This window comes from Dasypus novemcinctus, chromosome 22 (assembly GCF_030445035.2).
Source record: "Dasypus novemcinctus isolate mDasNov1 chromosome 22, mDasNov1.1.hap2, whole genome shotgun sequence".
Taxonomy (NCBI): domain Eukaryota; kingdom Metazoa; phylum Chordata; class Mammalia; order Cingulata; family Dasypodidae; genus Dasypus; species Dasypus novemcinctus.
In genome coordinates, this window is record NC_080694.1 from 70,214,290 (window position 1) to 70,286,378 (window position 72,089).

Below are 72,089 nucleotides of genomic sequence, written 5' to 3' on the forward strand. Positions count from 1 at the left end.
TTATTCTCTTTCATCTACCTTTGCTTCTAACATAGCCATGCATGTTGAAGACTTCAGATACTGACCTCAGATTGTCTTCACTTGTCTGACTTGGATCTCTCCAAATCCAGGGGAACCTCCTCAGTGTGTGGCAGACAGAGCTGGAAGTAAGGAAGAGACGATGACCCCAGTGCAAACCTCAGTCACTGGGGACTGTGGCTTAGTGGATCCGTGCCTGAGCCTCTCACATTTCAGACATGATTCCGAGTTGAATATTCTTTGTGGTTCTCAAAGTGCCCAAAAAAACAGTTCTTGTTCTTCACAGCATCAATTAATGATGCACACTTTACTCACCTGTCCTTCCTTGCCTCACTCCACCAAATTTGCTTCCCGAGCTCACCGTTCACATTAATTACACAATCCTTGTTCCAGAACCCGCATAAGAGGAGCCCAAAATAAGACAGTACTACTCATTGAATTGAAATATGTGCATAGATTTTTGCTAAAATAATCCTTCTGACCCTGATTTTTTTTTTATTCTGATTTGGGTCCTTTGTGTGTGTATCAAGAAATTGGTAGCAGTGTTCTTCAATGGAGTGTGGATGGATGTGGTAAAGGAATGAGAAGAATGTATTTCATTGCATGTATGTCACACATTTTACTTTCTAAAATATGCAAAAGTATCTACTATTCAATAACTAACATTTATTTTATGGGGCAGATGTACATTATGTCAGGGTATTCTCATATTATTAATTTGAAACAAAGCCAATACCTTTACCCCTTTCAAAATGGCAAAGGACACATAAAAAGATGATGTTAAAAGCATCTATCATTTAATTCAAATGGAAATTACCTCCTTTCTCAATTTTACCATGGTGTAATTTTAAATCATTAATCAGATATTAATATTTTCCAGCTCACCAATTTCTCCCCCATCAGTCTCCTGGTGTTTGCTTTAAGATATAAACAAATTTAATATTAGTTGACAGCAAACAAATCAATTATGTAAACCTTTTACTGGTTTTTATTAATAAAATGTACATATTTTAATGTACATACATAAATTTATTATATGTATCTATATTTGCATAGTTTTGTAATCTGCATAGAGATTTATAAGTAATAAGAAATTATATGTAAATTTATAATACTATATAGGTTTTCAAAGGTAGATAAAAATAATTTGTGGGTCATCTAGTAACAAATAATCTGACTGTATACCCAACAGTAAATTTTGTTCATACATGAAAATTCTGTACTATGTTTTCTCTAGAAAAGCATGATTTTAAATTATAAAACCAAACAAAATTATTTAAAATGCTACAATGTAAATATCACGTGGAAAGAAGTTTCCATATTGCAAGGGGAGGCACATTTTTTACAGTCATATAGTACTGGATTATCATTTGATTTGTGGTTTAATTAGAACTTTGACTATGGTTGGCTATTTTAATAATCATCTAGTATATCAGAATTGAGGGAATAACTGATGAATAGCTGGATTAATATACATCAACCAAATTAGCATGGAGCCACTTCTCATTCTCTCTGGGGTTAACAGCTTTTAAAGGAAATGCCCCAGAGATTTCTTGAACCCTCCCCCAGTTTCAAAAGTAAAATACTCTTTTCTGTGTGCAGCTGGGTGCTCTGTGTTCAGTTATTCTTTCTACCTGGGGAAGCCTTAGACTTTGAGGAAAATATTCCATGCAGTTTATTAAGTAGTCTGCCCCCAGAGACCACTTCCAGGAATAATTGCAAAAACCACCAGGCAAAATGGAGACAGATTCACTGGTGGCTGCTGAGCATAGCTGACACCTCTGGAAGGGCTTTGAAAGCATTTGATAGGTATGCCCTGATGAGTTGTCTTTGGAAACACCTGAACAATTATGTGTTTCCTGGCTTTGAGAGAACATTTAAAGTATTTTAATGATATAATTATCAGTAAGCTTTCTAATGAGTCCCCAAGTGACTTACTGGTAGAACAACAGCCAATTTCTAAGAAGACTTTAATTGTGAAAAAACTGCAAAACGATGACTTTAAGCAGCTGCTGTTTCCTCTGTTTAATAGCGGAACTACTTCCTTGCACAAGCCTCAGTGATCAGTGTCTTTACTGTGTATTAACAATTGCTATAACCTATAGCTTCAGAGAAGAAGTAAATCCTGGAGGGACCATCAAGATAATGCTAGTTGGCTACTCTCTGTATTAGGAGAATGCATTCAAATTTAGAAATTTCCAATTTTCTGGTTTGTGCTTAAATGAGCTGGAATAATCTAAAGAAATACCATACATTGATTCAGTGCTTCACACTGTTTTTAGTTCCACTGAAAACAATAAACCCCACAGCAAATTCTCAATGTGTATATATACCAGGTAGAATAACGCCTTTGGAGTCAGATTCCTTGAGTTTGAACAATGGTCTCATGACTTCTTAGGTATGTGACTTGGAAAGCTGATTAACATTTCTATGGCTCATTTATTCATCTGTAAAAAAGATAGGCATAGTGCCTTTTTTATGGGCTTGCTGTGCATATTAAATGGGTTGGAGATTAGTAATTACAGGAATAGTGTCACCAGTGATAAGCCCATAAGAAATGTTAGCTTTCATCATTCTACTATCCCAAAAGAATGTGTTATTTTTCCATGGTCATTTATTTCACAAAGTACATTTGCATCTTTGATTTTAAAAGTCATGTTCATTTTACAGAAAGGAAAATCTAAGATAAGGAAAGCACAGTGACCTAGACTAACATCGCCCTGGTATTTAGCAGGTATGTCTAACTTCAAACACAAGTATTCTGATGTAAGCCTGGTGTTCCCACTTCCTCACAGCTATTTCCAGCCCCATCTGCAATTACCGTTATAGATAATCTCTTCCAAAAATAGGATGGAAGAAATAAGCACCATTATTTTGTTTTGCTTAAATTTAATCTAACTTCAAAATTATGGTTCTGGTTCCCAGTGTAATGGAGTAAGCACATTTCATCATGTTTTTTCCATGGAGTGCAGCTGTCCAACCAGAAGAGAGCACATGGGAAGTTATTAGAGCACCTTGAGGTGGTTTGGAGTTGTATGTACCCAAAAAATCATATTCTTACATTTATTCCCTTCCTGTGGGCATGATCCATTGTGAGTAGGGGCTTTTGATGAGGCTACTTCAGTTAAGGGGGTGCAGTCCACCTCAGTTGGGAAGGTTCTTTATCTTACTACTGGAGTCCTTCATAAATAGAATGAAATTCAGACAGAGAGAGAAAACCACAGAAGGAGCATCTGGGAGCTGAACATCAATGAAATCTCAAAGAGGGGTAGACCTGGAGATGCCACCATGTGCCCGGCCTTGTGACAGACTAAGACCCACGGATTGCAGGCAGCCTGCCCCAGAACACGAGTCTTCCAGAAGGCATTGCTGTGACAGTTTGACTGTGGTTTTCTCTCAGCTTCAAAACTGCAAGCTAATAGATTCCCAGTGTTTAAACCAATCCATTTCATGACATTTGCTTGAGCAGCCCAGGAAACTGAAACAGTGCTCAAAAGTAAACGCTAGCAAGAGGGCTTGGGATGAATCACCAAACTGGCAGTGAATTTAGCCATTATTTTCCCTCTAGAAAGTCGAGTCTGGACTTAGAAACACAAAAATAGCAGAGCAGCACAGCATTTAACAGCAGAGCATGGAGAATGCTCCTGGAAAGCTCTCTAAGTCTGCCTCAAGGAGCATCAAAGGATATCTCTTAACAATCAGAGGATGAGGTAGTCCTCTATACTGTTCTGTTTTACTTTTCTTCTCTATTTGTTCATCCCAGTCAGTTTCATGGTAGCAGAGACAGGGCAAACAGTATCAATAGAACATTCAAGAGTCAAAACTAATGGAGGGGACCTTCCTCTTCATTCTTGAAGGTATAACTCCAAGGGTGGACCCAACCCCACTCATCTCTTCTCTCCCTCTCTCTTTCTCTCCCCCTCCCTCTTTCCCCTGCTGCCTGTCCTCAGATTAAGTGCAAATGAGAATATTTGTGGAAGAATGGGGTAACTAAATTTATAGATTTCTAGCCAGAGTACCAAAATGGGGAGCCCCAGAGAATTGTGACCACAGAGATTATGTTGGAGAAATACAATTAAGAACAAAATCTCCTTGCAACCCAGACCTCTCCACAAATGTAGAAGAGAGAGAAAATCTGTTTTTTATTGAATAATCATTATATCATAATGTGATTCATCACTAGCAATCCACAAAGAGAAATGCAAAGACGGAGAGACATCTCACTCTTTATGTGGATATGAGGACAGTCCCTGTCACAAACACATTCTCAAGATACTTCTGAGTTGGGCTTGCAATTTTGAGCCAGGTACCACCCGGAAGTTATGTTAATCTTTTCCCAGGAAACTGGGAGATAGGATAGATATATTTCTTGATTACATTTCAAAAAAGAGAACCTATAATGGATTGTTTCCTAATTAAATACTACAACATAAAAGAGAGGAAGATTCCTCTTCCCTTCATTCCTACAGGTAGAATTAAGCCTTTTATTTTAAGATTTGTTTTGCCCTTACAATTGCAGAGAGATAGGAGCTCAGGAAAGTTACCCTCCAGGAGTGGGAAACAGCCCAGGCTCTGAAACCACATTGCCCCAGAGCCCATGGGTAGAGACTCTTCAGCCTGCATGTAATGAGGTTAATTTTGTTAAAACAAAGGTGTCAATGTATTCCAGAGGATGCAAATGAGACCCAGGATATTCAAAATGTCCAGGATACAATTAAAAATTATTCAGTATACAAAGAACCATGAAAACTGTCAACTCACACAGGAAGAGACAATCAACAGATGCCAATGTTGAAAAGACACAGATGTTGGAATTTTTTCATGAAGAATTTAAAGTAGATATAAAAATGTTTGAATAAGCAATCAAAGCACTCCTTAAACAGATGGAATAATAGAAAGTCATAGCAAAGAAATAGAGGATAAAAAGAAGAACCAAATGCAAATTTTTGAACTGGGAATACAATAATTAAAATAAACTACTAGATATCTGTGATGGTTAGGCTAATGTGTCCACTCAGTCAGGTAATTTTGCCCAGTTGTTTGGTCAAGCAAGCACTGGTCTAATTGTAATACAAGGGTATTTATGGGCTTTCATCATCAGTGAGTTTTCTGCATAGATGGCTGATTATATCTACAATCAACCAGGGAGTTCTAATCAGTTGAATGCCTTAAAAGGGAAGAAATTTAAGCATTCAGGGAGAATTTTGCAGCACATCTTTGTACAGTCGTTGTCTTCTGGAAACTCACCAAGGACTTTCACTGGGCTTTCATCAGTGCCCCTGGCTTACATGGATTGGTTTTTGTAATAAAGCTTGGTCTGAATATGAGTTCAACAGTGGAAAGGTTTAGACAGAAATAAGTCTTTGTTTTGGTGCTGGGTTGCAAATGAGTTTGTTTTGTAAACAGCAAGCATAGGCAAAAGTCCCATTAAAAGTTTGGTGTTAGGAGTTCCCCCTCCCTAGGGTTGCAATAATTAACAAGCTGTAGCTCAAAAATAGCCATACCAGAAGAATGAAAATTATGAATCAAATTGATAGGCTTTTTGTTTCTGTCTGTGCTTATTCAGTGCCAGTGTATATTTTCATGCCTCCGGATAGTAGTATTAAATTGTATGAAATAGTGTACTTTGTGTCAGCTGGAACCCCTCCCTTGTCATTGGTAAAGGAATGGGATAATTAGTAGTTTATAAAGCAAACTGCAAAGCCTGAACATAAGCATGCTCCGCTTTCTTACTCTAAACCCATAGCTGTGCTCTGTATGCCTCTCTCGCCATTTGTCAGAGCTTGGGAATTCTCTGCATCCATGTCCATGCTGTACACCCAGGCTTATTAAATCTGGCCCCAGTCATGGTGGCTGGGTCATAGAACAGTGGCTTAAATCATAGCCCTGCCAAAACAGAGGTCCCTGGGGAGAATGCCAGGACCTGCAAAGCTTTTTCAAGCTATTTTAGCAGCCATTGTCCTGGCATTTGCCTGCCATTGCCTTCTCTCACCCCCTTCCCTGGGATACATAGCAATGGCAGAGAGCCTAGGGCTTACCGCTCCCATCAGGTCCATGCCTTTGCAAGCCGCATTCTTATGTAACCACAGCCAGCTACCTGGGAAAATGAAGTAGGACTGACTGGACAGAGTGAAAATGAATGCAGTGCAAGTTCCTTTCCCCAGCACAGTCATAGGACAGGATAACATTGCATCATTTACCTTTACCCAAGTTTTACCTTTCTATTTCTTGCTACTAAATTTCTCTTTGCAGGTTTGTGTCAGAATGCTTTAAAATGTTTTTAAAACTGTGAAAATAAAATGCATATTTGTCTAACAAGGAAGCTATTATTGCCTTGGGCCCCAAAGCCTGTTAGCTGGAACAATTAACCTATAGTCACTTAATGGCTTTTAATGGCTGATTTAACTGGGAAACTATCAAACAATAAAGTCATAAAACTAAAACTGTGCAGGAAAAAAAACCACAATTTGGACTTGTCAACTTCATGTTAAAATTTAGTCAGCCTGTCTCCCAAGTCTAAAACTGCCCCAGAAATGTAAAGGAATAAAATTATTTTGTTTTATTCTGTGCTTAATTTTGTGTTCAACTTTAAAGTCTATTTAACTTTGTCAGTTTGCTTATGCCTAGAAAATCAAATTTAGAATTCACCAGCTACGAGTTGAATAATAGCAAAAGGTAGGCTGGAAATAAATCTTTGAATGTCAATACTGTCTTTCTAGTAAATTTAATGCATAACTCATGAGTGAAATTTATATAATTGCTGAAAGATGCAGAAAAACTACACAGCATTTTATTTGTAAAATTATTTTAATTGCATGATTAATAAAGGTACCCAAATTAATTTTAAGTAAAACTTTCTACAAACTAAAAATTAAAATCATTGTATAAGTACCTCTCTCTATATATAATAATTTATAACTGAAATTATTACAGTGGAGTAACTGTAGCCTAAATTTCAGTTATTGTAATAGTAATCTTAAACTAATTTACCTTTGTTTATGGCTACTTCAAGCTTATCTAGTGCTTACTATAATAATAGTAATTATAACTAAAACTTATCTTTAATTATGGCTCTTTTATAACTAATTTCACCTACTCCTAGACTTCAACTATTATGATGGTAATTATAAACTGAGTTTGCCTCTTGCTTATGGTTACTGCAAGTCTAAAACAAAAAATTGTATCATAGCATTGAAAACTTTTTGGTTATAAGCCATTAAATTTAAAAAGCTGTAAAGGGGGGAAACTGTGAACCCCTAATCTGGAAAAGCTAGCAATAGAGAACCTTCAGGAAAATCTTTCAAATATTGTTTTACAGTTAAAATTGTTTTAAGAAAAAAAATTCTCTGTTTAAACAATAAGTATTTCAACTTATTTGGCTTAAACGTTGTCTCTTTGGATTGTAAAATACCAGGGTAATAGATTAGTATTGTATGTATTAAATCTTTAAAATCATAAATGTTCTAAATTTGTGTTTAATGAAATTAAGTTAAAAAATGTAAATCTGCCCTCTCCTAAATGCATAAATTAAAATCCATTGGTTGACAATTATAATCTAAGGCGAATTAACTAGTCTATATAATTGTGTTTAAGTATAAAAAATTTGTAAAAGTATATTCCAAATTAATGCATGTAAATAGCTAATTCTAAAAAGCTATTAGTAATTAAAAACCTAATTGATATCAATAAAAAAAAAACACTTTGAAACAATAAAACCTGCCTCAATGTGCATATTTAAGTGGTGGCAGTAAAAAGTTATGTTGATTTCATTGGGAATCTTCAGTTTTCATTCTAAAAATAAAAAAGTTATTTTTCTCTCTATGGGTAAAATAAAATACTGGTGTAATTAATGTCTTCATGGTAGAAGTGTAAAAATAAAAAGCAAAGTGCTGAAAGTTCATTTAATATACAGCACATCACATTAAAACTGTTTAAAAAATGTGTCAAAATCAAGAGATAAACTTCAACATTGTCAAAATCTCTTGTGCATTCAAACCAGGTGTCCAATACATACAGGGTGCTTCTCCATGTGAGTTATTAGTTAGTTTGGTTGCTGATCCCTAAAACAATAGTATCTAGTACATCTCTGATCATGCTCCTGAAGTGGATGGAAACTACTTTGCAGTTTCAAACATCTAGAAGTGGCTAAGTACAACCAAATGTATAATAAGAATCATCTCCAAACCGGCACTGTTTCATACTGCCAAAGAGCTCTATGCACCAGGCCAGTAAGAGCTACTCCCTAGTTTCTCTCAAGGGTCAATAGTGCTGCAACTTCTGTGAAAAAATATGAAGTGGAGCAATAAATACCAGAATACTGTAAGTAGAATTTAAACACAATTGATACTATAGTTTGCTCCCATGGAAAAATAACTGGAATAATATTGCAAACCTGAAGCTTAAAGCTATTAATTGCAGTTCAAAAAAAGCTTATACATTGAGTAATACATTAATTAGTATTAAGTACTGTACATATATCCTATTCTAGATATATGTCTGATAACCACGGTAATGGTTCTGGTAAATCATATGCAGAAAAACATTGAACATGTTAAAGGTCCTGATTGACTTCATTTTTTGAATAGTTAATAAACATGTCTATAAAATTTAAAAGTGGCCTCCTTGCCTGAAAGCAATGGGGTCAACAACCCTTTTAATTAAAAAAGCCACCAAATTAACTTAGGGGCAACCTCTCACATGATTCTCCCCCCACTAGGTGAAGGATGTGCTTGCGACAAGGGCCACAAGTGGCTTACAGGTAGTGGGTTAATTACTATCAGGTTCAATTACTAAAAATCTCTGAGGTACAAATAAGGGTGTATCAAACTCTCAACCCAGGTTTCCCTCCTACCCCTTATTCCAGCACCTGTCCTAACACTTAAAGTTTCACAGTGTACCACAGTATACCCAAGATAAACAAACTGGGGCAGCTGGCTTAGGGTTCACCCTGGAAACTGATGGGTGGCTTGTTAAAAATGCTCGGACATACCTGCCAGAAGCAATGCAGTAAAAAGTCCTTCATGAACTTCACCAAAGCACTCATTTTAGGAGAAATGCCTAAAATGTTGTAGAATTTGAGAGAAGTTCAATTATTTGAGTATAGAGAGGCCAGGACTCAGGAATGATTTTGAGAAGGAAAAATGGTTTATTGATGGCCGGCCGGACTCGGGAACTTCTGTTTGAATCCCGAGCCCAGAACAAGATTTTCAAACGTCTTTTATACAGAGAGGAAAGGCCAAATGGTCCCTTTGTTTCAGTTCTCAATAGGCTTCAATTAGCATAATATCTTCCACATCTTAGGTAAGCTTTTAGCATGGACTCCAGATATTCTAGATAAGCTTTTAGCATATTTACTTTTTGCATTTCCCCTAAATACTTAAAGTTTATAGCCCTTGCATTGTTAAACTGTTTCCTGGGACTGAAGCCTGTTGCCATTTTCCCTAAGGGCAGGACTGCAGCCTCTTACCGTTCCACACCCACAGCTTTCAGTTTAGGTTATCTCTGAAGAGACAAAGAGCCTTCCACCCATAGCCCACATCATAACCAGCTTAGCTAAATGTGTTTTCCAAAAACAAACAAATAAACAAAAAAACAAAGCCTGGTAAAATTATCAAAACTTGCTCAGTTAAAGCCAAAATATAAAACCTTTGCTCTGTACTTCTGATCACGTCCACAGCTATTAAAGCTAAAGGAATATCCAGCTTGATTTACTAATCCAGAATAAATTCAGCTACCCATGAGTACCAGTTCACCAGAAGCACCTGAGGAAACACAAAAGTGTCAGTCATTTTTTTAAAAGATTTATTTATTTATTTAATTCCGCCCCCCCTTCCCCCCCCCCCCCCCCGTTGTCTGTTCTCTGTGTCTGTTTGCTGCATCTTGTTTCTTTGTCCTTTTCTGTTGTCATCAGCACAGTGGCATGGGAAGTGTGGGTGGTGCCATTCCTGGGCAGGCTGCACTTTCTTTCACGCTGGGCAGCTCTCCTTAGAGGGTGCACTCCTTGCTCATGGGGCTTCCCTACACCAGGGACACCCCTGCGAAAGTGTCAGTCATTGGACAGCTTGGGATGTGTCTTCAAAAAAACAAAGCTAAGTGCCTAATACTGTTGTCTATTAAAATTTCTCTCTGGGATTAACCAACAGCACAAAATAACTGGAAAAAAAAAAGTATATATAGTGTTCCCCAGCAACTTTAGAAAGGTGCAACCTTTGCAAGTGCCTAAACTTTTCTACTTCTGTGGTCCAAATAACCTCTTAGAAAAACCATGTATTCTCAAAATTCTAATTAGGTTTGTTTCTTCCAGAATGGGCACCTTGTTGGCCATATGAAAACTTCATCCGGATTCATCCAGAATGCCAGATCCATCTTTCTCCAATGAAAATAAAATAACAAAGTTTGTACATCTTGTCAGGCAGGCACTACAGTCCATGGCCAGCAGGAAGTAACTGATCATCTCTCTTCAGCACCCCTTTAAGATTAAAGGTATAAACTCTCTAAAGGGAAAATAAAGCAAGCTAATAAGATAAAAAATAGATGGATCTGGAACCTGGCAAAAAGTCCACATGAACTTCAGTAACCCCCAAGATTCTGCTATCCAAAACAAAGACTTCTTCTGAGAACAAGAAAAAGCCCCAGATATTACCAAAGAACTCTCTCTTTAAGCCCTCACTGGGAAATTAATAAGTGGGGTAATCAATCAAAACAACAAACAGCTGTGCACCTCATAACTCCAACAACAGTGGTGCCAAAGCTTAACCAGTTAAGCTGGCATCAAAGGGAAGAGACATATGGGCTGGGGGTGGGGAGGGGCTGTTTGTTCCTTCATAAATAACCTGGGTTGTGTGTGTAAGCTAAAGGTGTTAATTCAGGCTTACTGGAGAGTATGTGTTAATTGAAGACCTATCTGACACTCAGATAATACACTTGAAACTCTAAGACACTAACAAAAAGTCATTTTGCATATAAACACCATTTGACTCCCTATTCCTACATCCTCTGTATAAAACAAACCCAAAGATCCTATTCAGAGCTCGGATTTTTGAACAGGAGTTCCCAGCCCAGCCGGTGGTTAATAAATTTTCCTTCCCAAGAATATTACTGAGTCCTGGCCTTCTGCATGCGATCATCGAATCTCTCTGCTTCCACAACAGTACAGACATCTGCACACTGATGTCCACAACAGATCGTCAAAAACTGGCAACAACCCAGATATCCATCAACCAATGAATGGGAAAACAAACTGTGCTGTATACACACGATGGAATATTATGCAGCTGTAAGAAGAAATGAAGTCATGAAGCATGTGACAACATGGTTGAATCTAGAGGGCATTATGTTGAGTGAAGCAAGCCAGATACAAAAAGACAAATACTGTATATTTGTGTATATAAAAACACATTTTTATGAACTAAATATATTGTGTAACCTCATGTTTTTAATAATTAGAATATAGGTCACCCAAAAATAGAAAGAGGGTAGCGAATGGAAAGCTGAGGTTTAATCTGTGCAGAATTAGTAAAAAGGTTGTTTGTAAATCTTTGGAAATGAATATAAATGCTGAAAGAATATCATGATATTAGTAAATAGCAGAGCTATTATATGGGTGAGAGTGATTGAAAGGGAAAGTCTAAGGTCATGTATTTTATTAGATGGAAAGTTAAAAATTGCAACATGGGACTGTATAAGATACTAAAACCTCATTTAAAATAGAACATGTGTGATATTGCATATATAAGACTATATTTAGAAATTATAAATACAAATGTACTAGAGAAAAACAGAATAGCAGCTATGTATGGAAGGGGAAGCATAGAAAGATTGATGGGTGATAAATTTTGTTTGTTGTTTATTATAATTTTTGGAATAATGAAAGTGCTCTAATAATGATTGAAGTGGTGAATGCATGAATATGTGATCATACTGAATACCATTGATTGAACACTTTAGATGGATTTATGCTTTATTAATATATATTAATAAAATCGATTTGTTAAAAAATGAGATGGTCAAAATATTAAAATTTAAATATATTTTGGAAAAGCTCAGTTTCCAAATTAAAGAAATTAATATTCAAGCAAATGCTGTATTTGTTTATATATATAAATAAACTACTGGATGGACTCAATAATAGACTGGAGAGGAAAACGCAGAGAAGAAACTTGGAGTGAAAGCAAAATTATATGGTCTGAAAAAAGAGGGTAGAAATATAGGGGGGAAATGAGCAGAACCTCAGAAAACTGTAAGAGAATAACAAAAGGTATAACATTTCTATTATAATTCCATACAAAAGAGGAAACATATAGCACTAAAAGAATATCTGAAGAAATAATGACAGAAAACTTCTGAAGTTTCTGGAAAGACATATGTCTACAGATTCAGGAAGATAAGACTGTCGGAGTCTTGTTCGGTGACCCGAGGTATCGGGAATGAAAGACAAAGAAAGATTGGGTTCAGGGGATCTGAGAGCATTGATTTCTCAAGCTCATCAGACAACTTTATTGAGTCGAGGGGCTAGTATATATACCCCTAACATACGTGACATTCAGCACACAATCAAGTTACCTATTACCCTTACCTCATACTATATTAACTAGCGATTGATGAAAACCCAACAAACTTTACTGGAACTATTATTATGAAAATCAGTAACTATACTCATAAATCCTGTTAACCAGGTTGTTCTGTTCTAGGTATTGTTCTGCCTGCAGGTGCCGACCCAGCCAAGATTGTGCCCCGCACCGATAATCATAAGGGACAGCTTGACTCAGTGGTCAAGGAAGTAACTTGCTTCCATGGAAACAACATGCCTTTGCTTCCCACATTTCCCCCTTTTTGTTTTAGTCAGGGTGACTGTGTCTGTCTTAGGTCGAGGCTACGTGCAATCAGCCTTACCCGTCATGGGGAAGTGTGGCAGCAAAAGGCCATGTCCCTGTCTTAGGTTGACTGAAAGGCTAACCAAGTTGCCCGTCACTGACTACCAGCCAAGCGCACTGACTTCGAGGTACTATTGTAGAGTTTTAGCAAGTACTATGTTGTTTGCTTGTCCCATTGGGTCCACACGGTGCAATCTCTGGCAAACACCTTTTCCCAGGCAAGCGACAACCATGAGCAACAGGATTAAAACACATATCCCTATTCCTAAGGCAGATAAGAAATGTTGAGATTTCCACCAATCAACAGGATTAAACTTATTTAAATGTGAAATCAAATCATTAAAGATGTCTTTATCACTATCTACGTATATCTGATTATGAGACATTTCTAAAATCTTTTTCTGCAATTCCTCAATTTCTAATGACATATTTCCTTTGTGTCCTAACAAATGATTTCTGATCTTATTCCACTGAAACATAGAAATATTATAATCCAAAGGAGTAATAAAAAAATTACTTTCATTCCAATCACATTTCAATCCTCTTAACAAATTCAAATTATAAACTTGATCTCCTAAGTGTAAAACAGCAGATTCCTAATCACTAACTCTGTTATTAAGTCCTTCATCAATGTGATCTTGACTATGCCATAAGTCACTTGCATTCTTGTGCCAATCGTATTGCTGTGTCTGCACCGTCTCATGCAATGCAACAGCAGCAGTGGCAGCAGCAGTGATGACACCAATGAGGCCAAGAATGCCAGCTATGAGAAGTCCCAAAAATCTCTTAGATCGTTTCAAAAGTCCTTGAGCCAGGTGAAAAAGAAGATGACTTTCAGGTGATGACTGCCACATCTGATACATTTTCATGGGGATCCACACTCCTCATCTTCGGTGAGCCATGGTGCTAATATCTCCATTCTGTAAAATATTCTCAGACAAGCAAGTATACAAAGCGCCTTTCTTATAGAACAAAGCATTTTCAGTAATGGTAGCCTTCCCTATCACAAACACATGTGGATCTCTGACACATGATTGAAAATGATGAATTTGATCTAATTGTAAATATTGTCCATCCATACTTTTATTACCTTTCCATTCAGAAGTAGACGCCACTCCTAAGAAAACTTTCCATATTTGTTTTTGATCATGGATTCCAGTGCTATTGCACCATGGAAAAGGAACCCATTTCCCTATATTTTTCTAATCACTATTATTTTTAGTAAAGATTACTTCCTCATCCATATCAAGAGAATCATGAAAGGGATACTGCATATTACTAATTTGTTGTCCCAAGCTATTTATACCATACCAAATAAATCTGCCCTTATATTTGTTGGGATTCCCCATAGGGGCACTTTCCCAAACTATTCCATAGGAATCATTAAAAACGACAGATCCTCTTCCCATATGGCATTCATACCATCTTTGCATATCACCAGCATTCCTCTTAGGACAACTATAACTTGGATACTTATATTCTTGGTATTGATAGGATGGGAATAAAGTTACCAAAGATTTAGTATTATTATGGCTAAAATTGATCACAGTTCTATTTTTCACAGCCATACATGGTGGGCGATTGCCAATGCAAAGAGGTCAGAAATCAAATGGAAGAAGGAGATAATAAATCTTTTGTCCTTCTTCTCGTGTCTTAAGTGGTAACCTATCATCCACGGGTCCAGGAAATATAATAGTTTTATTCAAGTAGACAGGAAAAGAAGGATCTTTCCAGGTTAACACTCGAAGTAATGGGGGATTAGGGATATAAGCCCAATAAGTGTAAATACCATTACCTTTGCCGGTTTCACTCACTATCAGTAGGATCCATATGTGTAGAAGACTACACTTCTTCAGTCCTAGGTTTAATCCTTTTTGCTGGAAGCCAGATTTCTTCTCCATTTTCTGAAATGATAAGAGCATAACCTCGCCCCCATACTTTAACCCTGCCTTTCTTCCATTCATTACTTAAAACATCTTTCCAAAATACTGGTTGATTCTCAGATTCTGCAATTTCTGTGGATGTTTGAGAATGTCCAAAATGACATTCAGCTGGTGTCATAGAATCATAAACGTTAAGAAAATTTAAGGTAAATAAAGCTTTAGCCAATTGATCTTTAGGTGATATCATACCATCATCTCCCCCTTTTTGTTTTAAAAGTATAGTCTTGAGAGTATGATGGCATCTTTCAACAATAGCTTGACCTGTAGGATTATGGGGAATGCCAGTAACATGTTCAATAGCATATTTCCTACAAAAGGAAGCAAAGGATTTACTAATGTAAGAGGGTCCATTATCAGTTTTAATTTTTAGAGGGCATCCCATCACAACAAAAGCAGACCAGAGATGTGAGCGTACATGATGAAACCGTTCCCCACTTTGAGCAGTAGCCAACATGAAATGAGAATAAGTGTCAATACAAACATGAACATATTGTAATTTACCAAAGGATGGAATGTGAGTAACATCCATCTGCCATAACTGATTAGGAGTCAGGCCTCTGGGATTAGTTCCAGCCTGAAAAGGCACTGTTGTCAGTGGTCCACAGGTCGGACAAGTATGGATAATTTCCTGCGCTTGTAGTCTAGTAAGCTTTTGATATTTATTTCGCAGGCCTTTAGCATTAATGTGAGTTAAAGCATGGTAATCATGAGCACTTTGTAAACACCCCACTAATAAATCAGCTCAAGCATTACTTGCTGTCATAGGACCAGGCAAAGATGTATGAGAACGTATATGTGTAATGTAAATAGGATGCTGTTTTAATCTAATGAGATGTTGCAAATCAGCAAAAAGTTGAGATAATTCATCAGTAACAAAGATATGAGCCGTTTCAATATGCTTAACAGTAAGACATACATATTCAGAATCAGAAACAATATTCAAACCTTCCTTAAATATTGTTAACACCTTAATGATGGCAGCAAGTTCAGTACGCTGAGCAGACGTGAATGGGGTCTGCCAAGCCTGTTCTTTTCAAGAAGTAACGTATGCTGCTTTTGTATTACTATTACTATAGTAAATACTGTACAAGATAGTTGGGCTATGCACATAGCCCTGAAAAGCACCGCAGAAGTTTATTGTTGCATTTTTTACAGATAGAGGAATGCAGCTGGCTTGATCTGTCTAAGAAGACACTAAAGAAAGTCTTAGAAAGTTTTAAAACAAAGTGATAGCAACACAACTGGACATTAACTTTTGCAACCAGCAGTGTTTGGGATTGCTGCATACTATAGTGTTGTTACTTTAATCTATGATAAGAGGTTGTTTTTGTGACACACACTCTTTTATAATAATTAAAACCACAATACTTTCTATAACTTGCCACATGCATTTAAGTTCCAAGAGTTTATGAAAATTAGCCATCCTACTTTAGGGCAAAACACACTTTTTTGCAAAAACTTATTAAATTTCAATTAGCATTCTCACAAACTTTTAACCTTTTTAATATTCATTTAAGTTTTACATCCTTCATATTATCCTGTGAAGAAAAATAAGCTATTCATTTCAATCTAGGCAAGAACAACTTTTTATAAAAAACTTATAGTAATTTTGTTAATCAAGACTCACAATTTTTATCATTGTAGAGATCTTATTAACATGTAAACTTATGTGTTAATATAAGCACTTATTTAATTTTTGGCCATTTGAATAGAGCTCTTTTATAAATTTTTATTAATTTATATTACCATCCGGAGGTATCAAAATACACACTGACATTGAAAGAACAAACACAGAACAATCACAACACAGTAACAGAAACATACAGTTTACAGTTAACTCAAAATTCTTACTTTCTTGGAATAGCTGCTTTTAAGCTCTCCATTATATCACATTTTAAATATCACTTCTTCAGATTTCTTCTGGAATCCATGTTTCCTGTAACATGCAAGCTTGTGCTTGGAAACATTTTTATTAGTTATCAGCAATCAGTTAAGATAACTTGAGCAGCATAAATGTAGTTAAAACTGTAATTTAGCAGTTTAGACAGACCGTTAACACACATTTTTGGATTATTACTCTGTAAGACTATACTGAGACTTGAAGTTCAGGAGTAAACTATTGATTTAAAACTGAAAATTCCTTTTTAAACCTTGATAAAAATTTTGTACTAATTTTATTATCTTGGTTAAATAAGCCCTATTAGAATTAGCATGGAAATAAAACAGAACACCAATGTTGCCATGTTTTTCTCTTTTTTCAGTGGCTTAATTCTATTAACCCCCACTAGCCCACAGCTACATTGTCATGTAGACAGCAGGGGGGTTGCAGAGTTGCTGCCAGAATAGTTTCCTTATCTTAGTTAACATTTTAACAGAGAGTTTTCTTACAAGCTTGATTTCACTAACAAGGACATTATTTAGTATCTTTGCCCATTTAAAATCTTTCAATAGTTTAAAAGTTTTTGGCTCAGGATGAAACTTGACACCCCCTTGTGGGTGATGAGCATAAGGAGGAATTTGTTGAATAGTTACAGGAAAAGCTGCTACAGCTTGCATAGCCAGAGGCTCACCTTGACTAGATCCCGATAAAAGACATTTCATTAATGGAGTAACAGGCACAGGATTTGGCTTAAAGCTGCTACGAACATAAGGCAGGTCTGTAGAGAAAAGTCCACTAGGTACTTTTCCAGGTTCTGGAGGTGCAGAAGGAACCTCATGAGTCAAATTAGGATATATGTTTGCCTTAGAAATATTTAGCTCCAACATGGATTTAGTTAAGAATGGATTTGTGTCTCTAACTTCAAATAACTCCTCTTCTTCCTGATCATCCTCCAAATTCCTGTCTTTATCTGTATCATTCATAGCCATTTCCTCCCTTGAGAAAAGAACAATCTCTTCCTCTTCATCAGACTGCAAAGGATCTAATGCAGCAGCAATATGCTGTCCTAAGGCCCAAACTGATACAGGTATATTCTCTCCTTTCCGATATGCTCTCCTCAATTCTTTCATTACTTGCCTCCACTGCTTAACATTCATCAAATTCTTTCCTTGTGGTTGAAACCAATAACAATGCTTTTGAACCAAAGCAAACAATTCTAACAAATCTGCAGTCTTAACTGTGACGCCTACACTGTGCACCAGTGTTTTCAAAACCTGTGAATATTCTTCCAAGCGTCCTGGTTGATTACCCATACCCTGATGCTAATGGAAAGCAAAACTTAATAATATGAAGCAGCAATTTACCCGGGTTAATTAATTTCGACGCTCCTTACCTTAAAAAAGGCTTTTCATCTTTCCGCGTTCCCGATCCAGAGGTGGAAGATCCTATGCTGCTGTGTCTTGATGAATCCTCTGCCTCGGGCCCCACGTCTGGGCACCACCTGTCAGAGTCTTGGTCGGTGACCCGAGGTATCGGGAATGAAAGACAAAGAAAGATTGGGTTCAGGGGATCTGAGAGCATTGATTTCTCAAGCTCATCAGACAACTTTATTGAGTCGAGGGGCTAGTATATATACCCCTAACATATGTGACATTCAGCACACAATCAAGTTACCTATTATCCTTACCTCATACTATATTAACTAGTGATTGATGAAAACCCAATAAACTTTACTGGAACTATTATTATGAAAATCAGTAACTATACTCATAAATCCTGTTACCCAGGTTGTTCTGTTCTAGGTATTGTTCTGCCTGCAGGTATGCCGACCCAGCCAAGATTGTGCTCCGCACTGATAATCATAAGGGACAGCTTGACTCAGTGGTCAAGGAAGTAACTTGCTTCCATGGAAACAACATGCCTTTGTTTCCCACATAAGACTACCTCAAACAAGATTAATTTTTCAAAATCAGAACCAGATAGAGTCAAATGACTGAAAATTAAAGAAAAAAATGTTGAAAGTAGCCAGATAAAAACAAAATAAGAATTATAGGGGACTAATGATGCAAATGATGTTAGAATACTCAATACAAACTGTGGAAGCCAGAAGGAAGAGAAAAAACAATAAGTTCAGGGGAAAAAAATCAATCTATTATCCTATATCCAATGAAAATATCCTTTACAATAAATGTACTCTCAAATTAAGAAGAACCTAAGAAATTTGTAGCCAGCAGAACTGCTCTAAAAGAATTTCTAAGGAAAGTTCTTAGACAAAAGAGAATTTTTACCAAAAGGAAACTTGTAGCCTCAGCAATGAAGACAGAAATGGTAAATATTACTGATAATATATTATTATTCTCCTCTTGAGTTATCTAAAATATGTTTGATGGCTGAAAGCTAAAACTATGACATTGTCTGGTGAAGTTTTCAATGTAAGAAGTCATTATAGGTTATACAACTATATTATAAAATGTGAGAAGGTAAATTGGGAGTAAATTTTCTATACTCTCTTTGAAGTGGAAAAAACTTGATTCTAGGTAGGATGTGAAAAGTTGCATATATATTTTTTAATCTAAAGAGCAATCCATTAAAGATTAAGATATAAACAAAATCAAATAAGTTAACTGAAAGATCTTAAAATGTGCAAATAAAAGAATGCAGAGAAAGGAAAACACATGAATAAAAAGCAAAAAGAACATATAAAACACAATTACTAAAATGGCAGACCTAAATCCAAGCATATCAAGAATTACATATACTATAAATGCTCCAAATATGGGAAATGAAAGCTAGAGATTGATGAAATGAGTTAAAGAATAGGTCATAACTATAAGCTGTCTATAAGAAACTTATTTCAAATATAATGTTGTAGATAGCTCAAAGGTACAAGACTGGAAAAACATATACCAGGTAAATATTAATCAAAGGGAATTTGTAGTGTCTATATTAATATCAGACAATGTAGACTTCAAAGCAAAAAAAAAAAAAAAATTACCAGGAATAAAAAGGGACATAATATAATAATAAGAGGGTCAATTCACTAAGAAGGCAAAAGAGTGCTAAATGTATATGCCACTCAACACCTGAGCTTTGATAAAAATATATGAAGCAAAATCTAACAGAGAAGAGAAACATGCAATTCCAAAATTGTCCTTGGATACTCAACCCTTTTTTCTCAGCAATAGATGAAAGAAATAGACAGAAATCAGTGAAGACACAGAAGAATTGAACAACAGCTTCAATCAAGAGCCTCTAATGTTCATTTATAAAATTATTCCACTCAGCAGCAGCAGAATATTTATTCTTTTCAAGTGCATATGGAACCATCACCAAGATAGGTCATAGGCTGGGTAATAAACTGTCCTTAATAAATTTTAAAGAATCAAATTTATGTAAAGTGTGTAACACAATGGAATTAAACTAGAAATCAGTAACAGAAAAAGTATAGGAAAATATCTAAACACTTGGAAAATAAACAATGTACTTCTATAAAATGCATTGGTCCAAGAGAAAGTCTCAAAGGAAATTAGTAGTTATTTTGGAATGAACAAAAATCAAAATAGAATATGTTAAAATGTGTGGTTCTTTTGTTTCAGTTCTCAATAGGCTTGAATTAGCATATATATCTTCCACATCTTAGGTAAGATTTTAGCATGGACCTTAGGTATTCTAGGTAAGCTTTTAGCATATTTGGTTTGCATTTCCCCTGAATACTTAAAGTTTATAGACCTTGCATTGTTAAACTGTTTCCTGGGACTGGAGTCCTTGCCATGGGACTGCAGCCTTTTATTATCCCACACCCACAAGTCACAGATAGTTTAGGTTATCTCTGAAAAGACAAAGAGCCTCCCACCCATAGCCCACATCATTTCCCCCCTTTGCCAAAGTTTAACTTGCTAAGCTTTGGCATAATTATTGTTGGAGCTATGAGGTGGATTCATCAATCTTTAGTGTAGCATCCAGGACTGTTTTTAGAAGTTTAGAAGTTTTTATTCTGGACAGCAGAATCCTGGGGCAGGGCCCCCTGCAGACATCCTGGGGCCACTGGTGCTCATGTGGATTTCTAGTTAGGTTCCAGGCCCATCTATTAATTTTGTTTTACCCTTAAAGAGTTTACACCTTTAATCTAAAAGGGATGCTGAAGGGAGATTATCTCTCTTCTGTAACTGCTTCCTGCTGGCCATGGGCTGTAGTAATTGCCTAACAAAGTGTAAACTTATTTTATTTTAACTGGAGGAAGATGGATCTGGCATTCTTTATGAAGTTGAAGTTTTCATATGGTTAATAAGATGTTCACTCTGAAAGAAACAAACTTAATTAAAAATTTGGAATACCTGTTTTTAAAAGAGGACATTGGATTACAGAGGTAGACAAGGTTAGGTGCCTATAAAGATGGCACTCCTTTTTAAAAGCTGGTGGGAACAGCATATATATTCTTTTTTAAGTTATTTATCTTTAAAGAGAAATTGCAACAGACACTTAGCTTTGTCTGAAGACACATTCCAAGCTGTTTAATGATTGGCACTCATTCGCTCCATCAGATACTCCTGGTGAACTGGCACTCCCTGGGCAACTGGCTTCATTCAGGATTAGAACACTAAATTGGAAATTCTCTTAAGTTTTCAAGCTGTGGGAGTGATCAGAATTACAGAATAAAGGTTTTTTACACCTTGGTTTTAATTGTACAATTTCTAGCAATTTGATTTGTTCAATAGGTGACTTACTATCAGCAAGCAAAAGCCTCATCTTTGCTATACAGTAGAGTACAGCAGAATATAGTAAGTTGACTGAGCCTGGCTGAGACTCCCACCTTATTCTATAGACATGTTTATTAACTGTCTAGAAAATGAATTTACTAGGAATTTAACATGTCCAATATACTCTCGCACTTGATCTAAAATAGAAAAGATAACGTTATAATTATTAGGCATATATATAGTACAGGATAAAAGTACAGCACTTAATATTAACTAATGCATTACTTAATGCATAAGGATTCAGAGTTGCAATTATTAGTTTTAAGTTTCAGGTTTGTAATACTTTACATGTTATCTCTCCATGAGAGGAGGCCATAATGCCAATTGTGTTTAAGTTTTACTTACAGTATCCTGGTATTATGGCTCCACTTAGCATGTTCTTCACCCAGTGAGCAAGTTGCAGCACCATTGATCCTAGAGAGATTTTCCAGTATTTTACTAGCCTGGTGCATAGTGCTCTCTGGCACTATGGAACAGTGCCAGTCTGGAGGCAATGTCCATTGTACACTTGGCTGTACGGAGTCCTCATTGGCTGCTGCAGGAGCTTGAAACTGCAATGTAGTTTCCATTGACTTTAGGAGCAGAACCAGAGGCTGATATAGCAAATATTTTAATTGAGGGGTTAGTGACCAGCCTAGCCAATAACTTACATGGAGAGGCAAAATGCAATGTATACAAGGCCTGGTTTGAATGAACAAGAGTTTGATAATGTTAAAGTTTATTCCTTGTTTTTATATATATATATTAAACAATTTAATGCAACACATCATATATCAAATGACTGTTTACTTACACAATTTTACTATGAAGATAACATTAGGTACTTTACTTTAGTAATAGAGGAAAAAAATTATTTTTCATTGTTAAAATGAAAACAGAAGATTTCCAATAGAATCAAGACAACTTTTTATTACCATTTACTTAAATATGTACCTTGCAGTGGCCCTCAGACAGGTCTTATTATCACGAAGTTATTTTTGCTACTAATACTATTCTAAGTTTTTAGTTAACAATGACTTCTAGAACTAGAACTATTTAAACGATTTTAGTTTAGAAGATATTTTACAAACTCTTTATAACTGACTATAACCACATTGACTAGCCACCTCATGTTTAAATAAACTTATTAAATTACAATTACTAACTAAAGAAATTTACTCCATTTATTTAAGAGAGCATATCTACAATTTTTTTCCTTTAGCCTAATTTCACTAATGTGAACTTATATTTTTCATTACTGTAAAGATTTTGTACGTATGTTATTTTAGTTTATAAATTAACTATGGGAGATTACACTCAAGTTAAATAAAATTGAAACCATTATAGTTTATGCAAGGAATGTTCTTTTTTCCTTACAGGAAGCTAAAAACTTCTTTGTTTAAGTTATGAAAATAAATAATTTAAAAGCATACTGACTACCAGGTTTTAAAACACATTACACAATTACTTAATTTTTAAAATCATAACCCAGGAAAGATCTCTCCATAGTTTTTATGGACTTTCCTTTACTTACTGAAATTTGTTAATAGAGCCACTAATTACCTTTATTTTGTTGGAAAGAAATCTTCTGGAAGAAAATAAGGCTCACCAGATTGTGGAGAAGAAAAGAATTTATTCTCAATCTTGCAAGAAGGGGTGCAGAGCCAGATATGGCTGGTGCCCCGAACAAAGAAAAATGACACAATTTATACCCCTAAGCCTAGCACGCAAGCTCTTCCTCTGTTTCTTTATAGATTGGATACTTCAGAAGTTATAGCTTATCTAAGATCTAACTTTCCTATGCAAAAGTTTATGATTTAACTGCTTCCTCTATCACATTTTAACTATTTTGGTTTTTACCTGCTCCCCTTTGTTAAATAAGGAATAGAATTTAGTGCTGAAATGGCACTGACCTAGCTCCTTTTTGGACATCCTTTCACTGCTCATAGGACTGGCCTAAGCTGGTTTCTTCTACTGCTGTCCAACCCAGGAGTGGGAGACTGAGGCAGCAGGTCACCAGGTTACACCAATCAACTTTTTTTTATGTGAAAACTAACCTAATCTTTGTTTTTTTACATTTTATGGCTGACAAAAGGTTTAAACTGGGAAATTACCAGGCAAACTGATCCTTAATTCCCTAACCTAGTAGATAAATTTAATTTGCCACACCTAGTCTTGCCTTTAAAGCTCTTGCAAAGAGGAGGCCTTTTCCCAATTGTTTCTATAATCGGATTTCTATATGACTTTTTCATCCTGTTTAGTTTAATTTGGGCTTTAAGAATATTTATTTACATATATAACTGCATATTTAATTTTTAACAATTTGAATAGAGCTCTTTTAAGAATTTTCATTTGTTAATTTGATATTAATATCCTGATATATGAAGACATACACTGAGCAAATGGGCAGACACAAAGAGTTAGACACAGAAACACAACTCATTGATATTAATTATAATTTGCATTATTTTATATACTGTTTAGCTTAATTTGGGGTCCAGGAATATATGTTACTTATATAACTGCATATTTAACCTCAACAATTTGAGCAAATAGGCAGATATGAATAGTTTGACACAAAAACATAACTTTAGTTACTTTAAACTTCTAATTTTTACAAAATAAGTGTGACTGCAAAACATTTCAAAAACTCCTGAAACTTTTCTTAATTTGCACTATGACTGTGCAGTTTTACAATATGACCATGCAGTTTTACACTATGACCATGCAGTTTTACACAAGAATTTTCTTTCTTAATTAATGGACTGTAACCAAAATGTTCTCAATGCTTTAGCACTATTTTTTTATTTCAGAACTTTATATTTTATTTGAATTTAGCAGAATTTTGGATAAGCAACAAGATTAATCTTATATATATTTACTGAGACTATTTGAAGCCTCAGGGAGACAGACTGGTTTCTCTCATGAATTGCCACTCTTAGGAACACTGACCATCAAGGCAGGAGACTTCTTTCCCTCCACCCCCCTTTTTGATTTTGGAGATAATGAAACTCCAGTGGTCATTTAACCTTATTCCATCAGGCAGCAATTTATTTAGTTTACACTTGAATTCATGAGAGAAAGGGTTACTAATACCAGGACAGGAGACAGTGATGTCCTAGCTCTTCTCTGGCCTGTAGGGGCAGAAGCTATTGTGAAAAAAATATAGGCAAAGGCAAGGGGAGAGGTTAGGCTTGAAGTAACCATAAACAAAGGAAAGGTTAGTTTAGAATTTACACTTAAATAATAGTTTCAGGCTAAATTCACTCAGCTATAATTTCAGTTATTATTTTTCCTCTGTTTTATAATATAAATGCATTTATAAATGATTTTAACTTAGTTACAGTTTATTAAATTTTTAAAACCTGTTAATTTTATAACACCTTTAAATACTTTATTCGACTTATAACATACTAAATGAACTTAACCATTACTTTAATTTTCCTTTTAAGGTAAAAGAATAAATCTCTTGCAGTTAGTTTGAAATAAAAAGTTACTTTTTAGGATTTGATTTCTAGAACATAATCTTCTTTTTTTTTTTTTCTTTTCCTTTCTTTTTACAGGGGAGAGCGCAAACGCAGTCCCCCACTACCGCAAATTATGCAGTCGAGTTTCCCACATTTGGGGAAATCGCAGGGGTCAGCACATCTGGAGTGCAATGGATAAGCCTCGCCCTGGGAAAACCACCTTTGTGATCATGGTATCTCCCCTGCCAGGTAAGTATATAATCTTCTTCTAAAAGAGATAAGACCCTTTCTTCAAACACTGAGGAAATGATGAGGTTAAAGCACAAGAAGCTATTTTGATAAGACAGATTTTCTTTGTATACTGATCTTACTCAATTTTAATCATAAAATTTTCCTTCCACAAACTTTCTACACTTTCAGTATTCATTCAGGTTTTGTCCCATTCTCCTCTTTCTAATAATCAGTCATTTTATCTTAGGACAAAATCATCTTCTGTTTCCTTACACAATAAAAACACATTCCATATATCCCACATACTAAGTTACCAGGCAAATTTCTTACAACATATAATTGCCATTAATACTAAACAAGCTTGTTAAAATAATGAACTTTTCTTCACTTTAAATACTTAGTAGCATGTAATACCAGAAACAGTTTTTTGGAATCAAGTTGTCAGGGAAGGCTGACTGCCAACAAATTTTCTTGTTATTATTATTATCAATTCAGTTTTTGTTTAATAATGACTTTCTGCAATTAGCCATTTAGATACTTTAATTTAAGCGATGCTTTGTTAATTTTTTATAATTATTTATACCTTTAAGACAAATTTTACTTTCACAGAATACATTCTCTTACTTAAAGTTACTACAATACCTTCTAAGAACCTGGGCAGAATGCAAATGTATTTTGGCTTTGACACCCTATGGAGGGAACTTTACTGCATTTATTCTGATTCTGCTTTTCACCCCCTTCACTTCCCCCCCTTCCAGGCAGTCAGGTGCACAACAATCAAACAGGAATGAGGCTTATGAATAGAAGGTGTGGACTCACTGGAAAGGGGCAAGCCGCTCCCCCCTTTCCAGCTTTCAGCCAAAATGGGCAGGCAGAACCTACTCAAATTCGACAACTCTCCCAGGCACCCAGCCACCCTGACTGGGGTAGCCCAAACAAACTTGGGTGTGTGGCGTGGACACAGATGACCTCCAAGCCCCAACAAAGGAGCAGACCAGAGACAAGACAGCAGAGCACGCACAAACATCTAGATTCCACAAACATTCAGACTCTTCAGTTTTGTCCCATAATCATTTTACCCCATTGCCAATGGCAAGGGAGGGTTCCACCTCAACAGAATTCTACTTTACATAACCACACAACTCCAACACTAGCATTGAGCTGACACAGAAGCACAAAGGTCACTAATCTGACCCACAAGTTTATATATATATTTTCAGCATGGCTGCCCCCACAGCCATCACAAACCTCAGAACACTTAACATTTGGTATAAAGCAAATTCATTTACAATTTAGCACCATAACAAAAGATTTCATCTAGACTTTTTCCACTGTTTAACTTTACACCCAGACTAAGCTCCACTAGAAAAGCCAATCCATTTTCCTGTAACCAAGTTTTTTTGTTTTTGTTTTTTGTTTTTTTTTTTAATCCACACCAATTTCTAGGACATTAGGACTCAAACCTATAAATAGCCCTTCCTATTAAAATCAAGCCTCTACTCCTTTAGTGGATATAAGACTAGTACCAGATTCTAACATGCAGTTAGACAAACCCAAAACACCAGGGCTTTTTCCCGGTTTTTCTCCAGGACATTAGGACTCAAACCTATAAACAACCCTTCCTATTAAAATCAAGACTCCACTCCTTCAGTGGATGGGAGACCAGTACCAATTTTTAACATGCGGTTAGACAAACTTAAAAACACCAGGGCTTTTCTCCAGTTTTTCTCCTTTTCCCAGGCCTAGAGAGAATGGCTTCCCTCCAATTTTCTGTGGCTACTAGGGTTCTCTCGGGAGGTGATCAGCCTCCCCTTCCTAGCAATTAAAGCTAGGGCTTTCCAGACTGTGCTCACCCGGGAAGTCTTACCTTCTTCCATGTTCAGAGTTCTTTTTCGTTCCCAGAATCTTTCTCTTCAGACCTTCCATTGCCCTCAATTTTTGTCAGGAAGACTCTGGTGGAGCCCACGTCTTTTCTGGATTAAATTTAATCCAGGGGCGCCCAGTTTTGGGGTTCACCCGAGTCCTCCCAGCTTCCTCAGGGATTTGGAAGGGGCAGCAAAATGCTACCATCTCTGGCTTTCATTTGCTGTCCCACCAGAATCACCAAAAATGTTGTAGAAATTGAGAGAGGTTTAATTATTTGCGTATAGAGAGGCCAGGATTCAGGAATGATTTTGAGAAGAAAAATATTGTTTATTGATGGCTGGTCAGACTCGGGAGCTTTCTGTTTTAATCCCGAGTCTGGAACAAGATTTTTGAGTCCCTTTTATACAGAGAGGAAAGGCCAAATGGTCCTTTTGTTTCAGTTCTCAATAGGCTTGAATTAACATATATATCTTCCACATCTTAGGTAAGATTTTAGCATGGACCTTAGGTATTCTAGGTAAGCTTTTAGCGTATTTGGTTTGCATTTCCCCTGAATACTTAAATTTTATAGACTTTGCATTGTTAAACTGTTCCTGGTACTGGAGTCCTTGCCATGGTCATCAAGGGCAGGACTGCAGCCCTTTATTATCCCACACCCACAAGTCACAGATAGTTTAGGTTTATCTCTGAAGAGACAAAGAGCCTCCAACCCATAGCCCACATCAGAAATAGTATAAGAAATGCCATTCAAATAAACACTGTAAATTATGAAACAGACAAATTCCTCAAAACCAGAAACCAGGAAAACTCAATATAAATGAAATGGGTAAGCTGAATAGTCCTATAACTATTGAAGAAATTGAATGCATGGTTAAAAACCTTGGGCAAAAGGATTATACATCCTTAGGTAGCTTTACAGGTGACATTATTAAATATTAAAGAAGAAATACTAATTCTACACCATAACTTTCAGAAAAAAATAGATGAGGAAGAAATAATTGCCAAATTATGTGGCCAAAAATACTGTGATAGCAACACCAGACAAAGATGACGACAATAACAGCAACAAAAACACAGAAAAATACCCCTTGTGAATAAGGAAGCAATATTTAAGAAAATATTAGGAAATTAATCCAGCAATAAAAAAATAATAATATATTACAAACAAGAGGATGGCAGTTATCCCAGAGGGCAAGGTTGATTCAATATTAGAAAATCAATTAATGTAATTCACCATCTTAACAATCAAAAAAAGAAAAATCATATAATCATATAAATTGATGTATTCAGGATTAGAAATTCTCAGAAAACTAGGAATAGAGGGAAATTCTCCAAAGGGAATTTATTAAACAAAACCTACACATAATACAACACACTTAATGAATAAGAGTGAATGCTTTTACCCTGAGCACAGGTACAAGAACCCCTTTCACCATTCCTACTAACCATCACACTAGAAGTCTCAACCAGTGGAACAGGGCTAAATAAGTAAATAAATAAATGGCACAGATATTAGATAGGAAGAAATATGACTATCTTTATTCTCACTTAGGGTTTTGTCTGTAGAAAATTCTAAAAAATCAGAGCAAACAATTCTAGAACTTGGAAAATTATAAGATAAAAGGTCAACTAACAAAAATCAAGCATGTTTCTATATATTACTTATTTACAAATGGAAAATGAAATTTTTAATAATATCATTTACAATAGCATCAAAATATATGAAATCTGACAAAAGATGTGAAAAACCTGTACACGTAAAACTGCTAAACATTGCTGAGAGAAATTAAGAAGACCAAAATAAATGGAATATTATTCATAGTTCAGAAAACTCAATATTTTTAAGATTTCAAGTTTTCCCAAATTGAGAAATAAATTCAACATAATTTCCAGAAACTCATGGAGGATGTTTTTTGAGGAAACTGACCAAATGATTCTAAAATTCACATGGACATGCAAAGTAACTAGAATAGCCAAAACAACTTGGAAAATGAAGAATGAAGATGGAAGGTTAGCACTATATGATTTCAAGATTATTGGATGATAAAGCTATAGTAATCAATCAATACAGAATGGTATTGGCATAAAGATAGACAAATAAACCAATGGAACAACATAGAGAATCCAGACATAGATCCACACGTACAAGTGATTTTTAAATGAATCAAAGGCAATTTAAAGAAAAAATTATCTTCCAAAAATGGTCATGAAAATTTAGATATCCATATGCCAAAAAAAATGAACCATATAGATATCTCACATCATATACAAACATTAACTCAAAATTAATAATAAGTTTAAATGTAAATATAAAATTATAAAACTCTGGAAGAAAACATCAGAAAGCAGCTTATTTTAGGCCAGTGGTTCTTAACAAGGGACGATTGCCATTACTATGGGAGGGAGAGTCTCCTGGCGTCTGGTGAACAGATATCAGGGACTGCTAAGCATTCTACAATGCACGGGACAGCCCCCAAGGGAACCATAATCTGGTCCAAAGTGTCAGTAGTACCGCTGTTGAGAAAAGCTGAATTAGGCAGGAATTTCTTAGGTATGATACTAAAAAATAATCCGTTGCAAAATAGTTTATAAGTTGGACAAAGTTAAAAATTCTTCTATTCAAAAGCATTGTTAAGAGAGTGAAAAGACAAGACACAGACTGGGAGTAAATATTTGCAAAACAAATATCTAAAAACTGCTTGTATGAAGTGTATATATGGAGTGGATGTGCCTCAAGCAGTTAAGCACTTGGTTCCCATATGGGAGGTCCTAGGTTTGGCTCCTGGTGCCTCTTGGAAAAAATGAAAACAAGCAACAAGCAAAGCAAATGAAAAAAAAAACAGCTCAAGGGAGCTGATGTGGCTCTGTGGCAACTTTCACCCCATCCTTTTAACATTGGTGGGGAGCTCTTGTCAACTTCAAAAAAGAAATAAACTAAATAAAAGGCATAAAGAATGGAAAGGAAGAAACAAATTTGCCTTTATTCACAGAAAACATCATCATCTTTGTAAAAATCCTAAGAAATAGTGAATTAGTTTGCCAAAGGCTGCTGATGCAAAAGTACCAGAAATGGGTCGGCTTTTATAATAAGAGTTTTATTAGGAGAAAATCTTACAGTTTCAAGGCCATGAAATATCCAAATCAAGACACCATGTGAGATGCTTTCTCACCAAAGTCAGCTGCTGGTGATCCTGGTGTCCCGCCATGAGCCTGCTTTCCTGGAGCTCAGCGGTGGCAAACCGGGAATCCTTCCTCTCACATGGCAAGATCAGATGTGGCAGCTCTCTTTTCCTGTGTCCCCATTTGTATCAGCTCCAGTAAGAGGGCAGAGACTCAACACGAGTTACACTTGACTGATGGAGTCCAATCAAAAGCGACCTAATCAAGTGGTCTAATCAAGGTCCCTTCACTGAATCAAACCAAGAGGCTCTATCTACACTGTTTACAGATACGAAAATGGGTTAGTTTAAGAACATAATTTTCTGGGATCCACAAAAGACAAACCAGGACAAATATACATAAAAACTACTGGAACTAATTAATAAGTATGTTGACCAAGTTGAAAAGATAAAAGGTCAATATACAAAAATTAGCTATATTTCTATATTCTAGCAATCAATAATTTAAAAACAACTTTTACAATACCATCAAAAATTTTGAAATATTTAGGAATATATTTAACAAAATATATTCAAAATGTATGAACTAAAACCTGTGAAACATTTATGAGAAATATCAAGTAAGACCTGTGCAAATGGAGAGATAATCTCATTAAAAAATTGTGACTCAACATTGTCGCTATCAATTCTTCAAAAATTCATGTAGGGAGTCAATGCAATTGCAGTCGAAACTCCCAGCACCTTTTAGAATTTTAAAATGTGAAGGACTTACAAGAGGCAAAATGATTTTGAAAGAGAAGAAGAAAGTTGGAGGATATATATTACCTGATTTCAATATTTAAAATGTGAAAAGAAGCCATAACTTCTCTGAAAATATTTAGAGTGTATAGTTGATAAAGGGCTTATATGAAAAATAAAAATAAATTTTATAACTCAATAACAAGAAGAGCAATAATCTAATGAAAAACTGGATAAAATATTTGAACACTCTCTGCACCAAAATGATGCATGAATGATAATCATATAGCCACTCTGGAAAGCACTTTGATAATTTTTTTAAAACTTAAACATATGCTTTCCATACAACCCAGCAATTCCAGTACTGTATATTTACCAAAGAGAAATAAATAGAAATGTTTTAAGGTGGTATATCTGCTTTATTCAGAATAGTTGAAATCAAACCTCCTCAAGAATCCATACACTAGTGAATGGATAAATGAATGGTGATGTATGCAAACAAGTGAATACCACTCAGGAGTAAAAGGAATGACACGCACATGTAGCAACTAAGATGAATCTCAAAGGTGCTATGCTCAGTGAAAGAATTCAGATGCAAATAGTGCATCATACATAGTCACATTTATGTGAAATTGTAAGAGAAGAAAACTGTAGTGAGGAAAGCTGTTCTGTGGTTGCCAGAGCTGTGAATGAGGGGTGACCTGATGTCAAAGGGACTTGAGAATGCTTTTTGGAGTGAGGGAAGTTCTTTGGATCCTGGTTATGGTTGTATTTAGACAAATGTACATATTTGTCAAAACTTATTGACTTACATATTTTAAATTGGGGGATTTTATTTTTTATAAATTGTGTTTCAATAAAGCTGATTTTTAAAAGGGAAGAAGTGAATTGAGGTAGAAAACTGTGGTATAAAGCAAAGAAAGACACTACTAAGTACTACATGAGTCAGAAAACCAATTCACCAGACCAGGAGCTGTGATCAGCTGTGGCTGGTTATCAGAGGAAATCTAATGTTGGTCAGGTTTTTGCTACAAAGAAGCAGGAGGAATAGTAACACTATTTGGCTTACCAAGTTGAGAAAACCAAAAGCCAGGGTGAAGCTTCCAACTCTCTATATAGTGTCTAGTTCAGGAAAACAGGGTAATTTACGACTAAAAGATAAAAACACATTGACTGAATGGTACTGATGTAGTGGGAAAGAGATACCTAAGGAAATAAAAAGTGTAGGCCACACAACTCCCCAAATCATCCTCTTCCCCTCTGATGTGACAGACAGGATTCACAAATGTATGCCAACATTAGTGACCAATAAAATGCCAGAAGGAGAAGCCCAATTTATAATTTATTAAGTTGGAGAAGCCCAATTTATATTATTCCCCCTTTTAATTTCTTTTGTACATTGAGGATCAATAGCTAGAGTGTTAATAACATGCTATCTTTGTTCAAAATCCTGAAATCACTAAAAGAGCATCAAGAAGGGAAGGAAACTATGAGATATAAATATGACGTGAGAATTTTAGTGCAATAAAGGATGGAAACTGATTTTGACAAACTGAAGTGTTTAGATGAAAACATGTTGGTTTATGAGACCTAACTGAAAATAAGATAGAAGAAAAATGGTAGATTTGCAAAGTGAGAATCATATGGTTAATATTTTAAAGTATAAAAGCATAAGATTAATATTTAAAGTATAAAAGGGAAAGCGGTAGACCTCAATGAGATAGAAAGGCATATGGTCCTAGAATAAATCTTGGATTTTTCTCACTTTGGGAAAATTTAATTAAAAATATTGACAAAACAAAACAAAACAAAACCAAAACTAAAATGATCTAATCCAGTAAAGAGCAAATGTGACTAGAGAAGTTTATTTCAACTTAAATGTCATCTTTACATACATATAATCCATAACTCTCTCTTCACTTCATCTATTCAACAAAGAAAATATCACATAATATTCCCTTACAGTGACTAAACATTAAATTCGGGAATATAGGGAACATAATGATGTAAACTTCTTAGGAGATGTATGTTCACTAGAGTCATAAAAAATACTAAGAGAGCAAAGACCTTCAGGCAGATGCTAAATACCATTATACTGTGGCATGTTCAGATATTTATCCAAAAGTATTAACTTACCACCCACTATAAGCCAGATATTTTTCTAAGCCCTAAAAATAAAGAGGTAAATAGGATACACAAATTAAAAAATAGTAACTTTTGGTAAGTGCTATGGAAGTAAAACCACAGAGTGTTACCAAGAGCCGCTAGGGCTGGTAAGGAAACATAAGGAGACATAGATGAGTTGAGGAACTACCTCACATACCATTCCAGGTAGTGCCACATGACTTAAGCAGGAAGAGGAAACACTAGCTGGCATTATGAGTGCAGGCTACATAGACAAAACTGATTTTGAGTGAGACTCTAAAGAATGGAGAGATTTGGGGTCAAATAATCATGGGGATACAAATTCCAGTTAAGAGAATGCCCATAGTGATAGGATGGAGTCAGGAAAAACAAGCTCTACGTGGAAAGAACTATTGAAGGTTCCTAATGAGATAAGGCTACAAGATAGGTAGTAATTAGAATATTGAACTCGGTGATTACAATTAAAAAGAATTAGATGGACAGTGTGTTACTAGTGGAGGCACCTTTTAAATCAGGGGAGGAGACTGAACACAGCACCATTTTGAGAAAGTTCACTCAAAGCAGGACTGGATAGAAATAAGGACCTCCATTTGGTGATGATGGAAACAGAATGAAAATGGGAAAAATCAAGACTTAAGCTGGGGATACATTAGTAAGATGAGAATGAAAAGAAGATGGTCCTGGGAGAAATGGGAAGGAAGATGCTAGATGGCTTGTTTCCTCCCATCTATGAACCTCTTTCCTTCTTTTTCTATCTCTTACATTCTTACATTCATCTTACATTCTTACCCTGTGGGTTGTGTATTTTCTTCTCTTTTCATATCTAGGTCTCTTTTCTTATGTTTTAAATTTTCTCTTTTCTTTCTTCTCTGTATTTCTTTCTTTCTTCTATTACTTTGTCTTCTTACCCATCATGATTTCCCTTACAAGGTTATAACCTATTAAAAGCAGTAATTTAGTACTTTTCTTTTTAACTATGTAATTTCTATTCCTTTTTCTAAATTTACTCTGAGAATTTTTATTTCTCTTTTTAGAAAACATTACTTTTCTTATATTTTTTCTCAATTTCTCTTGCCTAGATTTTTATAAAAATTTTCCTAATTTTAAAAACCTTATAAAATAGTAACGTATCATTTCAACTTATTCCTAGAAAAATTATTTTAAGTTATTTCACCTTTTGAATAGAGTAAGGAATATATGCTGGAATTGATAAGTTATCACTGTCTTCTTCACAACATGGAATTGGCATTGGTCTATGCATCAAGTATTTAATTGCCAACAGATATGGAGATGAAGCATCACTTCATCATGATCAACATAATTCAGTAAAAATTAGCATATATGTGTGCATATAACCTATTGATGATGATGCTTTATTAAGTAGAACCTAATAAAGAAGGGTCAAAAACATTACTTAGGTAGGGAGAACAGAGAAGAATGGTAAACGTATATGAGAAGCATGAGGAGAAAGCCTTTCAGTTATTCTCAACAAAGAGGAATATGAAGGAATGAAAGAACCAGGATTTGAAGTCCATCAAATACATAAAGCATGAAATAGGGGCAGCATATTTTGGATGGAAGATACAGGAGTGGAAAGGATAATGAGAATATTAAATCTAACAACTCATATCTGTGTCTCTCACACAGCTCTTGAGTATGTACACTGAGGATTGGATATGACAACTCTTCAATATCATTCACAACAGTGCAATCAACTTCTAAACTGAGTGTCAATAGCCAGAGCAGGCTGGTTAAAAAGTTAATTTTCCAATATATGATTATTGGCCACAGATGAGTGAAAGTTACATATCAAAAGAGGGAAGCTGATGGCTGCCACTTTCTTCCCACAGTTTTCACAGCCTCTTTGATATCCTTATTCCTCAATGTGTAAATTAAAGGGTTTAGCATAGGAGTAGCAACACTGTACAATACTGAGATCAACCTGTCCTTCTCCAATGAGTAAGAGGAGATGGGCTGTACAAAGATGAAAATAGCACTGCCCTAGTAGAGAAGGTCAATGACCAGGTGGGAGGCACAGGGGGAAAAGGGTTTGCATCACCCCTCTGAGGAGCAGATCTTCAAGGTGGTGGAGATTATTTAAAGGTAAGAAAGGACAATGCACAGAAAAGGGGTCCGGCCCATGAAGACCCCAATGCAGAGCAATGCCAGCTTATTGACAGAAGTGTCCCCACAGGACAAGACTAGCAGAGTGGAGATATTGCAGAAGAAGTAATGAATCTGGTTGTGCCACAGAAGGGCAGGCAGAATGTCAGCACCGTGTGCACCACCAAGTTAAAGAAACTACCTGTCCAGCAGGAGGCTGCCAACTGGCTACAGAGCACTTTGCTTATCATTACCGAGTATCTTAAGGATTTGCAGATGGCAATGTAGTGATCATAAGCCATTGCTGCCAAGAGAAGGCACTCTGACCCTACAAAGAATATGAATGCAAAGAGTTGAGTCCCACACCCCCCAAAGTAAATGCTTTTTTTCTCTGACAGGAGATGCACCATCATCTGAGGGACATTGGTGATGGAGTAGCAGATGTCCAGGAAGGCCAAGTTCCCTAGAAAATAATACATGGGTGTGTGCAGGCATGGCTCTGCCATGCTCACAAAATAATGAAGACATTTCCTCCTAGAATACATACGTAAGTCGTATAGAAGATGGTGAACAGTAAGAACTACAATTCATTTAGATTGGAGAATCCCAAGATGATGAATTCAGACAGAGCTGCTTGGTTCTTTCCTTCCATGAGGTTGTCTGATTTCCTTTTGGGAACTGGTTAAAGGGAAGCACAGATTACAATGATTATGTGCTGCTACGGTCTGCAAAACAATAAAACAAAAAAATCACAAATAAAATTCATTGTCACCTACATCAAATTCCAACCCAGAACTCAGCTGTAGTTTCCTTATACATGATTCTTCTGCCCCTTCTATTTGAACCTATAGTTAGTACTAGACTTGACAGGTTCAAGAGACTTAACTCTTTTGGGCTGTCCATGTGCCAGTTGGGCCCTGAATCTCAACAGAGTTGCAACACCCACTCTCCAGTTCACTGGATTCACCCAAGACAACTAACAAGGAGATGATGATGGACAATGTCCATCTCAAGCAACAGAGAGAGTCTGCAAATGCAAGCAAGATAGTCCCATCCACCTGCTCTATGGGATCTAAGCCCCCTCTCAATTAGAGGTAGATTGGATATCACCATCCTAGAATTCTCAGGTTTGGGGAATAGAGGGAGGACTAGAGTAGACTTACTGGTATTCTACTGTAGATTTATTGTGATTCTAACAATGGAAGTACTGTTATCGTTGATGTGGAGGCAGTGGCTACTGGAGGTTTTGAGGGGAGAGAGAGGGAAAATAGCATTTTTGGGACTTGGGAATTGTCCTGAATGACATTGCAATGACAGGTACAGGCCATTATATATCTTGTCATAACTTACACAATTGTGCAGGAGAGAGTGTAGACTACAATGTAAGCTGTGATCAATGCTTAGTGGCAGTGCTCCAAATGTGTTCATCAATTGTAACAAATGTCCCACACTAATGAAAGATGTTGTTAATGTGGGAACATATGGGAGGGAGGTGTAGGGAGGAGGACATATGGGAATTTCTCTCATTTTTCGTGTAACATTTATGTAATGAAAGGTTTTTAAAAATAAAAAAAAGTATATTAAAAATGTTCCAACCCAGAGGTGCAGCACCTTCTTGCAAATCATATAACTATAAGCCTACACACATGGAGATCCATCCAATGTTTCACTGGTACATCAAATACTGGTAAAATCTGCAGCTCAGGTAATTCTAAATTAGACCAAACCACCAAAGGGTATCATACATACTGAGATTTTCTTTTAATAAGGACTGGTTGGGTCCACCCAGGTTTTCTTGGTGTGTGATGGTTGTTGATGAATAGTTTGTAGAAGAGGTTTAGAGCTTCATTAGCTTCTTTGCAGCTGCTCTTGCTCTCTCTTTCCATCCTTTAAGACTGATAAACCCATTAATACCTTGTATTTTATAGGTTAAGGAGTTGTAGAGGGCATGTGGAAAAGAAGGAGCACCAGACAGTGATTTCATGCTTTTTACTGGGTCAATAAAATAAGGAGGTAACTGGTTAGGTTGTCCTGGCACAAACACTCTTATAGTATGGATGTCAGACCAGGTGTGACAGGTGATAGGAAAGGCTCCTAGACATCATGACTGCTTCTAAGACCAGAGACTCTGTCAGACTGAGGGAAACAGATTAGTTTTCCAGATTCAGTGTGTTGCAATAAGACACAGCATGTCGTTTTTTATCTTCCATACTCTCAGCTCTTCAGAATGGGTGTTATTATCCTCATTTTGCAGAAAATTCTCTTAAAGCTCAGAAAGGTTATGTAACATGTCAAAGATCACACAGCTAGTAAACACTGGAGAGGGGATAGACCTGGTTAGTCTAACCACATCTTAGCTATATTTCCAATGTAGGATGGCATGATGGTTAGACTATTGTGCCAGTTTGGCCAGGTAATTGTGCTGAGTTGTTTGGTCAAGCAAACACAGGGCTAACTGTAATGCAAGGGCATTTATGGACTTTAGTCATCATTGACTTTACTGCAGTGTAAATCATAGATAGTTGGTTATAATTACATCAATCAAGAAGATTGCCATCAACAATGAGTGACATGTAACACAATCAGTTGAATCCCTTAAAAGGAGAAGTGATTCCAACATTGAGAGAAAATTTCCCAGGTTGTCTTTGGACAGCCAACATCTCCCCCAATCATCAAGAATTTTCACCAGACTTTCACTGCAGCCCTAGTTGTGGCCTGCCTGTGAAACCTGGACTTGTGTGTCCCCATGGCTGTATGAGAGACTCTTATACAATTGCATACTATTGATAGCAGTGGGTCCTCCTTTGGAATTTATGCTCCCCAGTGTGACAGTTGGACTCAATTGCAGTTTCCCTACAGTTACCTCTTCTGCCCCTTCTTTTTTGAACCTATAATTAGCACAAGAGTTGATACTTATATGTCCAAGAGACTTAAATCTTTGGGCTTTCCATGTGCCAGTTGGGCCCTGAGTCTCAGAGTTGCAACACATACTCTCCAATTCACTGGACTTGCCCAGGATAGCTAACAAGGAAATGATGATGGACAACAACCATCCCAAAGAACAGAACCTACAAGTGCAAGAAAGATAGTCCCATTCATCTGCCCAATGAGATGTAATCATCCTCTCAATTAGAGGCAAAGTGGCCATTATCATCCCATAATCCTCAGGATTGGGGAAGGAACAATGGACTACGGTAGATTTGCTGTTATTCTACTAAAATCTTACTGTAATTTTAACAATAGAAGTGCTTCTATCATTAATGTGGAGACTGTGGCCGCCAGGGGTTCTAAGGGAAGGGACAGGGAAAAATACGTATCATGTAGAGCCATTTTTAGAACTATGGAATTGCCCTGGTTGATGTTGCAATGACAGGCACAGGTCATTATTTACCTTGTCATAATTACAAAATTGTGCAGGAGAGAGTTTAAACTATAATATAAACTATAATCTGCACTTAGTGGCAATGCTCCATTAAGTGTTCATTGATTGTAACAAATATACCATACTAATGAAGGATTTTGTTAATGTGGGGAAGTGTAGGAAGGGTAGAGAGTGGAGCTTATGGGAACCCCCTACATTTTTATGTAACATTTATGTAATCTAAGTATCTTTAAAAAAGAAAAAGAAAACAATGAATGTTATTTGTCTTAGTTAATTTTATCTTCCTTCTAAGCCCTCATCAGAAATAATAACTAAATGTCAAATCCATTTTAGTGTTAGTCCAAGCAGATAATTTAAACAGTCCTTTCAGGATATATTCAGTTGATCTTTTGATAAAAATATTTAGTATTGGAGAGAGTCTTCCACTCTTCCTGTTTCCAAAAGAGGTGTTCAAGCACAGGAAGGAAAGAAAACCATGTACCCTCCTGGGGGAGGGATAAAATATCATTTTGGAAGTGTTGTCCTTAGTCTCTGACTTTAAAGCAGTGTCTTTTGGAAGCCTGGTTGCTGCTTGCTCTGCTGGCATTGGCAGATGATGCCTTCCACTGGAATAATTCATGAGTTTACCACTCTTAGTTGACCAGACCTCAGTCGTGTTCACTGGCTAAGCCTCTCCTTGGCATCTGTAGGAGACACAAACATGTGTCTCCAAACCCTGTGTGAGGCTGAAGTGGTCCACCTCCTATTTTCCCTTCCATGGCAGGCATCATGGGGCCATAACTATCAACTCATTAGCAGTGCTCATAATGTTTGCAGGGCAGCTCAGGGAAGTAAACCTGAGCACAGCACAGCACAGTCCGGTTTACTTTGATGTGGCTCTTCCCAGATGGAAACTGACAAGTTTTATTCCCAAAATTACCCCCAATTTATCCTATCTGAGATTATCTCAAAAAGGGGCTATCAGAAGAATGCATATTATCTTTGTAATATTTATATATTAACAACACAAATGTAAAATAATAGAGTAAGTCTTTTGAGAAATGTGAATTACTTTTTTTAAAATATATTTTTCTCTCTTTTTTTTTTCTTTTTTTTTTTTTTACACAGTACCTGGGATTGAGCCCAGGACCTCATAAATGGGAAGCAGGTGCTCAGCCACTGAGCTACGTCCACTCCTGTTATACCTATTTTTCTTTTTTTTTAGTTTTGTTTTTTTTTTAGTTTTTTATCCCCCCCTCCCCTTGTGGCTTTTTGTGTGCTATCTTCTCTTTGTGTCCATTTGCTGTGCATTCTTCTGTGTGTATTTATTTATTTTATTTCCTCTTCCCCCTTGTGGCTTACTTGCTGTCTGCTCTCTTTGTCCATTCACTGTGTGCTCTTCTGTGTTTTTACTTGTCTTCCTTTTTGTTGCATCACCTTACTGAGTCAGCACTCCATGGTGTGTGCAGGTTGGGTGGTGCTCCATGGTGCTTGTAGGCTGGGCAGCTCTCTGCAGCATGCAAAAGAGCCTGCCTTCACAAGAAGGCCCCAGGACAAGATTGCAGGGCCTCACATATGGTAGATGGGAGCCCAAATGCTTGAGCCACAGCTACTTCCCCTGAAATACTTTTGAAAAGAGAATTAACAAAATTTTATTTTGTGCAAGCAAAAATAATTTAGTTAATATAGGTGAAAACCGACTATAAATTTTAAAGAGCACTACATTTACCAAGCTAATTTATAAATTTTAAGTGGTTGAATGATGACAAAAACAAATACTATATGTATTTGAATGCATGACTAGATCAACTCTGTGATGAAAATGAGAACCACTGTGTGTACACTTTTAATAAATTGTACAAAACATGGCACAGTAGAACACAAGGAATCTAGTGGTAGATGATGAACTGTGGTTAACAGAACAAATATGAAAATGTTCTCTCCTGAACAATAACATATATATAATACTAACATAGGGTGTTAATAACTGAGTGGGTTGGGGGAAAATACACTAAATGTAAGATATGGCCTATAGTTAGTAGTAATTTTTTGACAATGCCCTCTTATATTTGTAACAAATATTTCACAACAATGCAAAGTGTTGGTACTGTGGAGATATATGGAGGTCTTGTATGATGATATTCATGTTTGTTTTATAAATTCACAAGTTTTTCTATACACATATTGTTTATGTATGCATATGTGAATGGTATACTTCAATAAAACTTTATTTAAAAAGAAAAAAAAGAATATAAGACAAAATATTTTATAGATATATAAATGGTTATACTACCCAAATTAATGTAATAATAATTAAATGTTATTTTACTAGCATAAATATTTAAATGCAAATAAGTGAAAAAGAATTGAAAGGATAGGAAGAGAAATAAAAACGGATTTTTTTTGTGATAAAGTAGACTGAAACTACAGTTAAATGAAATAGTTTAGAAACTTTAAAAATGCTTAATCAATGTACAATATAAAAAGAAGCAATATGATTCATAGATTATTGCAAATGGATTGAATAGTTTTATAATTGTTCATTTCAGGTTAAGTCTTGATAGCCTAGACTGGTTAAACAATGTTGCCACACCCTATATATATATCCAAATTATTAGATATGTGGTTTGCATGGAACAAACTAGTTTGAGAAACAGAAGGACTGGAAAAATGGTTTTCAGAAATTTAAAAGACAAAGTTTTGATATTTATAAGATTTATATAAAATTTATACAACAAAAATGTGTAAAATTTTACATTAATATCAAGCAAATATGAATAATTATAAACATGTTGAATCTCTTGAATTATCACATATTTTAAAAATTATGAATGGTAAAAAATTTGTGCAATAGCAAAAACTAAATATTCCTACACTATACAATACTGTGTATATCAGGTGTACTTTTGTGTTCAGGTGCCTATTATGATTTAATTCACCTAATAAGTTCTCTGTGAATATGTGTTGCATGAATTAATAAAATTATATGGCCACACAGTAGACATAACATGGCTATATATTACTAATGGCCACATAAAAAGATTTAAAGATTTGCTTTAAAGCAATATGGTGTTCAAGAGATTGGAACCTTTTATATTCCTTGATTCAGTAACACCATCTATTGGAATTATGAAGAGCAAAACTTCAATTTTCAACAAGAAAAACTGGAAACAACTAACCTAAATAAAACAGATGAAAGGCTAAATGCAAATAATATGAATTCCATCAAATACTGAGAAAATATAATAGTAATAATGGTTCTCAGGAGTCAATTATTATAATAATAGCCTCTTTTATTTGGTTTATGTGTCTAATGTGTGGAATCAATCCCCCCCATGCTGACATTTTTCTGTGAAGAATGAAGTTAGATTTGAGGACCCATTTCTACATCCTTTTGTCTGGGTGGGTTCTTCAGTTTAAATTTATGATAAAAATGGATATTAAATTAGTTAAACTACTTTAAAATTTTGTTTTGGCTGCCAAGTTTGAAGGCCCTTTTTCTCTCACTCTGCCAATATGAATTACAAGATTATTGCATCTAGACCCTCCCACACAACTTTATCCATTTCAAAGTCTCATGCTGGATAATAAAAAGCAGTAGGAATGAGAAATCAAAGTATGTGCCTCCAAAAGGGTTTCTTTCTTTCAATGTCCTGATTTTTGCCTTTTAAATTGAACTAATAAGACGAAAAATAGAATTATTGTCCATATTTATTTTGATTTTGGTCCAGTAAACATTTTAATTTGCCAATTATCTACAAGAAATTATCAATAGACAGGGGAGTAAAAATCCTAAACAATTTTGAGTGCTCATTTTTATAAGACAGAACAATACTAGAATAATATTAATATACTATTTAATCCATACAAGCATTTTTACCTTCTTTGAGTTGAAGAATTTTATCTCAACATTATAAATAAAATAAAACTGAGAGTACTTAAATAAGAGAATTGGTGTTTCCAATTAACTCTACTTCCTAACATGTAAAAAACAATTAATATTAGTGAAATGCAAGCAGGAATTTGTTTTTTGGGTTTTTTGTTAAGCCACAATTACACAGACAGCTTATCTATCCAAGGATAGTTCTCATCCAGTTATATGAGGGATTATCTTGTTGTAGAATTTGAGACAAGTTCAATTATTTCAGTATAGAGAGGCCAGGACTCAGGAATGATTTTGAGAAGGAAAAATGGTTTATTGATGGCTGGTCGGACTCAGGAACTTTCTGTTTCAATCCCAAGCCCTGAACAAGATTTTTTAGTCCCTTTTATACAGAGAGGAAAGGCCAAATGGTCCTTTTTTTTGGTTCTCAATAGACTTGAATTAGCATATATTTCCACATCTTAGGTAAGCTTTTAGCATGGACATCAGGCATTCGCTTTTAGCATATTTTGTTTGCATTTCCCCTGAATACTTAAAGTTTATAGACCTTGCATTTTTAAACTGTTTCCTGCTCACCAAGGGCAGGACTGCAGGCTTTTATCATCCCACACCCACAAGTCACAGATAGTTTAGGTTATCTCTGAAGAGACAAAGAGCCTCCCACCCATAGCCCACATCAATCTAAAGGCAGCTTTACTGGGTATTTATATATACACATAAAATATTAACCTTTTCCAATTTACTTGTTTTCCTTAATGTGGTTCATTTTTGTAATACATTTATATAAATTGAACCAAAGGATTTTGTTAATCTGCTCATTTTCAGAGAAGTATGATTTCTTCCTTGTTAGAATTGACAACTGTGCTTTTACAAACTCATTTTCAAGATTATAGGGTTTTGTTAGTTTCTATAAAGTCTTTCCCTCTTTTCTTATGCAATTTAGAAAACTCACCACAGCTAGTTCTTGGTGTGTGGCCAGCTATTAAAGCTGACTACCGCATTCTGAACTTTATCACAGCTAATAAAACAGATCTTTTAAAACATGCTGCTTGCCCTGAGAACCGAGTTTTTTTTTTTGGCATCTTTCTGAATGGAAGCCTGAACCAAATGATAAATATATTACATTTACTCTACCCACATGGCACTTGGGACTTGGAATCCTTGAAACTTCACACAGGAGGAATAGTTAATTAAGATAGGATTTGGTGTCCCTCCCTCAGTGCTCTCAGACTTTACTAGATCTGTGAATCACCTGGAGGGCCCATTAAATCATCTGACTCTCTGCCCGGAGCCCAGTCAGAAATTCAGGTTCAGTGGGTCCTGGTGGTGCCAGGTACTTGGATTTCTAAGAAGTTCTCAGGTGGTGCTAAAGCTGCTGGTCTAAGGCCACACCGAGAGACATGTTTCCGTAGCCATCAAGTATTTCTGAAAGAGAAACAGGAAATTCCTATGAAAAGATGTATATGAATGAATCTCTAATGAAGACATCCCAGAAAACTAGAAGATTTTTTTATCTTTATGTTAGAAATTCAGAACTATCTTCAAACCTCAGATGTACAATGCCTACCAAACATAGAAATGTCTTTTAAAAGATATCGAAAATAATTTCATAACAATGTCTGAAAGTGTCATAGGATAGGCCCAGTCATTACAATTTATTATTAAAATTATTGCTGCATGTTTATAAGTACTTAGAAATAAATGTAAGTCCAAAATTTTTCTTCTGTAATTTCTGAGTTCTTTTAATCTCCTTATTGATAATTTTTCAGTAATAGCATATGACTACAAATTAAACATTATATTTTTAGCATCTTAATTTTCCTCGAAATAAAATTTACAAAGGTAGAATTAGTGAACTTAGGTTTTAAAAAAATTATAGATCTTTAATATTTCCAAATTCCTTCCTAAAGTTACATAATGTTCCATTGCTTCCAATATTTTTAAATTTTTATTATTTTCCTATTTTAAAGAAGCTTTAGATTACATAAATGTTCCATCAAATATATAGAAAATTCCCCATATACCCCGCATTCTCCCCATCCCTCAATATTCCCCATTTAGAAAGTCTTTCACTAGGGTGGTACATTTGTTACAATTGATCAACACATATTGAAGCACTGCTACTAATCATGATCAATAGGTTATGTTAGACTTTACACTTTGCACCACACAGTTTTATAGGTTTTGAAAAAATGTATAATGTCCTGTACCTGTCATTGCAATGTCATGCAGGACAAATCCAATGTCCCAAAAATGCCTCTGTGGTACACCTATTCTTCCCTTTCCCTCCCCTGAGAACCTCTGGACACCATTGCCTTTAATCAATGACAAAGGTTCTTCCATTACCTGAATAATAAGTCTACTTTAGCCCATTGTTGCATTTCTCCCTTATGCTTATTCATTCTTTAATCTTGAAGCTTTGGGAATGTTGATGGCCACTCTGTTTCTAATTGAGAGGGGTCTTATATCCCATGGGGCAGCTGGGTGCAACTGTCTTGCTTGCAGTTGTATATACTCTGTTTTTTGAGGATGGGCATTGTCCATCACCACCCTTTTTTTAGTTGTCCGAGGAGTGTCCAATAAAACGTAGAGTAGATGTTGCAACTCTGCCAAGATTCAGGGCTTAACAGCACATGAAAAGACTGAAGATTTAAGTCTCTGTGGCATATATTTAATGACTGTAGTGTTAATTATAAGTTCAATTAAAAGGGGCAGAAGATCCACGTGTAGGGAAATTATAAATGAGTCTAACTCTGTTACATTGGTGAATTTATATTTCAAAATAAGTCCCACTGACAGGTTGCTAAATTCCTAAGATTGTCTACCTTGTGTATCATGTCTAGATGTCCCTGGAGTGCTTAGGAGCCCCACTGATTGTGGCACTTTTTACTGTGGCAGTCAGTGAGATCCTGTTGGGATGTGTGTAAGCATAACCTCTGAATGACCTCCCAACTCTGAAATCTTTTAGTCATAAAAACACATTTGTATTTAATATTTCCTCCTTTTGGTCAAGGTCTTTTTTTCAAATACATCACTAGTTGTAACTTGGTAATTATCCCTTGGTGCCAGGGAGGCTCATCCCCGGGAGTCACATCCCACACTGGGGGAAAGTAGTGCATGTATATGTCCTGCTATGTTTTCAAGTAGACAGGCAAAAATATCTCAAGAATGTAGGCAGTACTTACAAGTAAAAACATACCTACATATCAAGACTTCACTATTATTGCATGTAACTATGAACCCCATTCTTCAAAAACTGAAACTTAATGGTTACTATAGGTTCTGAGGGAAGGGGGATGGAAGAATAAAATTGATAGAGCATAGGGCAATTTTAGTGCATTTACATGTTCTCCATGTTCTTGCAATGACAGATATAGGCCACTTTAAATTTGCCAAAACCTATAAAATTGTACCATGCAAAATGTAAAATATTTGACCATGGTTAGTGGCAATGCTTCAATATTTGTACATCAATAACAACAAATGTACCATACAAATGTAAAATGTTATTAATAGTAAGAGTGGGAGAGGGGGAAGGTATTGAGTGTATGGGTATCCCTATTTTTTCTATGTGATATTTCCATAACTTAGACCTTCTTTGAAAATAAAGCAAAAAAAAAAAAGAACAAAACTGGGGGAACATATAAAAGAATATGCCATTATATATAAAAGGTAACATATCTATGGTGATGAAAGACACAATGAAAAACATGTTTTTTATTTTTTATTTTTGAATTTTGTTTTTTCAGTTATTGTTTTATTATTTTTATTATTTGACTTTGTTTTTAGGGAAGTTTTGGATTGCAGAAGGATCACAACTGTTGCTGGGGAGGACAATAGGTATGGATTATAAATAATGCAGGTTTTGTGAGGAGAGTACCCTGGGGCATGGCTCAAAGGGATATGAATATGTTCAGGTAGTCCTGGGGTTTTGTCTCAGTGGGTGGAGACCCACACAATAACCTAAAGAATAATAAATTCCCTTCCTTGGAAGTCCTGCTGCATTCTCTAATAGTGGGAAAAATCCCTATACTATATTGGCAAAGCCCAGGAGGACAGATGAATAAGCCAGGCCCTTACGTTGATGGTTGTAGTAAGGACCTTGTTCTTGTAAAATTGGACCTTAACTTAATAGTATATATTACCTAAGAGTTACTTCCTGAAAGCCTCTTTGTTGCTTAAATATGGCCTCTCTCTAAGCCTAGTTCAACATATAAACACATAACCTCCCCCTGGCGTGACTCCCAGGAATAAGATTACTTAGCATCAAGGAATTATCTCTCAGCACCAACTAGCAATGCATTTGGAAAAAGACCTTGACTGAAAGAAGGAAATATTAAAAACAAATTAGTTTTTAAGGTTAAGAGGTTTTAAAGTAGGTCAGGAGTTCCTTCCAGAGGTTATGCGTATGCACATCTCGATAGGATTTCATTGACTACCACAGTAAACAGTGCCTCAAGCAGGAGTGCTGCCCAGGGCTCTGGAGACATCTAGACACTATAGGGAGGACAGATAGTCTCAGGAATTCAGCATCTTGTCTGTGACTCTTACCTTGGAATATATGTTCTCCAATGTAACAGAGTTAGACTCATTTATAATTTCCTTATATATGATTCTTCTGCCCCTTTTACTTGAACCTATAATGAGCACTATACTCATTAAATATATGTACCAGAGATGTAAATCTTCAGTCTGTTCATATGCCAGTTGAGCATTGACTCTCATCAGTGTTGCTAAACCGACTCTGCAGTTCACCAGAACTACCCAGAAGAACAAACAAAATGATGATGATGAACAATGCCCATCCCCGAAAGCAGTGTATTTTCATCTTCGAGCAAGACAGTTCCATCCATCTGCCCCATGGGAGATCAGAAGCAAAGTGGGCATCACCATCCTAAAATCATGAAGATTGAAAAATGAACAAAAGGGAGGTAGCAATTATGGACTAAAGTAGATTTATTATTATTCTAGCAATGGAAGAACTTGCATCCTTGATATAAGGGCATTGATCACCAGAGATTTTAAGGGGAGGGAAAGGGAAGAATACATATAACATGGCTTTTGGGTGACATTGAGATTGCCCTGAGTGACTTTGCAATGATGGATACAGGTCTTTATACATTTTGTCAAAACCTTTCAAAGTGTCTTAGGCAAAGTGTAAACCCTAATATAAACTATTGACCATGGTTAGTAGCAATGCTTCAATATGTTCTCATCAATTGTTAGCAAATGTACCCCATTAATGAGGGAAGTTGTTGATATAGGAAAATGTGGGATGGGGAGGGAGAGAGGCATATTGGAACCATCCCTATATTTTTATGAAACATTTATGTAATCTAAAGCTTCTTTAAAAATAAAAATAATTAAAAAGTCCTTCTGACCTATAACTAGATTCTAATTGGCAGTCTCCATATGAATATTTGCTTCACACAGGCAGCCTGAACAATCATCACAGAAATCCAAAGACGTATCTGGAGGACCACCCTGGTGGTGCCACCAAATGCCCTGGAGGGTTCTATGCCAGTTACCACACTTGAAGCACATAGGTTAAATAAAGTCACTTTCAGCTTGCATCTGCTGAAGTTTCTGCTTCTTTTACCATTAAGACTGTAATAGCTCTTTATGTTCAGATACATTCCTTTAAATACTAGAAATAACTTTCTTCATCTGTTGCCTCCTCGTTAGCTTGTCATTTGGCTATTAAAACAGGTTTCATCATCTTCAATCATATAAACTGGAGGAGCATGAGATGTCATGAAAGTGGAAGCTTTAAAGAGATGCGTATTAAGGGATGTTGTCATCTGCTTCTTAAAGACTTTTGGGAGTGCATATGTAAGTAGTGTGTTCTGCCTGGGACTAGAAGGCCAGCTTTCTTTAGTCAGCTTTATGAAATATTTCTGCCCTCAGGTGACAGCATATTTTGCTGTCCTATTGCCTGTCCTTCTGCCAGCAGCAAGATTCTACATCCTCAGGAGTGCATTTCAGGAGTAACTGTTCTTCCACAGTCCACAACTAGGAAACATTTCAGGTTTGGTAACAACAAAAAGAGGTGCAGTCTTATCACTTAAGTGCAATTGCTTGCACATTCTGGACCATCAGTCAAAGGCAACATAGAACACAAAAGGGCCTGCCCATCCTTTTTAGGATCTAAAGGACTTTTTAGTCTAGTAAGTAAACCTACTTCATCAAAAACTATTTTAACTCTCCTGCTATGTCTTTTATGGTTTTTAAGTTCTTTTCCCAAGTTCCCAAGGCTATTAGTATATTGGCCCCATAAAATCTCAGGCAATTGAACAAATCTCTGTGGCTATGGAAGCCCTATATCATTCTTCTTCTGAAGTTTTTCCACAAATCCACTGGGAATTTAGTGCTTCTCTCTGGTTTCTACCTAAACTTTCAAGGTCTTAAATTGCTTGAGTCCACTGAGCCTTGAGTACAGGAATAATCTGTAAGAGTCCCTAATAACTATGGAGATTGAGTTATTTGCTGTTTTAAGCCATTGATTCTTCCATTACTATTTCCCTTATGAATCTGCAGAGTTTCTGGTCTCTTCTTTGGTGATCTTGATAGTGAAGAGATTTCCTCAGGATGAGCAATGTTACTATTCCTTAAAGATTACCCCAAAAAGACTCATCCAGGCTACTTCACCCCACTGTTCATCTTGTAACATGAGTAGACAAGAAAATAGCCACACTATGACAAGACCCTATAATAGGGTATCACGATCCACTCATTGGGAAATCTGCACAACTAAAGATCTATCATTGTGGTACTATCATCTCTTTTCTTTATATCTATATTCCTTAAATTATGCATAAATAATAATCCAACAGAACTTATAGGTGAAGTTAATGGCTAATGGGAGTGAAAGAAAAAAGCAAAACGGTATCATGAAAATAGTCATGGATTTTGGGAGATGTGAGCAGACAGCTAACAACATATTCACCATGTTTACTTCACTCAGATGCATATTAAGATCCTCACATTAATGCCATCCACTTAGTCACAGGATGTAAGCTGAATACCAATTTCTAGGAAAAACAATCACAAACAAATGTAAGATTTGTGGATGAGCTATGGATCCCACAACTGCACTTGGTCCTTAGGCCATAACCTGTAGTTGTCTTTCCCTCCTCTGCCAACCATTCTAAATCTTCTTAACTATTGGCCTGTCAGTTGCTGGTTATTAGACTCTGTGGGTCTAAGAGCACCTGCTTGTGATAGGAAGTTGTCTTCACACAGTCACTTTATGTCCCATGACCACCAAGACCCAATAGCATGACAGGAACAGTTTTCATAACCATGTGCATTTCTATGCTTCTGATGGCACAGACTTGCTCTAGAACCCAAAGGAGTCTGTACTGCAACTCTTCTGTGGGCCTTTTGGAGAGTCCACATGGCATTTTTATCTACCACAAATAGCACCAGCTCCATAGAATGTCCTTGTTGCTCCAAGCAACAAGGCCATATACACCAGCACCTGGACCTACTGAAGAGCTCTTCAGTTTCGTGGGCCCTCTTAATGTTGTTAGACTTCTAAGTGCCCAATAAATAAGAAGTCATCTCAAATATGACTTACACCACTTCCAAAATCCAAACGGCCTACCAAACATGGTGCATCTTACTCAGTGATAGGAGACACAAGATTCAATAATGCAGTTTTTCACTGAAAGGATGAGTGGCATGTGCCAGCCACTGGACCGCTAAAATCTTTGCTGATGCAGAAAGCCTCTGAGTCTTTGAGAGTTTGTCTCACACTCCTGGAGTACATATTTCTCACCATAAGCAACTTGCCACTTCCTCCTCCATAAGATCACTTTTATGATGCTACCAATGCAGTGAAACAGTGCTAATTCTGCATAATTTATGGAGGGTCAAGAGCCCTTTGGGATCTTTTGTGATCAAGAACTGAAAAATTAATATACCCTGAGGAAAGAACATGAATGTCTTTTTCTCTTCTCAAGTGAATGAGTACTTCTGACCCGCCTGCCAATGAGTATTGAAAGTCATACTGATGTGGGCTATGGGTGGAAGGCTCTTTGTCTCTTCAGAGATAACTAAGTTGTTTGACTTGTGGGTGTGGAACGGTAAGAGGCTGCAGTCCTGCCCTTAGGGACAGTGGAAGCGGCTCCAGTCCCAGGAAATGTTTAACAATGCAAGGGCTATAAACTTTAAGTATTTAGGGGAAATGCAAAAAGTAAATATGCTAAAAGCTTATCTAGAATATCTGGAGTCCATGCTAAAAGCTTACCTAAGATGTGGAAGAGATATATGCTAATTGAAGCCTATTGAGAACTGAAACAAAGGGAAAGGGACCATTTGGCCTTTCCTCTCTGTATAAAAGACGTTTGAAAATCTTGTTCGGGGCTGGGGATTCAAACTGAAAGCTCCCGAGTCCGACCGGCCGTCAATAAACCATTTTTCCTTCTCAAAATCATTCCTGAGTCCTGGCCTCTCTATACTCAAATAATTGAACTTCTCTTAAATTCTACAACATTTTTGGCGACCACGAAGGGACAATAAACGAAGGCCAGAGACGGTAGCATTTTGCTGCCCCTTCCAAATCCCCGAGGAAGCCGGGAGGACTTGGGTGAACCCCAAATCTGGGTGCCCCTGGATTAAATTTAATCCAGAAAAGATGTGGGCTCCACCAGAATCTTCCCGACAAAAATCGAGGGCAATGGAAGGTCTGAAGAGAAAGATTCTGGGAACGAAAAAGAACTCCGAACATGGAAGAAGGTAAGACTCCCCGGGTGAGCACAGTCTGGAAGGCCCTAGCTTTAATTGCTAGGAAGGGGAGGCTGATCACCTCCCGAGAGAACCCTAGTAGCCCCAGAAGGCTGGGGGGAAGCCGTTCTCTCCAGGCTTGGGAAAAGGAGGAAAACCGGGGAAAAGCCCTGGTGTTTTGGGTTTGTCTAACTGCATGTTAGAATCTGGTACTGGTCTTATATCCACTAAAGGAGTGGAGTCTCGATTTTAATAGGAAGGGCTATTAATAGGTTCAAGTCCTAATGTCTTGGAAATTGGTCTAGATTAAGGGAAACAAAACTTGGTTACAGGAAAATGGATCGGCTTTTCTGGTGGAGGTTGGTCTGGGTGTAAAGTTTAAACAGTGGAAAAGTCCAGCTGAAATCTTTTGTTATGGTGCTAAATTGTGAATGAATTTGCTTTATACCAAATGTTAAGTGTTCTGAGGTTTGTGATGGCTGTGGGGGCAGCCATGGTGAAAATAAATATATAAACTTGTGGGTCAGATTAGTGACCTTTGTGCTTCTGTCTGTGTCAGCTCAAGGCTAGTGTTGGAGTCATGTCCTTATGTAAAGTGGAATTACAGCTGAGCTGGAGCCCTCCCTTGCCATTGGCAAGGGAGTGAAATGATTCTGGGGCAAAAGCTGAGGAGTCTGGATGTTTGTGGAGTCTAGATGTTTGTGCATGCTCTGCTGTCTTGTCTCTGGTCTGGCCCTTTGCCGGGGCTTGGAGGCCATCTGTGTCCGCGCCAAGCACCCAAGTTTGTTGGGAATGTCCCAGTCAGGGCGGCTGGGTTCCTGAGAGAGTTGCCAAATTTGAGTAGGTTCTGTCTGCCCATTTCGGCTGAAAGCTGGAAAGCGGGGAGCGGCTTGCCCCTTTACAGTGAGTCCACCCTTCTATTCATAAGCCGCATTCCTGTTTGTTGTGCACCCGACTGCCTGGAAGGAGGGGAAGTGAAGAGGGTGAAAAGCAGAATCATAATAAATGCAGTAAAGTTCCCTCCTTAGGGTGTCAAAGCCAAAATACCTTTGCTTTCTGCCCAGGTTCTTAGAAGGTATTGTAGTAACTTTAAGTAAGAGAATGTGTTCTGTGAAGGTAAAATTTGTCTTAAGGGTATAAATAATTATAAAGGTTTTTCAAAGCATTGTTTAAATTAAGGTATTTAAATGGCTAATTGCAGAAAGTCATTATTTAACAAAACTGAATTGATAATAATAATAATAAAAGGCAATTTTATAACAAACTTGTTCGGCAGCCAATCTCCCCTGCCAACTTGCTTCCAAAAAACTGTTTCTGGTATTACATGCTACTAAGTATTTAAAGTGAAGAAAAGTTCATTATTTTAATAAGCTTGTTTAGTATGAATGGCAATTATATGTTGTAAGAAGTTTGCCTGGTAACTTAGTATGTGGGATATATGGAGTGTGTTTTTATTGTTAAGGAAACAGAAGATGATTTTGTCCTAAGATAAAATGATTGATTATTGGAAAGAGTAGAGTTTGGGACAGAACCTGAATGAATAATGAAAGTGTAGAAGGTTTGTGGAAGGAAAATTTTTATGATTAAAATTGAGTAAGATCAATATACAAAGAAAATCTTTTATCAATAGCTTCTTGTGCTTTAACCTCATCATTTCCTCAGTGTTTAAAGAAGAGTCTTACCTCTTTTAAAAGAACATTTATGTTCTAGAAATCAGATCCTGAAAAGTAGCCTTTTATTTCAAACTAACTGCAAGAGATTTATTCTTTTACTTTAAAGGAAAAATTAAAGTAATGGTTAAGTTCATTTGATATGTTATAAGTTGAATGAAAGGTATTTAAAGGTGTTATAAAATTAATAGGTTTAAAAAAATTAATAAAAACTGTAACTAAGAGTTAAAATCATTTATAAATGCTATATTATAAAACAGTGGAAAGACAATAACTGAGATTATAGCTGGGTGAATTTAGCCTGAAACTATTATTTAAGTGTAAATTCTACACTAACCTTTCCTTTGTTTATGGTTACTTCAAGCCTAACCTCACCCCTTGCCTTTGCCTATGGTTATTTCATAATTGAGAAGAGCTGGGACATCACTGTCTCCTCTCCTGGTATTAGTAACCCTTTCTCTCATGAATTCAAGTGTAAACTAAATAAATTGCTGCCTGATAGAATAAGGTTAAATGGCCACTGGAGTTTTATTATCTCCAAAATCAAAAAGGGGGGTGGAGGGGGAGAAGTCTCCTGCCTTGACGGTCAGTGTTCCTAAGAGTGGCAATTCATGAGACAAAGCAGTCTGTCTCCCTGAGGCTTCAAATAGCCTCAGTATATATATATAAAATTAATCTTGTTGCTTATCCAAAATTCTGCTAATTTCAAAGTAAAATATAAAGTTCTAAAACAAAATGGTGCTAAAGCATTGAGAACATTTTGGTTATTACAATCCATTAAGTAAGAAAGAAAATTCTTGTGGTAAACTGCATGGTCATAGTGCAAATTAAGAAGAGTTTCAAAAGTCTTTGAAAAGTTTAAAGTAACTAAAGTCATGTTGTGTCAAACTATTCATGTCTGCCTATTTGCTCAAATTGTTGAGGTTAAATATGCAGTTATATAAGTAATATGTATTTCTGGACCCCTAATTAATTAAGCTAAACAGTATATAAAATAATGCAAATTATAAGTAATATCAATGAGTTGTGTTTGTGTCTAACTCTTTGTGTCTGCCCATTTAAAAAAAATGCTCAATGTATGTCTTCATACATCAGAATAATATCAAATTAACAAATAAAAATTCTTAAAAGAGGTCTATTCAAATTGTTAAAAATTAAATATGCAGTTATATTTATAAATATTCTTAAAGCCCAAATTAAACTAAGCAGGATGAAAAAGTCATAGAAATCTGATTATGGAAACAATTGGAAAAGGGCCTCCTCTTTGCAAGAGCTTTTAAGGCAAGACTAGGTGTGGCAGATTAAACCTATCTACTAAGCTAGGGAATTAAGAATCAGTTTGCCTGGTAATTTTCCAGTTTAAACCTTTGTCAGCCATAAATTGCAAAAAAAAAAAAAAAAAAACAAAGATTAGGTTAATTTTCACATAAGAAAAATGTTGATGTAACCTGGCGGCCTGCTGCCTCAGTCTCCCACTCCCGGGTTGGACAGCAGTGGAGGAGACCAGTTTAGGCCAGTCCTATGGGCAGTGGAAGGATGCCCAAGAAGGAGCTAACTAAGTCGGTGCCATTTCAGCACTAAATTCTATTCCTTATTTGACAAAGGGGGGAGCAGGTAAAAACTAAAATGGTTGGAATGTGATAGAGGAAGCAGTTAAATCAAACTTTTGCGTGGGAAAGTTAAATCTCAGATAAGCTGTAACTTCTGAAGTATCCAATCTATGGAAAAACAGAGGAAGAGCTTGCATGCCAGGCTTAGGGGTATAAATTGTGTCATTTTTCTTTGTTCGTGGCACCAGCCATATCTGGCTCTGCACCCCTTCTTGCAAGATTGAGAATAAATTATTTTCTTCTCCACAATCTGGTGAGCCTTATTTTCTTCCAGAAGATTTCTTTCCAACAAAATAAAGGTAATTAGTGGCTCTATTAACAAATTTCAGTAAGTAAAGGAAAGTCCATAAAAACTATGGAGAGATCTTTCCTGGGTTATGATTTTAAAAAAATTAAGTAATTGTGTAATGTGTTTTAAAACCTGGTAGTCAGTATGCATGTGTTTTAAAACCTGGTAGTCAGTATGCTTTTAAATTAATAATTTTCATAACTTAAAGAAAAGAATTTTAGCTTCCTGTAAGGGAAAAAGAGAACTTTCCTTGCATAAACTATTATGGTTTCAATTTTATTTAACTTGAGTGTAATCTCCAATAGTTAATTTATAAACTAAATTAACATTATGTGTGAAATCTTTAATGAGTGAAATTAGGCTAAAGGAAAAAGATTGTAGATATGCTCTCTTAAATAAGGAGCAAATTTCTTTCATTGGTAATTGTAATTTAGTAAGTTTATTTAAACATGAGGTGGCTAGTCAATGCGGTTATAGTCAATTATAATGAGTTTGTAAAACATCTTCCAAACTGAAAATGTTTAAATAGTTCTAGTTGTAGAAGTCATTGTTAACTAAAAAAAACTTAGATTGGTATTGGTAGCAGAAATAACTTCATGATAATAAACCTGTCTGAAGGCCACTGCAAAGTACACATTTAAGTAAATGGTAATAAAAAGTTATCTTGATTCTATTGGAAATATTCTGTTTTCATTCTAACAATGAAAAATAATATTTTTCCTCTTACTAAAGTAAACTACCTACTGTTATCGTCATAGTAAAATTGTGTAAGTAAGCAGTCATTTGATATATGTGTTGCATTAAGTTGTTTAAAATATATATAAAAACAAGGAATAAACTTTAACATTGTCAAACTCTTGTGCATTCAAACCAGGCCTTGAATACATTACAGGTGGCCTCTCCATGTGAGTTATTGGCTAGGCTGGTCACTGACCCCTCAATTAAAATATGTGCTATATCAGTCTCTGGTTCTGCTCCTGAAGTCGATGGAAACTATATTGCAGTTTCAAGCTCCTGCAGCAGCCAATAATGACTCAGTACAGCCAAGTGTACAATGGATATCGCCTCCAGACTGGCACTGTTCCATGGTGCCAGAGAGCACTATGCACCAGGCTAGTAGAATACTGGAAAATCTCTCTAAGATGAAGGATGCTGCAACTTGCTCACTGCGTTGAAGAACATGCTAAGTGGAGCCATGATACCAGGATACTGTAAGTAAAACTTAAACACAATTGGCATTATGGCCTGCTCTCATGGAGAGATAACATGTAAAGTATTACAACCCTGAAACTCAAAACTAATAATTGCAACTCTGAATCCTTATGCATTAAGTAATACATTAGTTAATATTAAGTGCTGTACTTTTATCCTGTACTAAATATATGCCTAATAATTGTAATGTTATCTTTTCTATTTTGGATCAAGTGCAGAAGTATATTAGACATGTTAAATTCCTGGTAAAATCATTTTCAAAACAGTTAATAACATGTCTATAGAATAAGGTGGCAGTCTCAGCCAGTCTCAGTCAACTTCTATATTCTGCTGTACTCTACTGTGTAGCAAAAGTGAGGCTTGCTTGCTGATGGTGAGTCACCTATTGAACAAGTCAAAATTGCTAGAAATTGTACAATGAAAATCAAGGTGTAAAAATCTTTATTCTGTAGTTCTGATCACTCCCACAGGTGAAAGCTAAGAGTATTTCCAACTTAGTGTTCTAATCCTGAGTGAAGCCAGTTGCCCAAGGAGTGCCAGTTCACCAGGAGCATCTGACAGAGCGAATGAGTGTCAATCATTGAACAGCTTGGAATGTGTCTTCAGACAAAGCTAAGTGTCTGTTGCAATTTCTCTCTAAAGATGGATAACTTAAAAAAGAATATATATGCTGTTCCCACCAGCTTTTAAGGAATGCCATCTTTATAGGCACCTAACCTTGTCTACCTCTGTAATCCAATGTGTCCTCTTTTAAAAACAGGTATTCCAAATTTTTAATTAAGTTTGTTTCTTTCAGAGTGAACATCTTATTAACCATATGAAAACTTCATCCAACTTCGTACAGAATGCCAGATCCATCTTCCTTCAGTTAGAATAAAAAGAGTTTTACACCTTATTAGGCAATGACTATAGCCCATGGCCAGCAGGAAGCAGTTACAGAAAAGAGATCGTCTCCCTTCAGCACCCCTTTTAAATTAAAGGTGTAAACTCTTTAAGAGTAAAATAAAAGTAATAGATGGATCTGGAACCTGACTGGAAATCCACGTGAGTGCCAGTGGCAGCAGAATAACTGCAGGAGGCCCCTGCCCAAGATTCTGCTGTCCAGAATGAAAAGTTCTAAACTTCTAAAAACAGTCCTGGATGCTGTACTAAAGACTGATAAATAATCAATCAAGACGACAAACAGCCATCCACCTCATAGCTCCAACAATAATTATGCCAAAGCTTAGCAAGTCAAACTTTGGCAGAAGGGGGGGAATGATGTGGGCTATGGGTGGAAGGCTCTTTGTCTCTTCAGAGATAACTAAGTTGTTTGACTTGTGGGTATGGAATGGTAAGAGGCTGCAGTCCTGCCCTTAGGAACAATGGCAACGGCTCCAGTCCCAGGAAACAGTTTAACAATGCAAGGGCTATAAACTTTAAGTATTTAGGGGAAATGCAAAAAGTAAATATGCTAAAAGCTTATCTAGAATATCTGGAGTCCATGCTAAAAGCTTACCTAAGATGTGGAAGAGATATATGCTAATTGAAGCCTATTGAGAACTGAAACAAAGGGAAAGGGACCATTTGACCTTTCCTCTCTGTATAAAAGACGTTTGAAAATCTTGTTCGGGGCTCGGGATTCAAACTGAAAGCTCCCGAGTCCGACCGGCCGTCAATAAACCATTTTTCCTTCTCAAAATCATTCCTGAGTCCTGGCCTCTCTATACTCAAATAATTGAACTTCTCTTAAATTCTACAACAATACACTCACCAGATCAGTGACCACAGTCATTTATTACAGACCAAGGGATGGAAATCCTCATGGAAACCTCCTAAGTCTCCTGAGTCCTAGTGGTGCTGCTGGCAGTCTTTAGATAAACATCTTCTCATGAAAGTTCTCCTCAGAGCCAGCATCACTGCTTTGTTCCTGAGGGTGTATATCAGGGGGTTCAGCACTGGTGTGACTGTACTGTAGATGATGGCCACCACATGGTCCTGAGTCACGGTGGAGACTGAGGTATGATGAATATAGATGAAGCCCACAGGCTCATAGATGAGGCTCACCACCACAAAGCGGGAGGCACACGTGACAGAGTCTTGTGGAGTGCACAGCAGGACCGGCTCTTGAGCAGAAGGAAGTTAGTAATGTAAACATAGGAGAGAAAGGTCGGAAGGAAAGCTCCCATGGCTATGCTGCCTGTGATAATGGAAAGAAACCATTGATTGAGAACTATGTCACCACAGGCCAGTTCCAAGAGGGGCTTGAATTCATAGGAGAAGTGGTTGAATTTCTGAGAGCCACAGAAGTTCAGGTGGGCTGAATGCTTCAAAGCATAAAGGTAGCTGGTGAGCCAGGCCACAGCTGCTAACAGAGCACACAACTGGGGGTTCACGATGATGGTGTAGTGGAGTGGATAGTAGATGGCCACAAAACTGTCAAAACCCATGATGGCCCACAAGATGGACTCTATGCTTTGCAGGTAGTGGAAGAAGCCCAGCTGAGTGATGCAGCCAAGGAAAGATTAGAAATGACCTTATTCGTGGAGAGGAGGTTAAAGAGCACCTTGGGCAGGGTCACTGAAGAATAGCGCATATCCAGATAAGAAAGGTTGCCCTTAAAAAAATACATAGGGGAGTGGAACTTTGGCTCCAAGATAACAATCACTAATATAGCTCCATTTCCAACCAAGTTTACCAGGTAAATGATGGAGAAAATCACAAAGAAGAGAGGCTTCAGCTCCTGAGCACTGGTCAGGCCGAGTAAAAGAAACTCATTCAATGCAGTGACGTTCTCCATTGCTTTTGGGGAACAAATAAAGCAGTAATGATGTGTTAATGTTTCTGAATTTTTAATTTTACCCTGTGGGGATTAAGTGAAGCAAATTCACAATTTAAAGGAACCCAGTGGTGAGTTACAATGTGCAAAAGGGTTAGCAGTGGTAGAGATAAATTTGCTTACAACAAAATTAAGGAAGACTGACCAACTGGTAAATTTTGAACAAGTAAAATGATAATAGACTAATAGGATCATCATATTGTGATGATATTAGAGATGCATAAAGGGCACTTTTTAAAAGAAGGAAAAGTAGGAAATGAGCATAACCTTATATGTGACATTAGAATTAGGGCTGAGACAAACTTGAAACATGCAAACAGGGTAGTTGTTCAAGTTGTGATTCTAGTCTGGCAGGAACACAGATTTCTCCACTTGGCCACATCTTCTAGGTACACAAAATAGCAGGCAACTCAAAAATCTCCCCCAACAACCTAAAAAACTAAGAGACATGAATCACAACAAACTTTATACACTGCTTAAGTAGGAGAAAAAGCACCCATAATTGACATGGAGTCCCAAGATTGCTGCATTGTGGTGGGGCCGTGGTTGTAGTGGATACCATTCTAAATGGGGAAGGTTTCCAAGAGGAGGAGAACATTGAAAACACCAAAAATGTTTCAGCCCAGGAAGGAGAGTGCCTCATAGAGGAGCAAAAAAGAACAAGACACAGCAGAGCGACTGAGAGAGGAGTGAAAAAGCATGGCAAATGTAAGGAGAAGAAAGAAAGCACTGCTATTTGTAAAAAAAATTAATAATCACCACATCAAGAGAAGAGCAAGCCCTTGATGTGACAAATTGGTAAAGCTACACTGACACTTCACACACATCCACTAATATTCCTCTGCTAGTAATTCTTCTAGGCTATCATAGTACAATGTAAGCCTCCAATAAAATAGCTTCAGAAGATGACAGAAATGAAGAAGAAATAGTCAAGCTGACAATTGTAATGAGAAGTTTTAACATATTTCTCTCAATAGCTGAAAGAAGAATTGGCCAAAAAGTCAGTCAATATTTAGAAAATTTGAAGACAATTTACAATTTGACATTTGTGTGTTTTTTTTATTTTACATATATAGGACATGGAACTCAACGAGAAAACAATTTACATTATTTTCAGTGCACATTTTACAAAATCAAGCATATGCTGAATCTTACAAAAAGCTTCCAAAATCTTCAAAAGATTAACCCATTCAAAGACTGTTCTTTGTCCAGAATGGAATTACAAAACAATAACAAAAATAAATCTAAAAACCTACAAAATGTTTCAGACTAAGGATTACATGTCTAAATAGTTCATAGGTAAAAAGAGAAATCAAAGAAGAAATAAGAGGAGGCTGATTTGAGAGTGTGCATCTGGTCTCGCGTCGGTGCATATGCCACCTTTCCTTCCTAGCCTGCTTGGTATCTGTTGGAGATTTGGACCTGAAGAGTATTGGGAATGAAAGAAAGAGAGAATGGAGAAGGAAACAGAGAAAGAAAGAGTGAGAAAAAGAACGAGAGAGCTGGGATCAGGGGGTCTGCAAGCAGAGACTCCTCGGACAACTTTATTGCTCACAAGGGGCTCTATATATACCCCAGTCCATGTGGGTAAAACCATCAACATTACTCATAGTTTAAGGGATTAAGAAAATCTTATCTCAAGGTTTAAGTGTTTTATTTACTACACAAATGTTATCTGCTCATCTTTTCTTTCAGCCTTTCACAGCTTCATCCTGTTTGCTGGGAACTCTTAATTACCACATTCCTTAGATTGCAAGCGCACCCATGGAGACAGCATGTCTCCCTGAGAGGCCACTGTGCCTCAGTTTCCAACAGTGTCTGTTTACTCAGTGGCACTGATCAAACAAGCCAGCGAGGACCACCCCTGCCCCTCTTCAGTTTGGTGCCCAGGGTGGGGCGGGAGTCCTTGTGAGAACCGTGGTGGTGGTGGACTCCTGGGCCCTGAGCTAAGACATCTCACAACCCTGGCTCTTCAGCTTCCGGAGTGCTTTAGACAGTCAGAAGGTGTCTCTTGCCTCGAGGATCCAGGATCCCTAAAGTGGGTGGGCTATGAAGAAAAACAGGTTCTGGTCTCTGTGTGTTGTGTGTGTTTGTGCTATTCTCTTCTTCAGCAGCGCATTAGCTGCTTGCCAAAGCCGAAAGCGGCATTTTGCTATGTTTGGATTTTAGGCTTGAAAGGAATAAGGACGGGGACAGCCATGCCTGAAGAAATGTTGCCGAGCTTCGATGCTTAGTTATTGGTTTCTGCACTTAACTAAATTGGGAAATAGCCAGAGCTTGGAAGTGAAGGGGAAAAGTATTCTGCTGGGTTGTATCATTAAATATTGAGAACGATTCAAGTATGCACCTATGACTAGTAAGAGAATGATTCACCTTTGGAAGGAAGTCAGGCCTCAACATGCCTTAGAAGGTGAGCAGAAATGACCAGCACAAGATCTTTAGAGGCTTTTTTGGTGCATGATTCGTCACTGTATTAAAGGGGAATGTGCCATTGAATAAAAGTGCAGTGTGGCGAAAGAAGAAGAAGAAGTTAGAAAATATTTTGCAATGATTAATATAGATGAGATATCAAATCTTTTAGCATACTGCTAAAGCTGTGAACAAAGGAAAATTGTTGGACATAAATTGATATTAGAAGAGATGATGAAAATCTATAGCTGAATCTAGTCTTCAAGAAAACTGAGTGATTAAATATATCAATGAAAGCAAAAACTCAAATTTAAAGCTCCTTACCAACTTTAATTCCAATGTATCTTTTTAGCCACTTCCTCACATATACCCTCAAATCCAGTAACCAATTCATGCTTCTTGTCCTCACCTGGCAAAACTGAAACCACTCTACTTATTCCTCTATATCTTTGCAGTGAAAACCCCATGCACACATTTGTCTCTCTCTAAATCATGAATACTCAACTCCAGTGTGAACTCAAAGGGGCCAAGCAATCACATTCTCCCTTCTCCCCTTTCTCCGCAAACTGCTAACTCATCTTTGCAGTCTTCATTCTGAGTTAATGACTTGGTTTCCTCCATACTGAAATAGTAGGGATAGTCAGAAGAGAACTTGTACAATTCTCCTTCCAATATCTACACACATTTTGTAATTGTGCCCAAGGACTGTTCCTTCCTTGTATTTGCAACTATGTAATCCTTGCTACACCTGATGAGGATCCAGCACTTGTGTTTGTGCCCATTCCTTTTCATTTCCCCCAAAACACTGCTCCAGTTATTCTCTCCTCCACCTTACATCATGAATTGTCCCCTCTGCTATCTGTCAATACCCGCTGTTTGTGATTCTTCACCTCCATTCTCTCTTAAATCTATGCTTGTTTTAGAATTTGAGAGAGGTCAATTATTTGCGTATAGAAAAGCCAGGACTCAGGAATGATTCTGAGAAGGAAAAATGGTTTATTGATGGCCAGCTGGAATTGGGAGCTTTCTGTTTCAAACCTGAGCCCCGAACAAGAATTTTGAGTTCCTTTTATACAGAGGAAGGGCTAAATCATTCTTTGTTTCAGTGCTCAATAGGTTTGGATTAGCATATCTGTCTTCCACATCCCAGGTAAGCTTTTAGCATGGACTTTATATATTCTAGTTAAGCTTTTAGCACATTTGGTTTGCATTTCCCCTGAATATTTAAAGTTTATGGAGTTTGCATTGATAAACTGTTTCCTGGGACTGTAGTCATTGCCATGGTTACCAGGGGCAGGGCTGCAACCTCTCACCATCCCACACCCACAAGTCAGGACAGACAGCTTAGGTTAAGGTTATCTCCTAAGAGATAGATAGCCTCCCACCCATAGCCCACATCATGCTAACTGCATTTTCCCTTTACTTGTCCTCTAAAATTTATTTTACAAAAATGATCAATAACACTCACTATGTCAAATCGAAAGATGAACTCTCAGTTCTCATTTTACTTGTCCTTTCAAAACCGTGTGACAGGATCAACCACTCTCTCCACCCTAAGATGCTTTCATCGTTGGATTTCCAGGACATTACTGGCTCCTTTTTTTCTTCCTGTCTCACCAACTCCTCCTTCCACTTCCATTGCTCATTTCTCTTTATCTACCCAGGTCTTAATGATGGAGTTCCACAGGGCTCAGTCTTCAATCTCTTCTTTTATTTCTCTTTTTTGCGTCCTTCCCTTGGCTATCTCCATGAATCTAATGGCTTCTCATGCAATCTATTCTCTGAAGACTCCTATGCTTTTATTAATAATTGGAACCTCCTTCTTGAATTCCTGAATTTCTAACAACCTACTCAATACTTTACTAGAACATATATTAAGCATATGAAACTGAAACACCAATATTTTGCACAAAACTCATGGATTCTAATCTATCTGTTAAATGACAACTCCATCCTCTCAAGCCAAAAACCAAAATTCTTGCCTGACTCTGTTCATTTTCTCACAAAATTGAATTGGCAAATTCTATTGGCCCTAGCCTCAAGGCATGTAGAATCTAACCATTACTTACTATATCTTCTACTGGTCTTCTCCAAGTCAAACCATAACTTACTGGAGTTGTAGGAATAATTTTACCTCTGTTCTTTTCCAACTAACCCTATTCTTATGACAGCATGCAGGATGCACTCTAATGGTTCTCATCTTATTCAGAGTAAAAATTCAAAGTAAATACAGTAACTTACTTGATCCTGTGATCATGGCCCCTATTTCCTTTCTGCATCTATTTCTACTGTGGCCCTTGATAATTCAATCACTGGTCGTTATGCTGTCCCTAGAGCCCATTAGTCTCACTCCATCTCAAGATCTGTGCACCACAGTCCACTCTACCTGGAACACACTTCTCTTTAGTTAGTTCCAAATCTCTTTCAGCTCTTGTCCCTAGGGCCATCTCCTCAGTGTGGACTCCATATTTCTCTATATTAAATCACAAACAAAACTTTAAAAAGCACTCTGTCATCCTTCACTGCTTGTTTTGTTGTAGTAGCACCTATCTTTTTCTGGCATGTGTGGTTCTGCTTATATGTATTTTCTTTTACTTCCCAGTTAAATGTAACCCCCAGAAAGGAAAAGGTATTTTCTGCTTTATTCAATACTGCACTCCCAGAACTTAAAACTGTGCCAGGCACATAGTAGGTACTCTGTATATATTTATTAAATCAACTAATGAATTGCTGTCACCTGTTAAATGCTTGTCAATTCTGAAAACTACACTCATGATGTGAAATTTGTCATTTTTAGGCACCCCAATCTATAATCTAGGTGCTAAACTCAAAAAGGGCTCCCACAAATTTATCAGAGTGCACTGTAGGAAAGAAAGTGAGCAATGTATATTTGTAGTTTAAGTAAATGGTTTTTAGCCATATAGGGCCAATAGATTTTGCAAAACTTTTTTTGGCATGGACTGTTCTTCATGTCACTAATTATTCTTAATAATCTATTAGCATCTGTGAGTAGTATTTAAAATTTAAGTAATTATATGATTGGTGATGGAAAGCATAAGGCTAGGAGCTTCATTCCATGGAAATGGATAGAGAAGAAATATTCAAAATGGAGTTGTTGATAGTGGAGGGTAGAGGGTTAATCTCAGGAATCATAAACATAAGTGAAGGACATTACAAATGGTGCATACATTGAGAAGTAGGGATGTACATAGAACTAAGTACAGAACTGTGGTTCTGAAATATTTTCTTTATTTTTTCTGCATAATAGAACCATGACTCTACCACTAAAAAATAATTATCTCTTATATTAGATGTGAAATATTATCTGATACTCAAAATGAACCTGACACTTTTATGAGTACTAATTTTGGCATGCATTTAAAAGTTATTCTTCCCACTTTCTTTTGCCCTTAATATTTCTCTCTTTCTCTCCCCCTCTCCCACTCCCCCGCCCCTCCCTCACCACTAAACAGATATATCCAGGCATTTAATTATACTTGCACCTATACTCATTCACTCACAGAGCCTACCCTGAAACAAAAGAAAAAAATAAAAGAAATGTATAAATAAAGAGATTAGGAAACCCAAAGCTTTTCTAGCTAACGACTTCAGTGGAATGCTCTTGCTGTCTCACTCTGCAGTTTCTACAGTCTAAATGTAAAGACGTTTCTTTCAGTTTCACTCACACATTTTAATCATCTCAACCCTTTCCATCAGAAAACTCTTCCTCTGCTTTTTCCATTCCCAGAGCTAAATTACCCTGCATTTTCTTTGTCTGCACATACCTTGGAATGAAAATAATCTTTGACTTAAAAGGATGTCCCCAGTCAGGAATCAAATGTATTTAATGTCTCCTAGAATAAAATTATCCAGAGATAATTTTCTCTATTAGGAGAGAATTCTGGCTGCTCAAAGCATCTTATATTCACTTTTATTACAAACGGGTTATGTTTAAGTGTAAGACAAAATCTTAGCAGATCTCATCTCTTACTCTAGTGTAGGAACAAACAGTCTAATCCCTCTACAGACGTCCTCGGAGGCTGCTTGGGCATTAACGTCTTGAGCTTTTCTCTCTAAGGTTTCATTCACTCCAAATTTCTCTTTCCATAAATATCTATTTATGTCCTTTACTTTTCTTTTTTTTTTTTTTTTTTTTTTGCATGTGTTTATGAGGCACTACTTTGACTTAGCAGCTCTGGGGGGAAAGTGGCTGTTCCTGTTAATAACTTTAGTCACAAATGAAATAACTACTTAACCAACTGTATTCATATAATCATAATTTCTGACTCCCCTAATCACTGGATTATAGTTCTAACTCACTCATTTTGCTTCTCTCAACTTCAGATTCCTTTCATTTTAAATTTTATGAAATAATACTAAACAATACCATGCCATGAAAACAGAGCAAGACTATGTGCTAAATTTCATAGTACATGATATATTTCTAAAAGATCAGATAGGTGGACGAGTTAGAGCAAACTCATAAAGGATTTATGGAGAAAGTGCTTACTTGCCTGAACCCTAACTGAAGAGATGAAGTACAAAAGATTTTAGCATTCACCCTTATCTACTATTGATGTGGACTATGGGTGGAAGGCTCTTTGTCTCTTCAGAGATAACCTAAGCTGAAGGCTGTGGGTGTGGAATGGTAAGAGGCTGCAGTCCTGCCCTTAAGAACAATGGCAACGGCTCCAGTCCCAGGAAACAGTTTAACAATGCAAGGGCTATATACTTTAAGTATTTAGGGGAAATGCAAAAACCAAATATGCTGAAAGCTTATCTAGAATATCTGGAGTCCATGCTAAAAGCTTACCTAAGATGGGGAAGATATATATGCTAATTGAAGCCTATTAAGAACTGAAACAAAGGGACCATTTGGCCTTTCCTCTCTGTGTAAAAGACGTTTGAAAATCTTGTTCAGGGCTCTGGATTCAAAGAGAAAGCTCCCAAGTCTGGCCGGCTGTCAATAAACCATTTCTCCTTTTCAAAATCATTCCTGAGTCCTGTCCTCTCTATACTCAAATAATTGAACTTCTCTCAAATTCTACAACATTTTTGGTGACCCAGATGGGACAACAAACGAAGGCCAGAGACGGTAGCATTTTGCTGCCCCTTCCAAATCCCCGAGGAAGCCGGGAGGACTCGGGTGAACCCCAAATCTGGGTGCCCCTGGATTAAATTTAATTCAGAAAAGATGTGGGCTCCACCAGAATCTTCCCGACAAAAATCGAGGGCAATGGAAGGTCTGAAGAGAAAGATTCTGGGAACAAAAAAGAACTCTGAACATGGAAGAAGGTAAGACTCCCCGGGTGAACGCAGTCTGGAAGGCCCTAGCTTTAATTGCTAGGAAGGGGAGGCTGATCACCTCCCGAGAGAACCCTAGTAGCCCCAGAAGGTTGGGGGGAAGCCAGTCTCTCTAGGCTTGGGAAAAGGAGAAAAACCAGGGAAAAGCCCTGGTGTTTTGGGTTTGTCTAACTGCATGTTAGAATCTGGTACTGGTCTTATATCCACTAAAGGAGTGGAGTCTCGATTTTAATAGGAAGGGCTATTTATAGGTTCAAGTCCTAATGTCCTGGAAATTGGTCTAGATTAAGGAAAACAAAACTTGGTTACAGGAAAATGGATCGGCTTTTCTGGTGGAGCTTGGTCTGGGTGTAAAGTTTAAACAGTGGAAAAAGTCTAGCTGAAATCTTTTGTTATGGTGCTAATTTGTGAATGAATTCACTTTATACCAAATGTTAAGTGTTCTGAGGTTTGTGATGGCTGTGGGGGCAGCCTGGCGAAAATAAATACATAAACTTGTGGGTCAGATTAGTGACCTTTGTGCTTCTGTCTGTGTCAGCTCAATGCTAGTGTTGGAGTTGTGTCCTTATGTAAAGTAGAATTACAGCTGAGCTAGAGCCCTCCCTTGCCATTGGCAAGGGGGTGAAATGATTCTGGGGCAAAAGCTGAGGAGTCTGGATGTTTGCGGAGTCTAGATGTTTGTGCATGCTCTGCTGTCTTGTCTCTGGTCTGGCCCTTTGCCGGCGCTTGGAGGCCATCTGTGTCCGCGCCATGCACCCAAGTTTGTTGGGGATGTCCCAGTCAGGGTGGCTGGGTCCCCGGGAGAGTTGCCAAATTTGAGTAGGTTCTGTCTGTCCATTTTGGCTGAAAGCTGGAAAGGGGGGAGCGGCTTGCCCCTTTCCAGTGAGTCCACACCTTCTATTCATAAGCAGCATTCCTGTTTGTTGTGCACCCGACTGCCTGGAAGTGGGGGAAGTGAAGGGGGTGAAAAGCAGAATCAGAATAAATGCAGTAAAGTTCCCTCCTTAGGTTGTTAAAGCCAAAATACGTTTGCATTCTGCCCAGGTTCTTAGAAGGTATTGTAGTAACTTTAAGTAAGAGAATGTGTTCTGTGAAGGTAAAATTTGTCTTAAAGGTATAAATAATTATAAAGGTTTTACAAACCATTGTTTAAATTAAGGTATTTAAATGGCAAATTGCAGAAAGTCATTATTAAACAAAAACTGAATAGATAATAATAATAATAAAAGGTAATTTTATAACAAATTTATTTGGCAGCCAGCCTCCCCTGCCAACTTGCTTCCAAAGAAACTGTTTCTGGTATTACATGCTACTAAATATTTAAAGTGAAGAAAAGTTCATTATTTTAACAAGCTTATTTAGTATTAATGGCAATTATATGTTGTAAGAAGTTTGCCTGGTAACTTAGTATGTGGGATATATGGAATGTGTTTTTATTGTTAAGGAAACAGAAGATGACTTTGTCATTAAAATCATTTATAAATGCATTTATATTATAGAACAGGGGAAAGGTAAGAACTGAAATTATAGCTGGGTGAATTTAGCTTGAAATTATTAAGTGTAAACTCTAAACTTTACCTTTCCTTAGTTTATGGTTACTTCAAGGCTAACCTCACCCCTTGCCTTTGCCTATGGTTATTTCATAATAGCTTCTGCCCCTATAAGCCAGACAAGAGCTGGGACATCACTGTCTCCTCTCCTGGTATTAGTAACCCTTTCTCTCATGAATTCAAGTGTAAACTAAATAAATTGCTGCCTGATAGAATAAGGTTAAATGGCCACTGGAGTTTTATTATCTCCAAAATCAAAAAGGGGGGTGGAGGGGGAGAAGTCTCCTGCCTTGACGGTCAGTGTTCTTAAGAGTGGCAATTCATGAGACAAAGCAGTCTGTCTCCCTGAGGCTTCAAATAGCCTCAGTAAATATATATAAAATTAATCTTGTTGCTTATCCAAAATTCTGCTAATTTCAAAGTAAAATATAAAGTTCTAAAACAAAATGGTGCTAAAGCATTGAGAACATTTTGGTTATTACAATCCATTAAGTAAGAAAGAAAATTCTTGTGGTAAACTGCTTGGTCATAGTGCAAATTAACGAAAGTTTCAGGAGTCTTTGAAATGTTTGTAGTCACACTTGTTTTGTAAAGATTAGAAGTTTAAAGTAATTAAAGTTATGTTTTTGTCTTAAACTATTTATATCTGCCTATATGCTCAAATTGTTGAGGTTAAATATGCAGTTATGTAAGTAATATGTATTTCTGGACCCCTAATTAATTAAGCTAAACAGTATATAAATTAATGCAAATTATAAGTAATATCAATGAGTTGTGTTTGTGTCTAACTCTTTGTGTCTGCCCATTTGAAAAAAATGCTCAGTGTATGTCTTCATACATCAGGATAATATCAAATTAACAAATAAAAATTCTTAAAAGAGGTCTATTCAAATTGTTAAAAATTAAATATGCAGTTATATTTGTAAATATTCTTAAAGCCCAAATTAAACTAAGCAGGATGAAAAAGTCATAGAACTCTGATTATAGAAACAATTGGGAAAGGACCTCCTCTTTGCAAGAGCTTTAAAGACAAGACTAGGTGTGGCAGATTAAACCTGTCTACTAGGCTAGGGAATTAAGAATCAGTTTGCCCTGTAATTTCCCAGTTTAAACCTTTTGTCAGCCATAAAAAAATAAAATAAAAATAAAAAAAATAAAAAAAAACCCAAGATTAGGTTAATTTTCACGTAAGGAAAAAATTGTTGATTGGTGTAACCTGGCAGCCTGCTGCCTCAGTCTCCCACTCCCGGGTTGGACAGCAGTGGAGGAGACCAGTTTAGGCCAGTCCTATGGGCAGTGGAAGGATGCCCAAGAAGGACTAAGTCGATGCCATTTCAGCACTAATTTCTATTCCTTATTTGACAAAGGGGAGCAGGTAAAAACTAAAATGGTTGGAATGTGATTGAAGAAGCAGTTAAATCACAAACTTTTGCGTGGGAAGGTTAGATCTCAGATAGGCTGTAACTTCTGAAGTATCCAATCTATGGAAAAACAGAGGAAGAGCTTGCATGCTAGGCTTAGAGGTATAAATTGTGTCATTTTTCTATGTTCGGGGCACCAGCCATATCTGGCTCTGTGCACCTTCTTGCAAGATTGAGAATAAATTCTTCTCCACAATCTGGTGAGCCTTATTTTGTTTCAGAAGATTTCTTTCCAACAAAATAAAGGTAATTAGTGGCTCTATTAACAAATTTCAGTAAGTAAAGGAAAGTCCATAAAAACTATGGAAAGATCTTTCCTGGGTTATGATTTTTAAAAAAATTTAAATAATTGTGTAATGTGTTTTAAAACCTGGTAGTCAGTATGCTTTTAAATTATTAATTTTCATAACTTAAACAAAGAAAAGAAGTTTTTAGCTTCCTGTAAGGGAAAAAGAGAACATTCCTTGCATAAACTATTATGGTTTCAATTTTATTTAACTTGAGTGCAATCTCCCATAGTTAATTTATAAACTAAATTAACATTATATGTACAAAATCTTTACAGTAATGAAAATTGTAAATTCACATTGGTGAAATTAGGCTAAAGAAAAAGTTGTAGATATGCTATCTTAAATAAAGAGTAAATTTCTTTCATTTGTAATTATAATTTAGTAAGTTTATTTAAACATGAGGTGGCTAGTCAATGTGGTTATAGTCAATTATAAAGAGTTTGTAAAACATCTTCCAAACTAAAAATGTTTAAATAGTTCTAGTTGTAGAAGTCATTGTTAACTAAAAAACTTAGATTGGTATTAGTAGCAGAAATAACTTCATGATAATAAACCTGTCTGAAGGCCACTGCAAAGTACACATTTAAGTAAATGGTAATAAAAAGTTATCTTGATTCTATTGGAAATATTCTGTTTTCATTCTAACAATGAAAAATAATATTTTTCCTCTATTACTAAAGTAAAGTAACCTACTGTTATCATCATAGTAAAATTGTGTAAGTAAGCAGTCATTTGATATATGTGTTGCATTAAGTTGTTTAAAATATATATAAAAACAAGGAATAAACTTTAACATTGTCAAACTCTTGTGCATTCAAACCAGGCCTTGAATACATTACAGGTGGCCTCTCCATGTGAGTTATTGGCTAGGCTGGTCACTGACCCCTCAATTAAAATATGTGCTATATCAGTCTCTGGTTCTGCTCCTGAAGTCGATGGAAACTATATTGCAGTTTCAAGCTCCTGCAGCAGCCAATAATGACTCGGTACAGCCAAGTGTACAATGGATATCGCCTCCAGACTGGCACTGTTCCATGGTGCCAGAGAGCACTATGCACCAGGCTAGTAGAATACTGGAAAATCTCTCTAAGATGAAGGATGCTGCAATTTGCTCACTGCATTAAAGAACATGCTAAGTGGAGCCATGATACCAGGATACTGTAAGTAAAACTTAAACACAATTGGCATTATGGCCTGCTCTCATGGAGAGATAACATGTAAGGTATTACAAACTTGAAACTCAAAACTAATAATTGCAACTCTGAATCCTTATGCATTAAGTAATACATTAGTTAATATTAAGTGCTGTACTTTTATCCTGTACTAAATATATGCCTAATAATTGTAATGTTATCTTTTCTATTTTGGATCAAGTGCAGAAGTATATTAGACATGTTAAATTCCTGGTAAAATCATTTTCAAAACAGTTAATAACATGTTTGTAGAATAAGGTGGCAGTCTCAGCCAGTCTCAGTCAACTTCTATATTCTGCTGTACTCTGCTGTGTAGCAAAGGTGAGGCTTGCTTGCTGATGTTGAGTCACCTATTGAACAAGTCAAAATTGCTAGAAATTGTACAATTAAAACCAAGGTTTAAAAAAAAAACACCTTTATTCTGTAGTTCTAATCACTCCACAGGTGAAAACCAAGAGAATTTCCAACTTAGTGTTCTAATCCTGAGTGAAGCCAGTTGACCAAGGAGTGCCAGTTGACCAGGAGCATCTGACAGAGCAAATGAGTGCCAATCATTGAACAGCTTGGAATGTGTCTTCAGAAAAAGCTAAGTGTCTGCTGCAATTTTTCTCTAAAGATAAATAACTTTAAAAAAAAAAGAATATATATGCTGTTCCCACCAGCTTTTAAGAAGGAGTGCCATCTTTATAGGCACCTAACCTTGTCTATCTCTGTAATCCAATGTCCTCTTTTAAAAACAGGGTATTCCAAATTTTTAATTAAGTTTGTTTCTTTCAGAGTGAACATCTTATTAACCATATGAAAACTTCATCCAACTTTGTACAGAATGCCAGATCCATCTTCCTCCAGTTAAAATAAATTAATAAGAGTTTTACACCTTATTAGGCAATGACTACAGCCCATGACCAGCAGGAAGCAGTTACAGAAAAGAGATCGTCTCCCTTCAGCACCCCTTTTAAATTAAAGGTGTAAACTCTTTAAGAGTAAAATAAAAGTAATAGATGGATCTGGAACCTGACTGGAAATCCACGTGAGTGCCAGTGGCAGCAGAAATAACTGCAGGAGGCCCCTGCCCAAGATTCTGCTGTCCAGAATGAAAAGTTCTAAACTTCTAAAAACAGTCCTGGATGCTGTACTAAAGACTGATAAATAATCAATCAAAACAACAAACAGCCATCCACCTCATAGCTCCAACAATAATTATGCCAAAGCTTAGCAAGTTAAACTTTGGCAAA

General features: G+C 36.6%; 1 long non-coding RNA gene, 1 other non-coding gene and 3 pseudogenes across 3 annotated transcripts; all 5 read right to left on the minus strand.

Annotated features, from left to right (window-relative positions):
* Positions 1–12,466: 12,466 nt before the first annotated feature.
* On the minus strand, positions 12,467–18,642 carry LOC131275367 (uncharacterized). 2 transcript variants are annotated; one of them, XR_009182818.2, is made up of 3 exons: positions 18,106–18,387; positions 16,685–16,769; positions 12,467–14,794 (listed from the first exon to the last, which is right to left on the minus strand). It is a non-coding gene; the product is annotated as an uncharacterized lncRNA (long non-coding RNA). The 2 variants fall into 2 exon arrangements; XR_011647089.1 differs by having other exon boundaries at positions 16,685–18,642.
* A 6,366-nt stretch (positions 18,643–25,008) lies between these two features.
* Positions 25,009–25,172, minus strand: LOC111760428 (U1 spliceosomal RNA). Its single transcript, XR_002794119.1, has one exon. It is a non-coding gene; the product is annotated as a U1 spliceosomal RNA (small nuclear RNA).
* Positions 25,173–34,823: 9,651 nt separating this feature from the next.
* LOC105744666 (olfactory receptor 5V1-like) lies at positions 34,824–35,769 on the minus strand (annotated as a pseudogene).
* Positions 35,770–47,755: 11,986 nt separating this feature from the next.
* LOC101426118 (ZZ-type zinc finger-containing protein 3 pseudogene) lies at positions 47,756–48,840 on the minus strand (annotated as a pseudogene).
* An 8,859-nt stretch (positions 48,841–57,699) lies between these two features.
* On the minus strand, positions 57,700–58,648 carry LOC101423887 (olfactory receptor 12D3-like; annotated as a pseudogene).
* Positions 58,649–72,089: the final 13,441 nt, after the last annotated feature.